Source organism: Cupressus sempervirens, chromosome 5, assembly GCF_028749045.1.
Source record: "Cupressus sempervirens isolate cs-2001-9-10 chromosome 5, ASM2874904v1, whole genome shotgun sequence".
NCBI lineage: Eukaryota > Viridiplantae > Streptophyta > Pinopsida > Cupressales > Cupressaceae > Cupressus > Cupressus sempervirens.
The window spans coordinates 494,234,802-494,298,693 of record NC_143122.1 but is presented as its reverse complement, the minus strand read 5'-3'; the positions used below and the strand labels follow the sequence as shown (position 1 = coordinate 494,298,693).

At 36.3% G+C, this 63,892-nt stretch overlaps 1 protein-coding gene across 1 annotated transcript; it reads left to right on the top strand.

Annotated features, from left to right (window-relative positions):
• The first annotated feature begins 3,290 nt into the window (after window positions 1-3,290).
• Window positions 3,291-51,166, top strand: DAL1 (E3 Ubiquitin ligase family protein). Its single transcript, XM_089831511.1, has 11 exons — window positions 3,291-3,762; window positions 3,850-3,902; window positions 48,087-48,211; window positions 48,342-48,437; window positions 48,641-48,778; window positions 48,874-48,939; window positions 49,865-49,974; window positions 50,071-50,181; window positions 50,309-50,355; window positions 50,488-50,599; window positions 50,711-51,166. Exons 1-11 carry the CDS (start codon window positions 3,689-3,691, stop codon window positions 50,811-50,813), a joined length of 1,035 nt encoding a protein of 344 aa, XP_089687637.1. The 5' UTR covers window positions 3,291-3,688; the 3' UTR covers window positions 50,814-51,166.
• Window positions 51,167-63,892: the final 12,726 nt, after the last annotated feature.

Below are 63,892 nucleotides of genomic sequence, written 5' to 3'. Positions count from 1 at the left end.
TTGATGGTGGAATTAGTGGAAGAAAGGAAAGGAGGAAAACAATAGAAGTGTTTGGAAAGATATTTAAAACAAAAGGAATGTTTGAAGAAGCACAAATCATGTTAGGAGTGCTATTAGAAGAACAATTGGAATATAAAAAGGGAACACTATGGTAAGAAGACACAAATTAAGGCAATGAAACACATGGAACACCCATAGGAAGAGAAGGAAGGATATGATTAAGGAGATCAACACATGTTGGGTGGGAAGCTTGAATTGAAGTGGAGATGAGAGGTGGAGCATAAGTGGAGATACTAGGAATGAAAGTGGAGATAGATAAAGAGGTTTCAGTACTCATAGAAGGTAAGACACAACACAACTCATAATTACATTTTGTAATGAATTTAACATCATAATTAATAAGATGGGAAACACTATGCAAAAGGTTAAGACCATGCTCATCATTATGAACAAGTTTCCTTAATCCTTATACAATATAAAGAATGCCAGGATTGTGACTCTCTTGAGCTAATCAATGTTCCAAAAATTTCAAACTCATGAGTAATCTTTCAGAGTTGAGAGGGAGGAACTTTTAATGTTTCATCTTCACCATGAGAAGAATGAGAAGAGTTATTATCTGCGATAGGATTGAGACCATTAGGACACACATGTTGGTATTATAAAGATTCTTAGAAAAAGAGTGTTCAAGATCAAAAGAACCCATGGGTCTATAACTTCTTCTAATTGGAATACTATAGGTTAGACCTAAAGTGATAAACCTCATATGTAAAGGAATGAAAGGAAAAGAAAATGTAATGCAATGGGAAAGAAACTAACAATGTAACAAAGGTGTAATGCAAACAAAGACTATCACAATGCATACAAAGTAGAACCTATATCTAAATGGACACAACATAACCAAAATAAGGTGGATACAAAGTATATATTAATATGAATACAAAGGATCAATGCATAAGTAGGATCTAAGTATCAAATGAAGAAAATTCAATAAAGAAATGTAAAAAGTTAGCTTTATCAAAATGCATAGTGGAAAATGGTTATTTGTGATAGATTCCCACTTTACCACTATACATTCGAAAGAGAATCCTAAAATATGACCCCCTCAAGGTTAAGAATTTGATTAGAAAAACTCAAGTAGATGTAGGGATGCTAATGCACGATCAAAACCTAAGGAGAAGTATTGGATATAGGATCATTGCTTTCTATCTAATGCATATGAATCTATAAATGGAAAGTGTATATGCAAGATAGTACAATAAAGGAAACACACATACAATGATAGACAATAAGATATCTAATCTAGGGTATCAAAATAATTGATATGAAAGAAGAGGATGAAGATGTATTCACATTGAGGGTCAGTAAATGATACAACTTCAAATGTGTGTAAACCTTGCCAAACTATATCAAAATTGGGAACACATTGGGATTTGGAAACTCAAAGTTTATAACTTTTTGCTCTAAAAATTTGAAGGTTGTATGAATAGGTCAACTTGATGTGACAAATATTTGGTGTAGATTAAAGAAGATTTGACCTATATCTAAAGAGTTAAATCTAAAGGTTTTAGGACTGGGATTGAAACTATGCTAAGAAATTTGCAATTAAAAACCCAAATCTCCACAAATTTGTATGTACACATAAGAGAAGGATAATTTTCTAGGGGAAACAGGCTTGCTTTGGTCAGCCCCTATATAGGAGTTAAACTTGAAGTGAAATAAGTAAAATAGTTAAAATAAGATAAAATGTAAGTGTTACCTTGCTTGTTAAACCTTTGTGGATGGATATAAATTACTTACAACCACAAAGATGTATACTTTCTTGCTTGTATGTTGTAGAATGTCTTCACAAATGCAATGGACCAATACTTGCTCGAGCCACAAATTATGAATGTATGTATGCTTGATAGGGTGGATGGAGAAGGAGAGGAAAGAAGAATGAATGTGGATCTTCTTGCTCAATTGGGAATTTCTCTACTAATCCATCACTTGAAAGGAATTAACACAATTAATAGAAGTTTGGCCTTAGAATGGATGAAGATCTTAAATGGAATAAAAGGTTTTGAATTTTGAATCCAAATCCTTGCTTTACTTGCCTTGGACTTGAATGCTAGAGAGAACGCCTTGAGTTCTTGAGAATGCTTGTAGATGTTTACTTGTAATGGGATGTTTTGTAATTGGTGGATGTGAAAATGAGGGGAAGAAGTCTCATTTTATAGTGATTTTGGGGTCAAAATAATGAAAGACTAACCTCAAGGGGTGGAAAAATAAAAATATTTTGCAATGGGCCCAAAACTAACCAAAATTTAATCCTAAAAGTATGGGTCAACTTGGTTTGATTTATACTGGTATAGGTCACACCAAGTCAACCTATACTTGGAAGGGTAAAGTTTGAGGCGAAAATTATGAGATTTGAGAAGCATTTGAAATTTTAGGAAAAAAAAAATAGAAGCACAAATGCATCCAAAATTAAGGAGATAACTAAAATGGGTCCCATATTGTCCTAAAGCTTGTAAATTGACGAGTGCTAGCTTTTTAGGACCACACATATATAACATAAAAATATAAAAGCACAATAAGCGATCCATGTATTGTAATTAATGCACCAATCATATAAGTTGTTCTATAATACTGTAAGGTATGGACTTTAACCCTTTCATGAAGAGTAAATGAATGGAGGAGCTTTAATGACGACCACGAGACTAACCAATCTAAAGAGCCAACAAGCCTTAATTCTCAAAATATTCAAAAGATTGTTGCCTTCAAAATACAATTAGAGTACTTAATATTCTCATTTGTTGCACATTGTACCATAAGTGTCATTAAATTTCAATTATCAATATTTCACAGGACACAAATCCTTTCTTCCCACTTTACTTTTTTGACTACAAAGAACTCATCTTAGGGCACGTCCCCATGCAACTCCTAAGCTTATTTTGACTAGCAATTACTACTCAATTTTTTTAACAGCTATTTCTAGAGTTGGTGGCCCCACGCTTACAAATTTTAGTTGCTTGTTTTTGGAACAGTTATCTTAAAAACTATTTAAAAATAAAATCATTAATAAAAAACTATTTAGAAATAAAAACAGAGATCTAAAAAAGAAAGAAAACAAATTGCGAATTTTTTTATCAGTTGTCATCACTTATAGACTTCATTTTTTCAATGCTTATTTTCATTTTTATCCAATCACCATTCCACTAAAATAGAAAAAGATTCCATTTTATCCTCTTGGTATCATTTAAAACATACATAAGAACACTATAACTACTAAGCAAAAATTCAAATTAAACAGCTCCACATAAACAAGAGATTATTGTAGTAATAAAAATCCTAACCTCTCCCTTTCTCAAATATGCTACCCGCTGTTGTGTGCGTGGTGATAAAATTACTGGGAAGACCTTGAGTGACATTTTTGTTAAGAGGGTGTAAGTTTTTTTAGTCCATGGACACGGGGGAATTCGGTCGAGATTAATGTACATGCATCCGTTTAATAAACTGGCGCACACAAGGGATATATTTTGTAATCGACGCCAAGCAAGCTGCCTTCACATAAAGGGCATTGAGGGGGTTTTCCTCGATCCACTGATTTCCTTTCCCACCCACTGTGCTGCCAGCTTACTACTCTCCTCTCGGCATGGGTGAGAACGATCTCAGGTATAACTGAATCGGGGTATAGTAAGTTATAAAAATGTTTCCTTGGGGGGGATTCAGCTGTTGCTTAGGCGGTGCTGCCCTCTATTGGCTTGGTCACAGCAGCGGAAGGTAATAGTAATTGCTTCATTTCATTTCTATTTTTAAGTTTTCTTACATATTATATAAAAATAGAAGTGTCTTGCTGTGAATGTCCAGGGATGCGGATATTCTCAAGTCTGTGAAACGAGTCAGCCAAATCAAAGATCTTGGTATGCAATTTGATTCCTTATTTTGTTTTTGTTGAATTGCGTTTTGCTATATAAGATCTTTGGAATAAGTTAAAAACACATATCAGATTGATACCGCATGGCAACTGTGGCCGAAATTTTAACGGCTGTTTTTCTGTCTCTCTCGTTGAATATTTACAACCGTCAGTTCTGAATCAGGTGAACCTTATGTGTTAAAAGATGTGGACTTGTTATTGGGAAGAACTATTCCTTTTATGGATTTACCCCTCTTTTATATTAACGTCACTACTGGAGCATTTCTCTTTAGCCATAGTAAATAAATTAGGCTCTTTAATCTGCTGCAGAAAAAAATAAGCCTCCTACCAAAATAGGCAGCAGGCATGGGAAAGCAGGGGCTGAAGGCTGAATTCAGTCATAAGTAAAACATCATATACTTACCCAAAATTTCAGTTGCTTTAGGTTGACTACTGATTAACAAGACCTTGACCTTGGATTTCATGCCGTGTGTTGGTTGCTCCAGGGATTTAGCCTTCTCCCATGAGTAGGAATCTGAGACTGCTGGCTAGTTGCTTGAGAACTCTTTAAAACTTGGAATTACTCCTTTATTTTGGGCTCTGCAAAATTCAGGCCGGTACCTTCAATGCAATATTCTGGATGAAACGTTAGGCTAGGGTTTGATATTGCACAATTCTACAGAAATGGTTTCCAACATAATGCAATAGAGCATACACTGATTTTATTACGGAATTGGTTCAACCCTATTTTAATGCATTTTAGCAACAAATCAAAAATTCTAAATCACTTTTGCTTGAAATGAACAACAAAAGTAAAGATGATTTGAAATTCTTTAGCTATTATTGAGAAGGACGATAGCCGTGTATGGAGCAGTGCTGAGTCTAGGGTACAGAGTCAAATGATAAATCATATTAAATTGCTACAAATATCCAAGGCACAAATCATTGAGATCACAATATATCGATTCCTGAAACTGATATATCCCTCTTATACAAACCGAAAACTATTACACTGTTACCCATATCATATACACAAATTGCTATTGTCTACACACCATTTTAACTCTGTCCTTGAAGGAGAGCAAATGAATAAACAATACAAATCACAGTGAGAAGTGCAAAGCTGAATTCAAAGAAAACCCTTGGCTTGTTGAATTCAAGTAATTATTGTACATGCAATGGAGATAGTTCCACGCCATTTACAATATCATGCACAGAATGGAACATTTGTATTCATTGAAAAGAAATTACAACTACATTTGAAGTCTTGCTCCCAAAAACTAGGATACTCTTGCACTTTCAATTTCTGGATTTGATTGTGTATAGTTTTTTTATCATCAATGATTCGGATCATACTACATGATCCATCATCAGGATGCTAGAGAGAAAAGAACATAAGATGATGGATCATGCAGTATGATCTGAAACGTTGATGATAAAAAACTATACACAATCGAATCAAGAAATTGAAAGTGCATGAGCATGGATTGTGGAAATCTAATAGATCTCATAGGATACTCTTACTGTCTTACATACATGCTATTTCAAATTTTTTTTCTCAGCCCATACACTTTGGCCCTTGAATTGATTTTTACAACACAAGGGATGCAACAAGTTGCAGGCCGACAATATGTTCCTAAAAAGCATCTTCAGCTGCCGGCAGTTATTTGCAAAAGAAATGCTTTCATCCCCAATGATGGTCCACCCATTTGGTCCTTTAGCACGGTTGTTGGGTTGGCTTGCTGCTAGCCAATAAGCCCAAGTGACTTAGTGTCCCTGGGAGGTCTTTGAGCCTTGCCACTATCACACTTGCTGGGTAAGTGTGGCAACAAAACAATACTTGCATGATGTGCATAATCATGTGAGCAAGAGGAGGCCCTTGACAGATGATTCTCATCCTTTGTCCTTTGAGGGAAGTGGGCTTTTGATGAGTCTCAGGGACTGCTACATGCCCAAGAGCCCTTCTGCATTTATTTCACAACAAAGTCCTCCCACTCAACCCACCCTTCTTATCAGATCAAGGGGTATGAAAGAGAAACATGTCTTTTGGACATCTCTTTAGCCACAAACAACTTTGGCTTAAATCTTTTTAGACTCTTGCAGCTGCACCAATAATAACCATACTACAATCTTGGTGGACACTTTCATCCTGGTTGCACGACTTGATGAACTACAGACTTTAGAAATTCATTTGTGAGCTTAAATGTATAGCTCCATGGTATTTGTTTCCATCTGCCAAAGTCTCTTCTTGTGGCTTCTAGAATTACACTTCATGGCAGTGACCTATTACTTATTAATGTAACATCCCTGAGAAAATTCTGCAACAAAGATCATGATCCTATCTGAAAAATGATAACAAATTAGCTGAAATCTGACATCCAAAGTCCTTTAATGGCCAATTGCATTAATCACTCGTTCAGCTGATTGGGGGACCCTTGAAGCTCGTCCTGCAAATGTAACTTCGTTACTTGGGGTCCTCAACTTTTCATTTTGCTCTGTGAATGCACCGTCAAACACATCTGGCCTTGTTTGTTTGGCATATTTTTCCTTGTGTAGCAAAATGTACTGTCTCTGGGTAGGCTTGACCATGTGCTGACCATGCCTGGACTGCTTAGTTGTGCATTCTGTCACTCCGCTGGCATAGCTATTAGTTCCTCTTATAACCCGTGGGAATGCAGGCTTTTGGATATTCCTCTTACAATACATTCCCGCTTTTCCTTTGCATGCTGATTTGAGTGCAGTATGCCATTGCAGAACCATTGGGTAAGTTCCGTCTTTTGATTTCAATGGGCACGGGGTAATACCCTGTACCTCCGTTGTGCCACCGAGGTGCTTTGAAATTTTCTGTGGAACAACAGGGTTCACCTCCTTTTAGACTGTCAGCATGCCGCCTCGCACTTCAGCTGCACTCTACTTCTCATCATTAACCTCCACAAAAGCTCAAGGTCTATTTGTTTTGAACTGTTGAGCCTCTATCGTTCGTTGCTCCATTGTTCCGCTAGCATCTTTAAGTCCTTTCTGCATCCACAATGGAAGGCTTGGGTGAACACCTTTCACACCCCATGCTTCTGTGCCTGTCCTTGGCTATTCATAATTGACCCTACAGAAACCAAGGGGCACACAGTATCCTGTGTCACTATGCTACCCCCCCTTCCGCGACACACTTTAGTTGTTTCTTTGTGGCCTTGCGGATTGATGGGGTATATCTATCCTGCTCAAAGAGATACACCATTGGCAACAAGGGGAAGGAAATTAGAGCAAGCAAAGAGGGTACAAGGCCCAATTATTAATGACAACATTTAAACTTTCTTCCTTTCCATACACCATTGGCAACAAGGGGAAGGAAATTAGAGCAAGCAAAGAGGGTACAAGGCTCAATTGTTAATGACAACTTTTAAACTTCCCTCCTTTCCCAGCCTTAACAAAATAATGCCAATCTTTATCAGCTGCTTTGCACATTTTCATTATAAATTCAGGGCTGTAACATCAGTCCTAACAGTGGCTCTAATTGAGGATGGCTAAATTCTCAAGTTAGCACAAGAATTTAGAAGACTTTCGGGAGTAGACTATTCAACAAAAACACACACTCTATTTACATAATGTACATACAGACATGAAGGATAATTACCCTTTGGAAAGGTGGCCTAGAGAAACCAAACAAGTAAAACTGGTATTTTCCAATCCCATATCTTTGGTCATTATTGAGATTTTCCATACCAAGGCTATCCCCAAGTTGACAACATTCATTATCATGACATGCATCTTCACTGTTTCCCTGTTCAGTGTATGGTAGTTTGTGATGAACGCCACCTTCGTTGTTTGGACTGGTCCCGCAGTCACACTAAACCACGCACAGTTAACTCATTGGAACCTCGTCTTTAACTGATACAATCTTCGGACTTGCATTGCTGCTGTTCCAATTGAGAAAAGATGAAGCATTCGTAATCCACCACAATAACACCTTCATTCTTATTTCTATAACATCCTTGCAAATAACTTCTGGCTTAAGAACATCCTTGACAACTTGCATCAAAATCATTACCTGTCAGAAAAAGGAAACCCTCATGGAGGCTTACGATGCATATCATTGCATTTGCAAGAAGTTACTTCAGAAGTTCCGTAATGAGAGATTCTGCCATGTGTTTCATTGTCTGTTACATTCCCCAAATGAAACTTTCAGAACAGGACAGTGACATACTGGATGATAAGAACTCATATTCATCCTTCACATAGGCCATGTTAAACTTGGGTTCAAATGTAGAATCACTCATGTTTTTACTAGAACATTTTGTCTGTTAAGTTTTATGAACCAAAATAGCATACAACAAATAATTGATAAACCAAAAACACAAGTGTTTAGGGGGAAAATGGAAGCGGTTAACTAAGATGTGTAAATTATAAGACTTCCATTTTTCACTAGCATTCAGTGCGAGAGAAAGAGGGGCTTCCAAACATAACTATAAATATCAATCAAGTTAGATTAGCATGACCCAAATGGATGAAGGGATGCCAATTCTAAATCCAAATTATATCAAGGAAGTTCGCAAGCAAGTCCTCTTTCATACAATGTTAATTAACGTAAAGTTTGCAATGTGAATGTGAAATTGAGCTAATTTATTTAACAAGAGTAAGATAGATTTAGGTGCTAAATATATGCAATCAACCCAATTAAGATATGGAAATAGATCTATACTAAAAGATGAAATAAATGATGGACTTACCTTGAAATGTGTGAGAGAAGATGTCTTTTCGCTCCGAAAATCGTGGATTTGAAACTATGAGTGCATTTTCAACTATGGATCTGCGATCATGACAAAAATCCTAGAATCCCCAATTTTTCTCAGACCTCCAGGAACATGTCAATTTGGACACTTTACGGGAAGGTTGACATGTTCTTGGGGCACCATAACAAAATCGATTCAATTTCTCCGGAAAGGTCTTGGCAAGTAGTTTTTGGATTTGTAATCGTTCAGATATCTTGCTCTTGCACATTAGAAAAATTGGTTTTGTTTGTCGGGGGAGGGCTTGTTTTGGTCAAACCGTAGATTGAGTAATCAACCTTGAAATGAAATGTGAAGTAAAGCATGAAAAGAAGCAAGACAAATATAAATAATCACCTTGCTTGATGAAACCCTTGTCAATAAGGATTTTGCAATGCTTGTGTGTTTTAGATGTTGAATTTGCAATGAAGGATGTAGGAAATCTTCGCAAGTGTAATGGATCTAACCAAAACCACATCATGGAGCCATTGATGTAAATCTACATCAATGAAGAAGGGGATGAATGCAATAATTTAGATCTCCTCCTTTGATGGCAACAAAATGTTAGATTTTTGAAGAGGAAATGCTCACAAAGGATCCTTGAATACTTGAAATGCCTTATGAATGCTAGCTTGAGTGCTTGAAGTTGCTTGAGAGCGTGTATTTGTCCATGTGGATTCCTTAATGATTGATAGATGTCTTGTGTATGTGAAAATGAGGTGCCTAGGCTTCCTTTTAGAGTAACTTTCAAGTGCGAATACAAAGCAAGCCAACTATGTCACCCAATTTCTCATCCAATTTCTGCATTTGCAACCTCGAGACAAAACTGGACCTAAGACCTAATGTCTTTGGGGAATACGTTGACCTAGATCATCTTATCCCAAAATAGGTCGACCTATTCTAGGATTGACCTAAAAAGAGCTAACCTTGAGGCCTTTGAAACTACGCAGATGAAAATGCAAGAAGTAGGACAAAATAGGAGAAAGCGTTGATTGAGCAGAAATCCATCCATGGTCTATAAAGTCACTAAAAGGTGGGAGCTAAAAGCTCTTAAATAATGGGCACTTCCATTTTAAGATGATATATGTAGCCCCCACTTTGGTAGGAGTATGAGTTGCCTCATACTTGGAAGAAACTACCAAGCCCCCAACAAACTTGAGTTTTCATCATATCCAAAATCACAAGAAGAGAGATGTCACTAACAAGAGAGAGAGAAAGAGAGAGAGGGAGAGAGTGTGATCAACTTGCCTAATAAGGTTTGTGTTCCTTATTGTGAACCGCACCAAAGGGATAAGATTGAATAGTCTAGTGGGTTTGTGTGCTTGGTAGTCAATCCCCATAAAACAAAAGGGGTAGGATCAAATGGTCTAATGGGTTTGTGTACCTGATAGTCAATCCTACAAACCTTTGCACCTTGCGGTGACTTTACAACCCCATGATGGAGTACTCCCATGCCATGAGAATGGTTTGTTTGTGTGCTAGGATAGGTCAAATGATCTAGCAAGTGCGAGTGGGATGCTAGTCAACCAATCCAAGACATGTAAAAAGAGGAAGAGTAACTAGCCCCAACAAATTCTGTTATGCTAGTGTACTCTATATGTTGTGCTTGCAATGAGCAAAAAGATATGAAAATAAGGGGACCATATATGGCCCCCTGTAAGATGGGAAAATAAGTGCTTATTTTTGACATCTTAAGTAAGTAATGAAGAAGAATATAGTAGTTTCAACATCAGGATAGTATCCACAAGGAACACCCAATCCAAACCATAGAGGTCACAACTCCTAGTAGGCCATGGAAGGGAAGAATGGAATGAGATACCATGCAAGAAGTGAAAAGGGGAATCCTTGTAAAGTATAACACACAATTGTGAGTCTCCAAGGTAAGTGATTTATCTACCATGGAACCCAATTGCAAATGATGTAAGATTGGATGTCACATGATAAACAAATAACACACAACCAAGGAAAAAGTGGATTCTTGGGAGAATGTGAAGATAGATATAATTCCCTCGCCCCCAAGTGCAAGAACAAAGGAAAAGAAGACCTATAATGCTACTTACAAAGTGGGCCATGCTTGACAATGAGCCTTCAAAGAATGGGTTAACAATGTTACATTGCGTAGAGCAACATAATAGGGTACTAAATGTTATTTAAAGAAATCGGGATTGAAATAGAGCTCATTATAAGGAGATATGTGAATAACCTCATTATCAATGAATTGTTGTATCTTGTAATGTAAAACTTGACAATCATTAGTAGAGTGATCATGATAGCAGTGATGCATGTAAAATGGAAGATTAAGAAGTTGTTGACTTTGTTTCTTTTTGCATTTAGGTCTAGTAATCACCTTAGTGCGGAGAAGTTTAAGCAAAACCATTTCTTGATTAATAAGAGAAGATATGTTACATGATGAAGGAGAGGATGTGGACAAACAATTAGATTCAAAACCTTGTTGCACACATCTTGAATTATGATCGATAATGTTGTTGACAACTTGTGGCTTATATGAATGGCTTATATGAATGCTCATGCCTCCCATTGCCTAAGTGCATTTGATTTCCTTGTTGTTTACCACATCCATTCCCAATGGATCCATGCTTTGCTAATAAATGATAACTAGGACCACAACAAGAAGCCATATCAGAAGGAGATAATGGATCTTCCTTAGTTGCTATGTTACTACAACTTGATTTGACAGATTCATCATGAGTTGAAGCAGCGAGAAAGTTATTAGAAAGAGGAGTTGTTTTAGATTTCATAAATGAAAGGTTAGAAACTCTATACTCCCCAATAAAGGTTGGTGTAAAATCTAAGGATTCCTTGTCATCTTTTGAAAGAACACTTTTAGAAGGATGATCATCATTAGATTCTTGATCTTGTTTCGTTTCAAAATTCAAACAACTATTTGGTTTAGTATCCGCGAGAAGAGTATACATCACATTATTGTAGATAAACTTGATTTTTTGATAAAAAGTTGAAGGAATAACATGCACAATATGTAACCAAGGTCTACCCAAAAGAAGGTTGTAATTAAGAGGTCTAGGCATAACATGAACGAGAGTATTCAAAATAATTGCACCTACTTTGATAGGTAAAGTGATGATGCCTAAAGTTTTCTTAGAAATGTTATCAAAGCCATGTATAGGCACATTGTTAGGTTGGATATTTGAAGGATCAACTTTAATTGCTTTGAGCATGTCCACACTACAAACATTAAGCTCAAACCCATTCCCATTATCAAGTATGGTTCTAAGAATGAGGTTACCATTGATGAGGACAACTACCATAAGAGCATCTAGTGATCTTGAATTTCTTTAGGAAGCAAATCATTATGAGTAAACACAATTTGAGGTGAGACTGGGGTAGCATTCATGCATTGCAAAAAGGCATTGATATTATCTTGGTTAGGAGGTGTATTTGGAAGAGTGGTTAATGCTTTTTGCAAGGCTTTATGAAATGTAGGAGATTTTTGAAGTTCCCAAAGAGAAATCTTGGCGGGGGTATTATCTAATTACGCCACCAAATCATATTCCATTTCAAGATTTTTGAGGAAGACGGGGTGGAGGAGGAAGAATAGGTTGAGAAGGTGGGAGAGAAGTAGTTTGAGGATTATTTCTTGTACGATAGGTGCGAGACAGCATATGATAATCCAAAGAATCACCACATTCCCCTTGGAGAGTTGTGGGAGGACCACCTATAAGGGCGACGAGAGGTTTATTTGATGGAGAATAACCTTTGAGAGTGAGAATGGGTTGAGAAACATTAACTTAATTAAGGTCTTGCTTCTTCATAGACTCATGACTAGAAGGGAGAGCATTAAGGAGATTGATATTATCCTCGTTGTCCAAGGAATCCTTGTGATCTTTCATTGATGCTTCATCTCTACTAGGACCATCAAATGAAGATAAAGTAATATTGATGAAAGTATTTACAAAATCCTCTTGCTCTAAAATATCCCTAAGAGGAGGGAATATTTTAGGATAAGAAACATGAAGCTTTTCATGTTGAAAATAAATGGAAGAGATATCAACTATTTCCTGAGGAAGAGAATAGTCAACCTTATCATCTAGAGTTTCATCTCAAATAGTGATATTATCAATGGAAAGAATGTCTCTATCAAGAAAGCACATTGTGGAAGATGAATAGTTATGGGATAAAGTGATGTCCATAAAGGGGGAAGGATTGAAAGAAGATTCGAGACCACCTTCAACCAATGTATTCCCATAGTGAAGGCCCCCATAGTGAAGGCCTATATTAGGAGAAGGGCCAATATCAATCTGCCACTCATCTCCATAAAGAGGAAGGTGATATGGTAAAGCTAAGTTGATAGGAGGGTGGTGTTTTATGTCAAAGATAATGGAATGATGTTTGGAGAATGCTTTAAATAGCTTTTGCAACATGCGAAAAAGAGAAGTGCATATAGAGTAGATCCAACTAAACATTTTGTGATTGAAATGTATGCAAGATCCAATGAACATTTGAAAGACACGACATGCAAAGTACATACTCAATGTTGGAAAGTCCATGAAAAGAGATCTAGCTAAGAAGATCTAAATACTACTAATGCAAACAAGAGTAGATCTAAATGCACAAAGAAGCAATCTAACTCCAAAATCAAACAAAGGAGGGAAAGTGGCAGATTCACCAAAATGTTTAGGTGAAATCGAGATGAAATAAGAGAGATCAAGGGATCCAACTCCAAAATCAAAAAGTGGAGACGCATCAATTTCACCAAAATGTTTAGGGGGAAAATGGAAGAAGTTAACTAATTTGTCTAAATATAAGACTTCCACTTTTCACTAACATTCAATACAAGAGGAAGAGGGACTTCCAAACATAACTTTCAATATAACCCAAGCTAGATTAGCACAACCAAAATGGACGAAGGGATGCCAATTCTAAACCTAAATTGTATCAAGGAAGTACGCAAGCAAGTCCTCTTTCATGCAATGTTAATTAACTTGAGTTTTGCATTGTGATTGTGAAATTGAGCTAATTGATTTAATGACAAGAGTAAGATAGATCTAGGTGCTAAATATATGCAATCAACTCAATTAAGATATGGAAATATATTTATGCTAGATAAGATAAGATTAATATATTAATGTCCAACAAAAGACCACCAAAAGGTCTATGGGACTGAAAGATTACAGCAAGATATCTGACAACAACAGGACCACCAAATGGTTTCTGAGAAAAGCAAGCAACAAAAACAAGAAGATGAAGAAAGATACAGAGAGCAGCAACAACAAGGACTAGGAGTCCTTTCTAGGCAAAAAGAAGTCAACCACCGAAGGAGGAGACTGCGGATGTACATAACCTTTAGTTTGCTTCTGCGATCTTGTGGAAGACTATGTCTGGGGTCTGATAGATTTGGAGTGATCAAATGATCTGGTAGAAGATGAAATAAATGGACTTACCTTGAAATATGTGAGAGAAGATGTATTTTTTCGCTCTGAAAATCGTGGATCTGAAACTGAGACTAAATTTTTGACTGCAGATGTGCGATCATGACAGAAAACCCAGAAAACCTTGTTTTTCTTAGAACTACAAGAATAGGTTGACTTAGTGGGAAAGTGTTCAGACACTTTGTGGAAAGATGGATATGTTCTCGGGGAATTGTAGCAAAATCGATCCAACTTCTCTCGAAAGGTCTTGTCGAGTAGTTTTTGGATTTGTAATCACACTTTGGATATCCTGCTCTTGCACATTAAAAATATGGTTTTGTTTATTGGGTAAGGGCTTGCCTTGGTCAAGCCCTAGATTGAAGAATCAACCTTGAAATGAAATGTAATTTAAAGCATGAAAGGACACAAGACAAATGTAAATATTCACCTTGCTTGATGAAACCCTTGTCAATAAGGATTTTGCAATGCTTGTATATTGTAGATGTTGAATTTGCAATAAAGATGTGAGAATCTCCACAACTGCAACACATCAACAAAAACCACATTATGGAGCCATGGATGTAAACGCGCATCATTGAAGAAGGGGATGAATGTCACAATGTAGATCTCCTCCTGTCTTGATGGCCAACACAATGCTAGATCTTGAAGAGGAAATGCTCACAAAGGATCTTTGAATGCTTGAATGCTTGAAATGCCTTAGGAAATTTGCTAGCTTGAGTGCTTGAAGTTGCTTGAGAGCTTGTATTCGTGCGTGTGGATGTCTCAATGATTGATAGATGTTGTGTGCATGTGAAAATGAGGTGCGTAGGCTTCCTCTTATACTAGTTTTCGGGTGTGAAAAAGCGCAAAATGACAGGGTTACCCAATTTCCAAATTTGCAACCCCAAGATAAAACTGATCTCAGGACCTAAAGTCCCTGGGGAATAGGTTGACCTGGGTTGACCTATTCTAGTGTTGATCCAAAAAGAGCTAGCCCCGAGGTCTCAGAAGTTGTGTAGATGAAAATGCAAGAAGCAGGACAGAATTGGAGAAAGAGCTGATTGAGCACAAATTCATCCATGGTCCATAAAGTCACTAAAGGGCTGGAGCTAAAAGGTTTAAATAATGGGTGCTTCCATTTTAAGATGGCACGACAAAAACCCCTCTTGCTCGAGGGGAGAAACCCAACCACACAAATAACTATCACTTTATTGAATAATATTAGAGTCTGAATATTACCAAGCTCTCAACCTGAAACTGAAAATGATCCTCCTTTGAGTTTGCAAACTCCCTGAATAATACACACTAATCACTATACCATAACAAAGAAGCTGCCGCTGTTATGCTTATCATAGCAAAAACACTAAAATCCTTATCCACGACATTTCTCAAGCAATCCAACACCATAATATGCTGTTGTAAATGCATAATTATCATCAATACTAAAAAATGACAGAAGAAAATCTCAGAATCATCATTCAAATGCATACAACAAGCACCCTTGACATCCACCACAGGGATGATATACAGAACACCAAGAGTCTCTCAGTATCTATCCAGATACCATATTCAATAACAACCAAGAAGAAAGACCGTTACTAGAATGAATAATGAATTCTAGATGAATCAACACAGACATAATGCAAAATGACGACAGTTACATCTGAATGAATGAACTGAATAGGCATGAGGAAACTGATTGGTGAGGAAAGTGAACCACCATTGCACATCCACAGATGGCACTTGAAGAACAAATAAATGCCAGCAAAGACTTCCGACAAGGCTTAGTGACCATCTACCACATCATCACTAGAAACATGTACTGCTGACTTGGGTCAACTAACAGTAGAGAGAGTATGCAAAAGCAGTTCCTGGTCATTTCCACTCATAAGAATGATAACCATGAAGATAATAGACCTAGCACTTTAAAATAAGACTGCTACATACACATGAAGATAAATACACACGTTGCCACAAACATTGCCACATGCACACGATGCACACACAAACTAAGTTTGTTGAATATAACCAACACACGTCTGATGGAGCTCTCTTGCAGCTAACTTAAATATTAACATCATCAAGTCCTCATCCTGTTCATAATGACTGCTAGAAGTATTTGTTCATTCTGAAAGTTCTTCCACCATTCTGGAAAGAAATGCACATTTATGTTCATCATCTAATTCTTAATGGGTATCGGAATGTTTATACCCAGTATTACCAGTGCTTCCAAGAGTTGTTGATCATTCGGATTTTGAGCCTCATTGTCTGAGTATTCCGTCTGAGTCATACACATAACTTGCAGGAATGGACATTGCTTCTTGATTTTATTGCAACTTTGGGCATCAAAATGACCCTCAATTGTGTCAAACAATTCCATTTCCATTTCATCTTTTAAGTCTGAGGTGATTGACGTAATAGGTCCCTTACTAGGAATAGTATTTGAATCACTTTGCATAAACTCAAAACTATGGTATTCGACCCCATATAAGAACCCAACATTCATCAAACTTTGGTCATGATCATGCAAAGCACGCTCCTCCAATTCTGGCCTATTCACATTGCCATGATTAATATCACAACTCAAGGGACCAGGCTGGTTTCTCTGTATAGCAGTGCATCAACCTCTGTGGCATTAGAAGCTCCACACTCCAGCAGTTCTTTGTTTTCTTTATATTTTCACTCCAATGTCTTTATCTTTGGGATTTTCAGCATAAGTCAATTTTCTCGCCTGCTCATCTATCCCTGTTTGGACACTCACCATATTATTAGGGATGCCTCATACTCTTTGCATCACTGTTGTACTGAAGAGCTATTCTGAGTTGTTTCTTCATGCCGACCTACAATATAGTGTCCTCAAATGGGAATGCCACTTTAGGCATACTACTATTCAGCTTCCAATTATCAGTACGAGAACTAGACAAATATTTTATCAGCACACAGGCATAACACAATCAGGGTCATTACTTTGATCGATCAGTTGGGGGTTATCTTTGAATTACCAGGGGGTATCCTTATTCTTAGGTTATATCGTGCTCCTAGGTTTGAAGCTCCTTATCTTTCCATATTTAGAGATCATTTCTATATTATATACAGTCTGGAAAGTCTCATGTATATTAACTGGGTCTTCATTTCTTATTCTATAGCTCATTTTCTTATCAAAAGCCCCTAAATAAATTACTAATGCCACAACATCGTAGGGTCTGCGAATCTTAGGAATCCTCTTTAATGCCCTAGTTAATCTGAAGTTGAATTCAGGGATCGATTCTTCTTGCTTAACATGGATATCCATAAATGCACTGATAACAGAGGATTCGCTAAACTTTTCACCAAACTGCTCATTAAAGGCCAACATAAGTTCTTTCCATGAACTGTAGGTTCTAGCAATGGGTCAGAAAACCATTTTCTAGTTTCATCTCTCAACGACTGGACTAGCAACTTAAGGACTACATCTTGATGCTTTATTTCATAATCCTCAAGCATAGCTGCAAACCTCTGCAAGTGCTTTGAGGCAGACTCCCCCTTTTGCCCAGTGAATTTGGGTAATCTATTGCTAATCTCTAGTGGTATAACATTACGGTAGCCAGGGACGTTTTTAAAATTCAAAGTGTGATAGTTTTTCATTTTGAAACCTTTCAAGGAATTGCAAGGTTCTGGGTTAATTATAAGTTTCCCATTTCAAAGTATACTCAAAAGAATAGGGGAGACTAGTCACTGCAACTTCTTTTTCTGAATTAGAACTATTCACTAGACAGAAGGGTCAACAACCTTACTCATAGATGACCTTGTAAATCTAAAATAGAAAAACTTGGGTTATTTCATATTCACGAGTACCTGGAAAATTTATAATGCGTGCTGCAACCTGTGCTTGTTGTTACAAGATTCAAGAAGAGTTGGCAGATTAACGGATTTCCGAATGATTGATTGATTAACAGAGGAACAAATGTGTTCCTTATAAAGAATTACAAGGACGTTGTTTCTAAAAGAAACAACGTAGACTGAAGACGGAATTAGAAACAAAACTAGAGACAGGATAGGAAACATTCCTATCTGGACTGAAGAAAAAAGAGACGGGATAGGAAACATTCCTATCTAGACTGAAAGACGGACTACAGACAAGTAGTTGACTATTATAGAAAGTATAAGATATTATCTTAATACCCTCCCTTAATGGTCAACGTACGGATGTCGAAACATTCTGTGATAATTGAGACCCTCCCTAGATCTACAGAATGCTGAAACCAAGAAGCTTTGCTAGAAGAGTGCTATGACTCAAAATAGGTTGCAATTACAAAACTTCGCTTTTGTGGAAAAAATGGTAAAACCTAGAATCTCACACAACTTTGCGTATTACAGACAACTTGAAATGATTTTTGAGGAGAAAATCAACAAACCCAAAAAAAACAGAAACAAATTCAGAAGGCGCAGCTTTGCCTTGATCAGGAAGCTCGACAACTTGTGTTGTTGGCTGGGAAGCATTTTGCCTCTCGATTGTTCAGATCCCATGTATCTTGATTAGGACCCGAAGAAGTTAGACGCTGCGTAACACCTAGAACAAGTTGATCGGTCTTTCGATATTCGAAGATTGCGATGATGCGCTGCTTTCAGGTTCCATAATTGCGACCATTGAATTTGGAATTATGCTCGAGCAGAATATTTTTCAGAGATGCCATGGCACATTTTTCAATGAAAAATTGTGAAAATCTGTGAAGGCACGTTCTTCGAGGCAAAAATACGAAAGACCCAGAAGAATCAGAGAATGGCTCAGAAGAGAGCTCGGAAAACCCAGAAGGAATCTGCTATCGTTTTTTGGATCCGCTGGCTCGAAAATCGAGGCACAAAAATCGAGGCACCTAGAAAAAACGGACATCCCAGTTGAGCTCTAAAAAAACCCACCAAGAATTTGCAAACAAAATATTTTTTTGAAACCCTAATTTTTGGGGATGAAAAAAAAATGGCCCTAGTTGAAAAAAGCTTGAAAAAACTTCAGATTTCTTGATAAAAAATGGCAGATTTTTCTTCAAGGACCGATGTGCATGGACGAATGGGGCTAGAGTGTGCTGAACAAACACAGGCAGACCCGAGTTCGGGAATTTCTCTAGGCCGAAAACCCTAAGCGGGTTTTAGAGAAATTCAACAGAAATAGTTTTGAAAAAATTTAAACAAATAATTTCACGAAGAAATTATAAATTTTTTTGAAAAAATTTAAGTAATAGCTCTGATACCATGTTACAAGATTCAAGAAGAGTTGGCAGATTAACGGATTTCCAGGTGATTGATTGATTAACATAGGAACAAATGTGTTCCTTATAAAGAATTACAAGGACGTTGTTTCTTTAGACTGAAGACGGAATTAGAAACAAAACTAGAGACAGGATAGGAAACATTCCTATCTGGACTGAAGAAAAAAGAGACGGGATAGGAAACATTCCTATCTAGACTGAAAGACGGACTACAGACAATTAGTTGACTATTATAGAAAGTATAAGATATTATCTTAATACTTGTAGTGACCAAGATGAGCTGAAAACACCTTGTTCGTTTTCTCTGGTTCAGTCTTTCAGAGTCACCACCTCCTTTAGAGGAATTCTTTTAAATAATGATGTGTCATTCAAAAATATTTTCAATCTAAGTCTACCCCCTTCAACAGAGTCGTTCAATGTTCTTCATGTTGGATGTACAGGATCTTATAATTAAGTCGTTCAACTTTCTTTATGTTGGATGTACAGGATCTCATAATTTTTCATGCTTCAACCAACTCATGCTTCAATACCCTGCACCTTTTTAAAACAGTTTGAAGCAAAATTACAAAACATCGCCCTAGCGGGGCTAACTTAACTGGATATTAGTTTTACAAATAATACGAGAGATTCTCAGGATTAATTGAACACAAAGTTTTACAACTCTTTTCTCCCCAGCAGAGTCATTCAACATTTCCTTGGCAGAGTCACCTTTTTGTTGGATGCTCTAGGCAATGTCTCAGATTCACTTAAGGATTTAGCCTTCTCCCATGAGCAGAAATCCGAGACCACTGGCCAATTGCTTGAGAATTCCCTAAAATTTGGAATATTTCCTTCACTCTGGGCTCTGCAAAACCCAGCCGGGTAACCTTCAATGCAATATTCTGGATGAAACGTTAGGTCAAGGTTTGATATTGCATGATTCTGCAGATATGACTTACAACATTATGCAGTAGAGCACTCACTGGTTTTATTACAGAATTGTCTGAACTCTATTTTAATGCCTTTTTGCCACAAATTGAAAACCCTGAATCAACTTTTACTTGAAATGAACAACAAAAGTAAAGATGATTTGAAATTCTTTAACTATTTTGGAGAAGGACAATAGCCATGCATGGACCAGTGTCGAGTCTAGGGCTACAGAGTCAAATGATAAATCATATCAATTCCTACAAATACCCAAGGCACGAATCATTGAGATCATAGTATATCAATTCCTGAAACCAACATATCCCTCCTGTACCAGCCAGGAACTATTACCTAGGCATCCATATCATAAAATTACTATTGTCAACACATACCATTTTAAAGCCATCCTTCAAGGAGAGCAAATGAATAAACAATACATATCATAGTAAGGAATGCAAAGCTGATTTCAGAGAATATCCTTAGCTTATTGAATTCAAGTAACTGGTATACATTCAACGGAGATAGTTCCATGCCATTTACAATATGATGCATAGAAAGAAATACATGTATTCATGGGAAAGGAAAGACAACTGCATTTGAAGTCCTGCTCCCAGAATTTAGGATACTCATACATACATGCTACTTATACCCAAATTTTCTCACACACTATACTTTGGCTCTGGAATCCCTTTTAGAACACAAGGGATTCAACAAGCTCCAGGTTGACAATATGTTCCGAAAAAGCATCTTCAACCATTGATGGTTATTTGCAAAGGAGTGCTTTCATCCCCAGTGATGGTCCACTTATTTTGTCCTTTAGCATGGTTGTTGGGTTGGCTTGCTTATTTGGCATTGGCAACACGTGTCATCTTTGGGTAGGCTTGACCACACACTGACCATCTCTGGACTGCTTAGTTGTGCATCTCGTCAATCTGCTGGCATATCCATTAGTTCCTCTTATTACCCATGGGAATGCAGGGTTTTGAATTTTCCTCTTACAATACATTCCTGCAGTCTGCAGCATGCTGGTCCAAGTATACTGTGCCACCGTGAAACCACGGGGTAAGCTCCTCTTGATTTCAATGGGCACGGGGCAATATCTCGCACCTCTGCTATGTCACTGAGGTGCTTTTAAGTTTCCGGGGAATAGCGGGGTTCACTTCCCTTTAGACTATCAGTGTTGCCACCTTGCATTTCTGATGCACTGCGCTTCTCATCATTGTGACCTCCACAAAAGCCTGGGGTCTGTTCGTTTTGAACTATTGAGCCTCTATCATACATTGCCCCGTTGTTCTCCTTGCATCTTCAAGTCCTTTCCGCATCCATAGCAGAAGGCTGAGGTGAACACCTTTCACACCTTGCGCTTCCATGCATGTCCTTGGCTATTCATAACCAGGCCTACGGAAACCTGGGGACACACAATATTCCCTGTGACTCTTTTACCCGATCTTTCTTGCCCCACTTTAGTTGTTCCTTGGCATTCCTGAAGATGCATGGTGTATATTTATTCTGCTAAAGGAGATACACAATTAGCAACAAGGAGAAGGAAATTTGACCAAGCCAAGCGGGTTCAAGGCCCAATTTGTCATGACAACGTACAAGCTTTCTTCCCTTTCTAACCTAAACAAAATAATGCCAATCTTTATCAGCTGCCTTTGCACAATTTCATTAGAAATCCAGGGCTGCAACATCAGACCTAACACGATGCACTAATGATGTTAGTCATTTACTTTTGTTCTTCTTCAAATCATTCTTGGTCTTCATTACCCTCCATCAATGACCTGAAGTCTTTTCATTGTTCATTTTATGTAACTTCTTTCTTTGAAGCCTTTCTTTTGCAGGACCTTAGGACCTTTTCCATTCCCACATAAAGTCATTGAGTTCTTTTTGATTTTTTCTTTGTTCCTTTACTTAATATTCTTTGCGAAAATCCTTTACTTAATAATAATATTGCAATAAAGGATTTTCCACACGAAATATTATTCTTGTAATGCCTTGGATAGTTGGTTCCATTCCTTTGTAAATTGGATGTCTTGGATGGTTTTACATGGTCGAGTATTGTTGATGTCAAAATGCTATTAGATTCAAGAGTTGGACTTGATATATTAATGTAACATTGTTATTATGCTTAATACAAACTTGTGCTCTCTTTGGTGATGGAGTCGTATTTGAAAGATATTTCTCACCATGCTAAGATAAATCTTTGATCATGAAGACATGATGTGTGAATGTGCCAAAATCTTGATAATGCTTGTTTTGGTGAATTAATTGATTGAATTAAATGGAATGATCGAATGATCATTTAAAGGATTACAAGGACGATGTTTCCATAAAGAAACAATTGTAAATTAGAAACTATCTAATATTTACACAAGTTACAATATTGACCATTAAATAATAAATAATAAAGATATTATTGTAATACCCTCCCTTAATGGTTAATCTATCAAGTACACCAAGTTGCCCCTTGAATTTTACGAACTTGGCCGGGCTCAAAGTCTTGGTGAGAATATTTGCTGTTTGATCTGCAACTGGAACATACAACAATTGAATTGATTTGTCTTAAACCAGCTGCATAATGAAGTGAGAATGGAATTCAACATGCTTGGCCCTCTCATGGAAGACCAAATTCTTGGTCAGTTTGAGCACCCCTTGATTGTCACAGTATAGGGGAATAGGATCTGCTTGAGACATTTGCATGTCTGAAAGCATTTTTCAAAGCCAAGCTGCCTCACAAACTGCCTTAATTGTTCCTTGATACTCATGTCAAGGAAATAGCCTACCCAATTGTTCTTGTTAGTCGATGTGTTTGCACTAGATCCCAAATTGAAAACACACCCTGATGTTTTTTTGTCATCAATAGAACCTGCCCAATCTGACTCTATAAAAATCAATAAGGCTAGGATCGTGACTTTTGTTGTAGTGAAAACCAAAGTCTGAAGCACCATTCACATAATGCAACACATGCTTGCTGCTACCTAAGATCAACTTTTAGGGATGTTATGAAGCGTGAAATGTAGCTCACTACAAGAGCGAGATGTATTGTCCCCATCTTTTTAGCAACTCAGTGGAGTTCTTAGCCTTTACATTCTCCGAAGGCTAAGTGAAGAAATAAGGAGAAATTGATTAAATTCATTTCTTCTAAAGTCATTAAAAAAAATTAGAACTAAAAATTGACTTTATATTTAATTAATTTAATTTTCTAGAGGCACAATCAATTATTGTATTGCAAGGGAGAAGCTTCTAGAGAGTGCATTTTCTAGAAATACAATTAATTATTGTGTTGGAAAGGGGGAAGCTTCTAGAGAATGCAATTAAATAATATTTTATTTCCTTCTAGAAGGGTGAAGGAAAAGAATAAATAGAGGTGAGAGCTTCATTGTTAATCATCCGATTATTGCGAATTGCATTTGATATAAACTTGGGAGAAGAAACTAAGGTTTTTGATTTCAGTCAACCATTGGAGAACGCCAACTCTTCAGTGTTGCAACCATTTGAGGTGGTGAAATATCCACTGAATTTGAAGAGAGCTTTAATTTAGGAGTTATATTTGTGCTTAAATTGGAGAATACAATTATTGTTGGCTACTACAATACGCAAGAATGATGCCACACTACAGTACTTATGCTTGATTCATCTCCACCCTTGGGCATCACTATTATTAGGTTCCTCTTGCAACTATTAGTAATTAGCATTGTAATTTTTAGGCATATGATTTTGCTGTGATAATTCAGAATCAGATTTTGGCATTACTGTAGTCATTATTGTAAGCACATTTGTCTTGGCAAACTCATAGCAACATTGTACATGAGAATGAATTCAATAAAGGAGATACATTTTGCATACCATTTGTTTGACGAAAGGGCCATCTAATAGCATATATGATCAACATAATAGTTGTATGTCAATTGTTTGTCAAAATTTCAGTGGGCTGTAGATATGCATTCCATATCTAGTTTCCATGTATATACATGGAAAGTACCAAAAGAATTGCACTTGCATATTAGTGCATTGTAAGAGGCATTGTTATATCATTTGCAAATTTCTTAGCGTTAAAAGACAACATACAAGTGTTTGACAATATTCCTTGAGCTAAAATCAGTTAGTTTGGGCAAGTGATATTACATTGGTATCAGAGCTTGCATACAAAGTGTTTGACAAAATGTCAAACAACTGAATTATAAAAGAATTTGTTGTTTGTTGAAGTTATAACCAGTTGGGGTTATTACATTGGTATTAGAGCTAAATCCTGCCATCCTGAGGGTTTAGCAATCACAAGCCACCTGGAGTTGGCTCTCACAGAATTTTCACTATTAGGCGAGCTTTGTTTGACAAGGAACAAGATTTTATTAGGTAGCCAGACACCATAGGTGACAGGCAAGAGCATAGCCCACCTAGAGACAATAGGAATGAGGATCAGGAAACAAGGGAATTTTTTAGAGCAATGGTTACAGGACAAGAGTGAATGGCTCAGGCCTTGCAGATACTCACCACCATGGTTGAGTGCATGTACCCATAGGACAAACAAAATTTGGAACAAGGGGATAACAGGAGTGCAGTGGGATCACCTAGAACTCATAGAACTCTTTCTAGAACTGCAGACAGGCCCACACGTCCTACTTTTGTTAGAGAGGAACCAGTATAGGAACCAACAGAGGAAGTTGAGGATGAGACATTTGCAGATATCCTTATGGCTGCAAATGATGAATGGGAATTATTGGCACCATAGGTTTGGGAGAGGATAACCTTTGAACGCTTTGTAAATCAGAGGAGAGAACATTACAGGTCACTCAGACAAAATAGGAGGCCTAGGGGTCAAAATAGTGCACTGAAGAGGGCTATAGGCAACCTTACTATGTTTGCATTTGATGGGATTGGTAAGGTGACAGCTCAAGCTTGGATTCATAAGCTTGACACATTCTTGGCACTGAGGCCAATGACAGAGATTGAAGCTATCAAATACGTCACTTTGCAGTTGGAGGGAGTAGCACATGATTGGTGGTACCATGGAATGGTAACACTTCAGCATAATCAGGTGACAGAGTACTAGGACTTCGTGGATAGGTTGGTTGAAAGATTTGACAAGAAAGATCTAGAGGTTTACTTTTGGGAATTAGCACAGCTGAAACAAACAGGCAACTTGGAGCATTTCATTGGTGAATTGCAACGGTTGGCAATCATGATGCCAAACATTTCAGAGTGTAGATTGATAGTTCTTTTCATTGAGGGCCTATCCGAACCAATGAGAGGTTTTGGATAAAGGCATTTGATCCCATTTCTTTACAGGAAGCTATGAAATAGGCAAGAAGTATGGAGCATGCAGTCCCAACAAACAAATTTCAGTCCAAAGGAGGAGCATCTTCTAGAAAGGATAACAAACCATTTTATAAAAAACCAAAGAGGACTGATTTTAAAAATGATTCTAAAAATAAAACTCCAGCACCTTTCGACGGGCAAATATTAAATGATTTGAGGAAGAAAAAATTATGTTTCGACTGCAAGGAACCCTATGATGCAAACCATGACTGTCCTCTTAGACAAAAGGGCAAAGCTGACAGAATTATGTGGGCATACTACGAGGAATCAAAATCAGATAATTCGGACCAACAATATGATATAGAGGAAATAGATGGTGAAAAAAAGGAAGAAAAGGCTGAAAACTTGTCTAAAATGGTGTTCACGGATGGGGAAGGAGATGGGCAACTTACGGAAGCTCGTCTCACTAGTATTAAGCAGGAAGGATCGTTTCAAATGAGAGGAGTACTTGCTAGATAGCGAGTTATAACTTTGGTTGATACCGGTGCAACTCATAATTTCATTGATGCTAGGTTGGTGAAGAAGCGTGGCATACAAACAAAGGAGTTTGGGGGAATTAGAGTGAGGATAGCTGATGGCCATGTCCTCAATTGGGATCATAAGATCACTAGACTCCCATTGGAAGTTAATAATTATGCCTTCAAGGCAGATTTCTATGTTGTGCCTATGAGAGATACATATATAGTCCTTGGGATGAGTTGGTTGCACGATATTGGTGAGTTCACTCTTAATCTCAAGGAGATGGAGATGAGGTTTAAAGTGAATGGGAAGACATAGATTCTTAAGACAATTAGGGACGGTGATTTCAAAATGGTCTCTTTCCGGAGGATGGCTAGATTGATTCCACATGATCAGGTAGAGTGGGCAATAGAGTGCATGTTAATGCCATCACAGGCGGGACAACAGAATACTGAATATCCTCCTGATAATCAGGAGCTTAGAGTTAAAACACTCTAAGGTGTTCAGTGACATTCCACTAGGTAGACCACCAGACAGGGGTATTGAGCACATCATTGAGTTAGAGGAGGGGGCTAAGCCCATCATGATTACACTTTATAGGCATTCGAAGAGGTTGAAGGATGAAATTGAAAAAACCATAAAGGAGTTGCTATGGGCCACATTAGACCAAGTAAGTCTCCTTTCGCTTCTTCATTGGTGTTGGTAAAGAAGAAGGATGGGACATTGAGGATGTGCATTTATTACAAGGTGCTTAATAGGAAGACAATTAAAAACAAGTACCCCATTCCCAGGTTCGATGAGTTGATAGATGAGCTTCATGATGCTTGCTTCTTCTCAAAGATAGATTTGAGATCAAGCCATCACCAAATCAGAGTGAGAGCAAGACATCAAGAAGATAGCCTTTAGATGTCATTGTGGCCATTTTGAGTTTGTAGTTATGCCATTTGGGCTAACTCACGCACCTACTACTTTTCAGGCAACAATGAATAGGGTTTTCCATCCTTAGTTGAGGAAATTTGTACTTGTCTTCTTCGATGATATCTTGGTGTACAATAGATCTTGCGAGGAGCACTTGGTTCACCTTGACACGGTGTTGGATATATTGGGCAGAGAGTCCTTGTATGCAAAGGAGTCGAAATGTGATTTGGGTATGATAGAGTTGTTGTATCTGGGTCACATCATTAGTTCAGAAGGCGTACGTATGGATCTTGAAAAGATTCGGGCCATTGTGGAGTGGCCTTCACCGATGAACCTCGAGGGCTTTCTGGGATTATGTGGTTTCTACAGGAGGTTTGTGGATGGATATTCCAGGCATGCAGCACCCTTGACAGATTTGATGAAAAAGGGAGCTTTCTTGTGGACTCCTGAGGCACAGGAGTGTTTTGAGAAATTTAAGGAGTTGATGACTTCCTGTCCAGTGTTAGTGTTACCAGATTTCAACAAACCTTTTGAGCTACAATGTGATGCTTCTGAAGAGGGCATTGGAGCCGTGCTTATGCAGGAGAACCACCTTATTGCTTATGAGAGCAGGAAAGTAAGAGGGCTAGAGCAGAGCTTTAGCATATATGATAAGATGTTAGCCATTATGCATGGTTTGGCTAAATTCAGGCAATACTTGGTAGGTAGCAAATTTTGTATCAAAACCGACCATTATAGCCTAAAACACCTTTTGGGGCAGCGAGATCTCAATGATAGACAACAGAAGTGGGTGAGCAAGTTACAGTCCTATGACTTTGATATTACATATTTTAAGGGGACACAAAATGTAGTTGCTAATGCTTTATCACGTAGGCTCCATTTGAGCTTATTGATAGATATATCGGAGGATTGGAGACACTTGATCCTTCAGAGTATGCAAAGGATGCGTGGACAGCTGGATTCATAGATGGAACTATTCAGGACAACAGATACACCCTTGTGAATGAGCTCATCATTTACAAAGGGCGAATGTTTTTGTTTCTAGGCTCAATAGTGAGGAGGATGGTTTTAAAATCTTTTCATGATTCACCTATGGCAGGACATCCTAGTTTCTACAAGACATACTGATAGATTAGAGAGCGCTTCACATGGAAAGGGCTCAAAGCAGAGGTACTTCAATATGTTAGGGAGTGTCCCACTTGCCAGCAGAATAAGTAGGAACACTCCTATCCAGCCGGTTTACTTCAACCACTTTCGATTCCTGATAGGAAGTGGGAGTGTTTATCTATGGACTTCATCACAGGACTGTCTAGAGCCCAAGGTAGGGATTGCATATATGTGGTTGTGGATTGCCTTATCTATTAAGATAATATCTTATACTTTCTATAACGGTCAACTACTTGTCTGTAGTCCGTCTTTCAATCTAGATAGGAATGTTTCCTATCCCGTCTCTTTTGTCTTCAGTCCAGATAGGAATGTTTCCTATCCTGTCTCTAGTTTTGTTTCTAATTCCGTCTTCAGTCCTTGTAATTCTTTATAAGTAACACATTTGTTCCTTTGTTAATCAATCAATCATCCGAAAATCCGTTAATCTGCCAACTCTTCTTGAATCTTGTAACATTTTTTCTAAAAGATTTTTTTTCCAGAAATCTGAAGTTTTTTCAAACCTTTTTCAGCCAGGGCCTTTTTTTTACGAAACCCTAATTTTTGGGGTCGAAAAAATATTTTGTTTGCAGATTCTTGGTGGGTTTTTCGAGAGCTCAACTGGGTTGTCGTCTGTTTTTTCTGGGTGCTTCGATTTTTGTGCCTCAATTTTCGAGCCAGCGGATCCAGAAAACGACAACAGATTCCTTCTGGGTTTTTCGAGCTCTCTTTTGGGTCATTCTCTGATTCTTCTGAGTCTTTTGTATTTTTGCCTCGAAGAATGTGCCTTCACATATTTTCACAGTTTTTCATTGAAAAACGTGCCATGGCATCTCTGACAAATATTCTGCTCGAACATAATTCCAAATTCAATGGTCGCAATTATGGAACCTGGAAGTAGCGCACCATCGCAATCTTCGAATATCGAAACATCGATCAACTTGTTCTGGGTGTTACGCAGTGTCCGACTTCTCCGGGTCCAGATCAAGGCGAAGCTGCATTTTTCGCTTTCTGAATTTGTTTCTGTTTTTTGGGTTTGTTGATTTTCTCCTCAAAAATCATTTCAAGTTGTCTGTAATACGCAAGGTTGCGTGAGATTCTAGGTTTGTTGATTTTCTCCTCAAAAATCATTTCAAGTTGTCTGTAATACGCAAGGTTGTGTGAGATTCTGGGTTTTACCGTTTTTTCCACAAAAACGAAGTTTTGTAAATGCAACTTATTTTGAGTCATAGCACTCTTCTGGCAAAGCTTCTTGGTTTTAGCATTTTGTAGATCCAGGGAGGGTCTCAATTATCCCAGAATGTTCCGACATTCGTACGTTGACCATTAAGGGAGGGTATTAAGATAATATCTTATACTTTCTATAACGGTCAACTACTTGTCTGTAGTCCGTCTTTCAGTCTAGATAGGAATGTTTCCTATTCCGTCTCTTTTGTCTTTAGTCTAGATAGGAATGTTTCCTATCCTGTCTCTAGTTTTGTTTCTAATTCCGTCTTCAGTCTACGTTGTTTCTTTTAGAAACAAAAGAAACAACGTCCATGTAATTCTTTATAAGGAACACATTTGTTCCTCTGTTAATCAATCAATCATCTGGAAATCCGTTAATCTGCCAACTCTTCTTGAATCTTGTAACATTATCAAGTTTGCACACTTCTTTCCGATCACTGCTACATACACTGCTACATAGGTGGCAGAGTTTTTCTTCAAGGAGATATTCAGATTACATGGCTTACCTTAGAGCATTGTGAGTGACAGAGACAACAAGTTTATGAGTCACTTTTGGCAGGAGCTATTCAGGTTGTGTGCAACAGAGCTCACTTCGAGTACTAGCTACCACCGTCAGACAGATGGTTAGACGGAGATAGTGAATAAATGGGTGGAGGGATATCTCAGAAATTGTATAGCAGGACAACAGAAGACATGGGTAAAGTGGATTTATCTCTATGAGTATTGCTACAATACCACTTATCACATGTCTATTTAGATGTCACCCTTTATGGCCCTATATGGGTATGAGGCACCCAATTTTATGGATCTACTTTTGAGTGATAGTAGAGTGCTCAGTGTAGGTGATTTGTTACAGGAGAGTCAAGACATTGTTAAGACACTCAAGGATAATATAACCAAGGCATAGAATCAACAGAAGCAGTATACAAACTAGAAGAGGACTGAGCGGACTTTTGAGGTTGGAGATATGTTGTATCTTATGTCGCAGCCTTACCGTCAATCCACTCTCAAGAAGAGTGGTGCTGAGAAACTTAAGCCACGATACTATGGTCCATTCAGGATTATTAGGAAAGTGGGAGAGGTGGCTTATGAGTTAGATTTGCTGGCGAAGAGCAAGGTGCACAACGTTTGTCACGCCTCAAGAAGGCGCTAGGACATCATATTGTTCCTTCTACAGTACTTCTGCCCTTGGATGATGAAGGAAAATTGGTATTGGTGCCAGAGGCTATCATTGATTTCAGGGAAAGAACTTGAGGTGGCGCACTAGAAGTATTTGGTGAAATGGAAGGACCTACTAGTAGAGGATGCGACATGGGAGAATGATGAGATTTTGCAGCATCTGGACTTGAAGTTGCTTGAGGACAAGCAATTTCAGGGAGGGCGGGCTGTAATGTTCCCATCTTTTTAGCAACTCAATGGAGTTCTTAGGCTTTACATTCTCCAAAGGCTAAGTGAAGAAATAAGGAGAAATTGATTAAATTAATTTCTTATAAAGTCATTAAAAAAAATTAAAATTAAAAGGTGACTTTATATTTAATTAATTTAATTTTCTAAAAGCACAATTAATTATTGTATTGCAAGGGAGAAGCTTCTAGAGAGTGCATTTTCTAGAAATACAATTAATTATTGTATTGGAAAGGGGGAAGTTTCTAGAGAATGCAATTAAATAATATTTTATTTCCTTCTAGAAGGGTGAAGGAAAAGAATAAATAGAGGTGAGAGCTTCATTGTTAATCATCTGACTATTGTGAATTGCATTTGATATAAACTTGGGAGAAGAAACTAAGGTTTCTGATTTCGGTCAGCCATTGGAGAACGTCAACTCTTCAGTGTTGCAACCATTTGAGGTGGTGAAATATCCACTGAATTTGGTATTCAGGAGAGCTTCAATTCAGGAGTTCTGTTTGTGCTTAAATTGGAGAATACAATTATTGTTGGCTATTGCAGTACACAAGAACAATGTTGCACTACAGTACTTATGCTTGATTCATCTGCATCCTTCGGCATTACTATTATCAGGTTCCTCTTGCAACTATTAGTAATTAGCATTGTAATTTTTAGGCATATGATTTTGCTGTGATAATTCAGAATCAGATTTTGGCATTACTGTAGTCATTATTGTAAGCCCATTTGTCTTGGCAAATTTATAGCAACATTGTATATGAGAATGAATTCAATAAAGGAGATACATGTTGCATACCATTTGTTTGATGAAAGGTCCATCTAATAGCATATATGATCAGCATAATAGTTGTATGTCAATTGTTTGTCAAAATGTTAGTTGGCTGTAGGTATGCATTCCATATCTAGTTTCCATGTATATGCATTTAAAATACCAAAAGAATTGCACTTGCATATTAGTTCATTGTAAGAGGCATTGTAATATCATTTGCAAATTTCTTAGCATTAAAAGGCAGCATGCAAGTGTTTGAAAATATTCTTTGAGCTAAAATCAGTTAGTTTGGGCAAGGGATGTTACATGAGATTAGGCCTAGTAGCAGTAAGGTAGATGAGATTGCTCGCCAATTTTGCTTGAATGTTGATTCATTCACCATAGGTGAATCTGATTTGGCCGTCAGCTTCATCCCTTTCTCCATAGAAGTGGATGCAAGTTTGCATTATTGCATTTGAAACTTGTCCAATAAACTATGGGCATACTTAGATTGAGAAAAGCAAATACTACCTTCACTCTGTAACATACCCCTTTTCCGGGTCTTAACTAATAACTAGCATGTCAAGGAAATACAATTATTACTTCATACTCATGGGAAGATAGTTATAATAGTTAAGTTCACGCGAATGAGATTAATGGTTACAATTAGTTAAATCGAAATTTCATGACTAACAATTGATAGCATCATCAATAAATCTAAATAAAGAATTTGAGTTTTACAAACCTTAAATTCCGAAACCAGAATCTACCTAGGGCAACATCTGCAAAACCCAGATTAGTCCACATATACCACTTAGGGCACAAATAATTATACCACTATCACAATGTCAATTACCATTTAGGGCATAAAATACCACTCTATCATCCTTTTTCTTTCGTATTGCTAAATATGGCAATAACATATAGTTAAAAGATACACTCATTTTCATTTTTCACGTAAAACAAGGAGAGTTATAACATCCATCAAGTAGGCCTATCTCAAGCATACAGATATAATTCATGTCCAATTGGAAGATCAACTGATCTAATCGGTTACCATTTACATTGATGGGAAAAGTTGATTTCATTGAAGGAAATAACTAATTCACTAATATAAATCAATCTAACATATCTTCAACTTGTAATTTCAAATATCATCAAAGTAAAATACCTGTTAACAACAAAAGTTGATTGCATAACTTATCTTTGTCTTGTGCATGTCTTGGCATTGGTGGAGAGGGAAATATTGTCAAGGGCTTAACCTCCCAACCGCGGACCTTTATTATCCCTACACAATCTCATCCGAGGAAGACGCTCCCTACTTGGAAATAGACATGAAACACCTTGTCCAGCCACTGAAACACCTTGTACTTAATTCCACCACTCAATTTGACGATTGAGTATACTTGGACAATCATGAGTTGACTTGATTTTTAATAACCTCTTTTAAAAAGAAATAAATGTTCATATATGGAAGTTCTGATCATATTGTTTTCTTTGCCTTTGTAGGAGCCTGCTCCTCTCCACCCACTATCATTGGCTTCACTAGCCTTGGGTGAGTGCTTGGAGACTCTCATCATATTGAGATCCTTATCACATGTTTTCTTTGAATTAATTCCATAACTGGTACACAGTGAGTACTAGCACGTATATCAGTATATCATAATTTGAAATTAGATTTTGTATTAGAATTCTCATAAAGAAAATAATTTGAGTACAAGAGAAGAAAAGTGAGATCCCTATGATTATTGGACCTGCATATCAAGCCTGGGATTTAGAATCGTATTTAATATCATGCTCAATAGATGTGTTTCTAATGCAGACGAAAACAGATTATAATAACAATGACGCTAAAATGGAAAAGTTAGAATGGAGTGAATTCCATAACCTTAAGTAAAATATGTCAATGGTCGATTAAAATCGGCTTGGTAAGATATCACCATCGTGAGGTTTTGACAGCTCGAGTTGTTGGCGAGAATGTGAGAGAAGAGAATAAAAAAGAAGTAGAAGGTAATTTGTAGTGTCAGCTAGTTTGAAGTTATGCACAAAATAGAATACCATCTTTGTTAATCTGCAACCGCGGAGTTTTATAGCTCTTGGACTCGGTACCATGATATCGGTTTCCAAGATCATCAATTTTTTTAAAAGATCATCGTTTCAAAAGATGGATGCCAGCTTGAGATGGCCGCCTCTTAACGAAGGGAATTATAAAGATTACCTTTCCATGGTTTAAAAACAAAAAACACACACACACACACACACACACACACACACACACACACACACATATATAATTAAATATATTAAGTCATCATGCTATTGTGCTATATCTATAGTTGTACCTATATGTACACATATATCTATATACATGTGCAATTTATAGAGAGTACATATAATTTATTATATCTTCTCTATATATGCACGCACATATATATATATATATATCATCAGAGTATCATGGTGACATCATATATATATATATATATTTGAAATTCATAATGTTGATCACTTCGTTGGTCTCAAAATAAGAGAGAGGTAATAGTTCTTTTCATGATATTAAATGTTTAATATTTCTCTTGTTATAAAAAATTGACCAAGTAGCTCATGGTATTTGCCCAACGTATCTTGCTTGCCTAGTCATTTACCCTTAGCCATAGTGGTTCAAGACGTGTACCTATTTGCCCAGTGATGGTGGTGCCCCTGTGCCCAATTCTTTTCTGACAATGCTTCCACCTCTTGACATGTTCTTGCAAGGAATTTCTCCACAATTATATCATATTCCTCAATATAATAACAATTACCATAACAAGTTATTAATCATAAACTATCATAACGGCTAAGGGCCGTTTCACTTCCCATGAATTCATGATGAGTAACCAACTTTCCAAGATAACATTAAAATACCGTCATAACGGTTAACTAGCATGCCAACTTCACATGAAATTATAATGATTAACCATTTTACCATTTCACATGATCGTAACTAATTTTACCTATCAACTGATTTCACATGAAACCTCAACGGCTATATGAACATTTTAAATAGAACCAAATTTGGGATGTAACACACGTTTCCAAACTGCAACACCTAGACAATAAGGTAGAAGTCCCAAGTCTATCATGTCAAAGGATTGATACAAACTCTATTTGATCTAATCAATCAAAAGAGCCTAACTACCATAATAATCAGGTCATCAACATAGACAAGAAGAAGAACAATATCACCATTACTGTTTTTGACATCATGTTAGAATCATGTGGACTCCTTTGAAAAACATTATTTATAAGGTACTTGTCAATTTTGATGTACCAAGCTAGAGGAACCTATTTCAGTCCATAGAGTGCTTTCACTACTCTGCACACTTGTTATTTTCTAACAATCTTGAAGCTAGGAGGCTGTGCCATGTGTCTTGCAGCTCATCGTTGAGGAAGACACTGTTAACATCCATTTGATGGACTTTCCATTCAAATTGAGCTGCTAATGCAAGGACAAGCCATAAGGTATTCATTTTGGTTGTAGGAGCAAAATTGTCCTTAGTCAATTCTTCTTTCTTTCAGATGATTTGTGCTTGTCAAGAGTTTTGTCAGCTCTGTACTTAACTTTATACACCCTTCGTAGCTAATGGGCTTCTTCCTTGGAGGGTTAAAAAAGAACCCAATTGTTATTCTTTAGAAGACTATGATTTTCAACTTCTATAGCCTTTTCCCACCCAGGAATCCCTTTAGCCTTAGAATATGTTTGAAGCTCAAAATACTATGAATGTTAGCCATGAGAGAAAAGTTGATTGTATTTTGCTTCTTGCTCTTGTTTTTGGAAGATCTACCCTTGATAAGCTCATTAGGACAAAGATCTCTGATGGTTTTAGTCTACCATTTAGGGGGAACAGTAGAAGAACCAACATTAGATACAAGAGGAATAACTAGAACATGTTAAATAAGAGGAACATCCTTTAGATGAAATTCAAGTAGTGCATCATCAGATTTAGAGTATGTATTGTCCCTCCTATTAGGTGAATCAAATGGAAGACAAACACCTAAATCAGACGATCAACATCTACATCAATCAGTGGTAAGCCTTTTGGTTGTCATTGTACCCTACGAACAAGAGTTTTTAACTCTTGGAATCGGAATCCAACTTGGAGCGTTGGGCATTTGGAATCCAAACAAATGTTGAAGAGCCAAATTCTTTCAGATGATTGATCCTAGAATTATGACTAGTTAAAGCTTTCTTAGGAGTCTTTCTCTTAGCAACTTACATGGGAGACCGATTAAGGAGATAGACTATAATGAATATTGCTTCTGCCCAATATTTCCAAAAAATGCTCATGTGTTCCATCTTGGACCTAGCCATTTCAAGTATAGTGCGGTTTTGACATTCAACAATGTCATTCTGCTAAGGAGTGTAAGGTGTGGTTAATTGGTGTTTGATGTCACATGTATCACTAAAGTTGTAGAAAGCATGAGAACATAATTTCCCCCATTATTTGACCTAAGAGTGATTATGGTACAACCTAACTCTTTTCAATAAAGGCCTCAAACTTCTGAAATATAGTAAACACATCTAATTTCTGTCTAAGAAGGTGCACCCACAATTTACAACTGAAATCATCAACAAAAAGCAAGAAATACCTAGACCACACACATTATTGTGAACCAATTGCAATGCCTTTGAGGCTTACCACGAGTCACTTGTGCTACTTCCCAGCTTGACAAGCTCCACAAACTCGGCGATGTTGAGTTTGAATCTCAAATAAGCCAAGGGTTAGATCCTCCTGAACAAGTTGAGTAAGATAGTGAATGTTCAAGTGGCAATAATGCTAATGCTAGAGTCTGCTGATGGGAGATGATTTAGTTGCAAAGGCATGCTCAAGAGGATCACCTGAATCTACAAGTCTATATAGGTTATGATCCTCGATGATAATAGCCACAATAGTTTGAGTTGCATGATTAACTATTGAACACTTATGTGGACTGAATACTGCATCAAGCTGAGGAGAATGTCATAATAAGATGAGAATACCATTTAATGAACCAACAAAATGAGGCCACTTGTATTTACACCAAATCATCTCTAAGAATAGTCTTTTCTTTATCCCTTATCTCTCTTGGCAGATAAGATTCTTCTATTAGGACACTTGGCAATTCTCATTGGTTGAGGATATGGTTGTTGCCTCGTCGTTCCTTAACCTGCAAGGTAATCCATCACTTGTAAGTAATTGTGAAATTATAAATGATAATTTCAACATAGAAAGTCATCACAAATTTTAATTTCCAATAACAAAATTTTATTGGGTAGTGTAAATTGAAATCTCATCTCTCATCTTCAAGTTGATTTGCAACCATTAATAATTAGCATCATTTTAAAAATTCTTGTTTTCCTTGTTTAAAATTGATGCCAATTATTTAAATTTGAGGACTCCTTGAATAAATCAATTTGAATTTCCCCCCTTCAGTTGAAATTGATTGATACTTTTGCAAAATCGAGGGGCTTGGAATTATTCATTCAATGCATGGCCCTATATAACTTCAAGTTGATTGAAAATATTAAATTTATTGCCATTTATGATTTATTTTCCATTAATTTCAACCACCCATTTGTTAAAATTAATGCCATTTTGTTAAATTCAGTGCCACAATGAATGAATAAATTAATTCATATTTAAAGTCAATCCATATTTTGTAAAATTGGAGGTAGATTTGATCTCATCTCATTTTAAAACCCATTTCCATTTTGCAAAGTAGAGGTAAATTTAATCTCATCTCAAATTTAAAATGAATTTTCATTTTGCGAAAGCAATGCAAATTGGGTCTAATCTTAAGATGAAAGTAATTTCCATCCCAATTAATGCCATTAAAATCAATCTCTCCTTTAGTTAATTCATTGAAATTCAGTTGCTTCCTTCATCCAATAATATTTAATTCGTTCCTTTTGCATTGTCTCTTCCTTTATCTAACTTGAGACAAAGAGATGCTTCCTCTAGACAAAGAGGTGCTTCCTCTACCTCATACTTAGGGAAATTTACACATCCTTGGCTCAAAGTTTTACTTTAATTTCCAACTTCAAGACATAGCCAAATTTTTCAAAATTTCAAAATTTTGATACTTCAACAAATCTTTTGCCATTTTCCCTCAATTTTCATGTTTTATGTTCTTATAAGGCTTTCTAACTCTTAGAGTGTTGCCAATCTCACTCTACTACCTACACCTACCAACAAAAGAAGGGGTCCCTATTTGCAATGGGGCAATGGTGTGCAACACTATTGTTTGATGGCACTTGTGACAATTGATCATCAATATCTTGAAAGTTTGACAAGCATGACTGCTTCTTGGTTGTGCTCGTCAAACTTATCCTAATCTTGTCTAGGTTTGGTAGGATGACTCTTTACCCAAAACGAGCTCATCAAGATGATGATACATGAGGATAGTCATCATCTGTGCTTCCATGTGCTGTAGTTTTCAACGTTGTATTGCTGATTGCCTTCCAACTTTATGTTGGTCAAAGATGTCATCTGCATACTTAGGGCATGGAAGATGAGAAATTTTGAAGAAGCAAAAGATTGATTGTGGAACTTGAGGCATGTAACTCAATGTACAAATAGAGACCACGTTCAGGTATAGACTTCAAAAAAATATGAAGTATGGTTGGTAAAATTCCCAATGTACAGATTTTTCACGGGCCCAAAAAATTCTGACAAAGATCTAAAAATCTTTGCAAAAAACCCTCAGAATTTGTATGTTAAATTTTAAAATTAGTGTAAAAAAAAACCTTAGCTGTCTGAAATTAAACCAAAAATTAGAGGGTGTAATAGCACTTGTGGATATTTTATGTGTTTTTCAAGTTACTATACGAATGAATATATATATGTGATATAAAGAGGCATGTCTCTTGAAGAGACATGTTTCTTTAATATATTAATTTACATTTGTTATAACACAAGTAATATACCCTCAATATATTATAATGGTTATATAACAAGATATATATATACACACACACACACACACACTCTTAACATAAGTTAATTATTCCAGATATAATATTTGCGATAAATTATTTATATATGTCATATATATAATATAATTTATCCGACAAAATTATAACATTAACACTCCGTCTTAATGAAGAAGGATAAAACACATAGATATTACACCATAGGTAATATTTCAAGAATAATACATATAGGAAATCTTTGATTAGAAAATTTCTAGAATATGATATCGTACAAGTATTGACCTATCAGAATATCAACACATGATATTCACCAATTACTATTTGATATCATATTAGGTAACATGAGTATTGGCCTATCAGAACATCAATCAAATAATATTCACCAAGTACTCTGAGTTATGGCCTATCAGAACATCAACTAAATGATATTCACCAAGTACCTAAAATATATCAATACAAACAACTTATAGATAGTCAAATTAATGACATCTAACACCTAGTTGTTGATTTATAAGATAAAGCCTTTCATGATTTAATTCAACATTTACACAAAACTTGTATCATGATACAAGTTATTGTAAGGTCGTCACCTTTCAATAACTTCAACAAATACAACTGACATCATTTGAAAGTCGTCACTTCCTCATGATGTACACAGGGGGCGGGTCCATACACACATTACAAGAAAAGTTCACATGAAATCACCACGGATACTGTCATGTGGTATTGTCATAACATCCACCGTTAAACATATAAGAGAATAAGGTTTTCACCTCAAGCTTCTCTCTCATAGATAAGAATGTATTAGAAGGGATTGCACTTGGAACTTCTTCTTCACAAAGAAATATTAACCTTATGACCCCTGATATCAGCTTTTTAGACTCCCTTTGAATATGTTATCATCCTTCTAACGATCTAGCAACAAGTCATGTCATGCTCCCCTAGTTCAAGAGGTATCCTGATAGCATAAGGTCTTCTGACTGAAGCATACTTTCTATCTACTCCCTCTCTTTGTCAAAAGTTACTTCTAATGAACTGTCAGACTCCTTCTCATAATCTCAATCATGAAGGATATTCGCTTCAAGAAACTCACTTTATCCAACCTAATCATTAGATGGTTCGTGAATCCTAAGTCACAACTTCTTTGGAGCTACTATCATAAGATTGAGTCTACACAGTATTTGCTAGCATGCCTAATGTTCCAATCTTCTTCCTTGCAAGAACATCCTAGAGAAAACAGAAAAAGGATCAAGACAAACAAGATAGAGACTAAATCTTGAAGGAGATAAATCTACACACCAACTTCCTTGATACAAGTTTCTCCAATCAGAAAATGCCTTCACATAAGCATTTGTCAAACAATGGGAATGGTACATTGGTTAATATTCCCCCACAAAATGTAAGATTCCCACTTATATCGAGTTATTCAAAGCTTTCTGGGGATCCTTGAGACCATACTATGCCTATGAAAAATGTTTGTTAAGATTAAGCATATATTCTAGATGACAAACATACCACTCCATCAAGGATTTGAACTATCAAGATTTTCCTTATAATGTTCACATAATAGAGCACTTGTGTTGGGTAAAAGGATCAACAACTAGTAGAATGATGTATGCAACTTGGTCATAGGAGAAGAAAACACCCAATATGCTTCTCAATTATTATTGCATTATATATATATATATATATATATATATATATAAAGTAAGGATTTGAATAAAGTCTTAATTCATCCTGTAAAATCTCACAGCTTTAACTCAAGTATATATTTGCTTTTCATAATGAGGTTGAATCCCTTCTACACAGATAAAATGTAAGAATTTGAACAAAGTCCTAAACATGAAAAGATATATTGACTGCAAGACATGTTTTGTAATCCAATTCGCATTCTTTTCAACTTTCTTTGCAAGATATAAGTTATTGCGATATATGTGAAGTGAGGAAAAGCCATTGTGCCACGAACAACGCCTTTCTTTGTGACTAATGCAGAGTCACATGATCTGCTAGCATTGAGGTAGCAACACACTACATGCCTTGCTTGGGCCACGTAACAAGTAAGGGGGATAATTAAAGAGGATTACTGGCACTGAAGTAAGACTGGAACCAATATAGTGGACACTCCACGTGCCGCCAACCAAAGACAAGGAGAAATAGAATTGGTACATGGGCAAAATACGTTGATAAGAGTCTCATTTGAGGCCCATCGTCACTGACTTGTGCATGGCTTATGTAAACCTATGACCCCTTGGTAGAACAAACAGAGTGTAGTTGATGAATGTTGAAGCTAGAGCAAAGAAGACGTCACCAATTGCAAAGATGGTCCTCACACCCTATATATTTTTTATAAAATGAAGCAGAAAAGGGAGTATAGCTTGGGTGCCAACCTCCAATATTTTCACACCTTGCATTCATATCTATACAGTAACCCAAAGCATTTTGAAATTTCCTTACCCACAGGTCCCCTGGTCTCTTCACAAGCTTACACCGCAGTTGAGGACATGATAACTATTAGACACAATGTCACAACCCCCTACCATCTTAGTGATTGCGAGTATGCACAAGATAACCTCGAGAAAATGCAATTTATAGGCAAAATGCCAAATGTGAAAATCTTTCTCTTATCCTATAGGTATGTTGAAAAGGTTATGAACATGTATCAATGCACAATATGCACAGGAGTTTCACTAAATGTTGTGGTCCAATAGCACGGTTACACATCTTGCAAAATGTGGAGTCAATGGAATTCGCTTGACGGAAGGTGGATGCATTGATCCCCTCATTTCTCAGTGGATGCTCTTCGAACATCGATATTTTCATTTAGCAATCTCCAATGACACCAAAGCATACTTGTGAGTCGCTAGTGAAGATTGCCGAACATTGCACCATTGAGGTTGATGTGAGAAAACCCCAAGCTTCCTTGTTAATCCAGCTCTTTTAATATTCAAATCTTGGTATGAGCATCAAGTTTTGAGATCCATCTAATTCGGGTTCTCTGCCATAGATCAACGTGGAGAAAAATAGTGGCATAGAGCTTGCAGTGATCACATCAAGAACCATTTGTGTTGACTCCATCAATATTAAACATATATTCGATGCAATTTTTAAGCCCCACTTAAATTTTTTTATTCTGCCAAAACTAACGGTTAAGGTACATGGTATATCTCATCACTGATGATTGCATCTGTCTCTTCAAACAATCGGCTCTACCACGTGATTGGAGGAGGATATCACATTGAAATCTAGAATGGGCAAGCTCACTCATCCACCAATTTGAGACTGTCAACGAATTGTGAGAGGCATCTGCACTATCAACCCTACCTTGACAGTCCGAGTAAAGGCTCCATATTTGACTCGGAGCATGAAAAGCCCTACTGCCCAAGACTAACAACCCGCTAGCTCCTAAGTTACCATCGTCTTGGGCATATCATCGTCTTTCATGGAAAATATCATTGGTGACTTGTTTAATAAATCTGTCGATGGAGGTAATTTGTCCATTTGTATATCAGATCTCATCGCAACACTGCTCTGGTACCATGTTAATGATAGGATCATTAATCTGTTCTATAACTTGTAATAGCACTTGTGGATATTTTATGTGTTTTTCAAGTTACTATATGAATGGATATATATGTGATTGAAAGAGGCATGTCTCTTTAATATATTAACTTACATTTGTTATAGTTATAACACAAGTAATATACCCTCAATATATTATAATGGTCATATAACAAGATATATACACACACACACACACATACTTACTCTTAACATAAGTTAATTATTCCATATATAATATTTGCCATATAATTTTTATGTATCTCATATATAATATAATTTATCCGATAGAATTATAACATTAACAAAGGGTATTAAAAACCCTAGCCCTAGTCATCCAAAAAAGGAGGTTTGCAGAGACTCAAAAATGGCGGAAATTAGAAGTTGTTGTCTAAAAACAGAAGATGGGTAGTTAAGAAAGCCCTAGCCGTCAAGGTCATTGCAGATTAGTGAAAAAACCATGAAAAAAATTGCCTTTGCTGAAAACAGCAATAAAATTTGAAAATGTGAAATCTAAAAGCGCAATTAGCATACATGATTCCCTCCTGTCAGAGAAATCAGGCACAAAGAAAATGGCGTCATGTGGGAATACTGGTTTGGAGAGGAAGCCAAATTCCGACGAAGAATCTTATTGTTTTTGGGTTAGCATGATTGGAAAAGAGGGTGTTTGCAGGAAAAATAACGCATCAAAACATTGATGCGAAAACCCTACATGGGTTTTGAGAGAGGAAACAACATTAAGTTCGACCAAAAGCCAGAGTGAAAAAACAAAGCCTCTAATTGAGCCACATATAGATGCTAGAGTCCCTTCATTCTTAAAATAATGTGGACGCACAATCCTATTATAATTTTAGACGACACAAACCCAATTTTTTTTTTGAAAAATTTAAAACCAAGTTATTTCTGAATGAAATAAAATATTTAATATTTTCTTTTATTACTTCTTTGATGCCATATATTGGTAAATAATTGAATGAATTAAATGGAATGATCAAATGATCATTTACATGATTACAAAGACGATGTTACTATTAAGAAATAATCATAAATTAGAAACTATTTAATATTTACTCAAGTTACCATATTGACCATTAAGTAACAAATAATAAAGCTATTATGAATGATATTATTTAATAATGCCAAACAAGCCTTGAAACTACCAAGAAAAAAAGTGTGAAGCCACATGTCAAGTTAATGTTCATATATGGATTGGTGATAATTCATTCTTCATCCTTACCAAGAATAATCATGACCCACAACAACCCCTTGAAGACGATCAACCAAAAAATCAAAGAAAGTAACAAACACCTTGGAAACCACCTTGAATTTTAATGCTTCAAGCAATGGAGAGTGGATGGTCTAACTATAAGGTATATATGATAATCTGTTCCCTCTTTGTACAAAAAATAACCATCACTCACCTAGATTTTACTTTACAACCTCTTTGTGAGACAAAACACCTCAAGACAAGTCAAAATTGATTTCACCAACCTCAGATGCCTACTTTTAAAATTTAGCATCCATGGTCGGTGTTGTTGAAAATTGACTTTGGTTGTTGATGACGAAGAGGATACAAACTTAAAAATGATGATTAGGACCTTGAGATCATCATGGAATAGCTTGAGATCTCTTGACCTCTACTCTTTCTGAACAAACTAGAGTAAAATATCTTAGCTTTGATGAATGGGATTCCGTTGCAAAATTAATCTACTTTGCAAAATTAATCAACTTAACCAATAGTAAACGATTCCTTGAGCTTGTGAACACACCATTTTTAATGGTGTGACAAACTTAGAACATCCTGGTTGAGATGATTCACTTCTTTGAGTGGCCAAGAGGCCACACTTCTGTAATTTAATGGTAATATCATGCAACAATACAAACAACTCGTCATCAAATTGTTTGTCAACTCAAAGTTGTTCATTAAGTTTTTAATTCAATTCATGATCCTTGATGGGATGATTTTGGATAGGTGATCACTCCTCTTTAGTCACAAAACAACAGAAAACATTTTGTTAAAGAGAGCCTTTGCTGATGAAAGATCTAGTATTTGCGTGACCTTTCCTGGCTTTATTAAGACACTAGAAAATTCAACCAAAAAGATAAAAACCATTAGCCAAGCTTTCCAAGGCTATAATTGAAGGCAACAGCCTCCTGTAGTTTGCATTTGGTTCCCTCTTACTTTGTCACTCACAATTGTAAGAGTGAAAGTCACAATTTTCAATTTCTTACTCTCTTATAGAAAAATTCAACCAAAAAGATGAAAACTATTTGCCATGCTTTCCAAGGCTAATTGAAGGTTAAAACCTCCTCTAGTTTGCATTTGGCTCTGTCATACTTTGTCACCCACAATTGTAAGAGTGGAAGTCATAATTTTCAATTCCTGAGTCTCTTATAGCTTCCATAGGTGAACCATAGATCCGCCGTATGAAAGCCTTTGTTCTTTGCTTGTCAATGCATTTAATGTTCACATGTAATAATGGTCTATAAAGTACAAGGTCCAATTACAGGGAGGCATTTGAGTCCACTATATTTATTTTCTTGTGTGATTGCTAAAGAGAAAATTCTTTAGTAAAGACACTTGGAGGTTATAGTGGTCATCTTGAGATTTTAGGACACCTGAGACCCACCCTTACAGATTCAAATTGATTAACTAGATGAACTTAACCTCATATCCAACCATAGAGTTGCAACCAAGGTTACCAGGAAGACTCCAGAGACTAGTATTGGTACTGGTACTGCTAATTTTTAAAAATAGGAGATGGGGTTACCTGGAGATGCCAATTTTTTAGTATAATTTAATAATTTCCAGAAAATATCATGACAGAATTTTGAAAACAAGAAAAGTGTTTAAGTTTAACATTTACTTTTAAGTTTGAATACACAAATGTTAAATTTCAGTGTCAAAGAGTTCAAAGGTCTGTATTTCAGATTTGATTATGATTACGTACTGAAATTCAAATATATTGATTCTGTGATGTTGATAGACATGGCAAGGGATATTTTTGGTACTGGTACAGCTAATTTTAAAAAATAAGAGCTGGGGTACTTGAAGATGCCAATTTTTTAGTATAATGCTATAATATAATAATTTCCAGAAAATATCATGACAGAGTTTTGGAAAAAAGAAAAGTGGTAGAGTTTAACATTTTTTTAAAGTTTGAATACACAAAAGTTAAATTTCATTGTGCCAAAGAGTCAAAGAGTTTAAAGGTCTGTGTTTCAGATTTGATTATCATTATGAACTAAAATTCAAAAATATTGATACTTCGATGTTGATACACATGGCAAAGGATATGAGATGCCTAGTTTTGAAAATTTTGTACCGTTCTTCTCAAAATGGAGAAGTTTTGCATGGATGTGTCCCTATAAGATTTTTACAAAGGTGAGATGCTCAGTGACTTCCATTTTTTCCAACAGTTGAATTGATGTTGCATAAAGATCTCTTATTACCATTCTGCTGACATCTTTGCCAAAGAATATGAGATCCCTTGTTATAAGAATTTTGTACTGTTCTTCTCAAAATGGAAAAGGTTTGCTGGGATGCTTGGTGGCTTCCATATTTCCAACAGTTGAATCGATGTTACAAAAGATCTTGTATTATCATTGTGCTGACATCTTTAAAAGAACAGTGGTTACTAAATCATGACAATGCACGAATAGTAAATAATTGTACATCATAGATGACTCTTTCTAGAGAGGCAATTGATAAGAAGACCAAAGCGGTTATCATTGTCATTAGTAACAGATATGTTATAATGATTTTTCAAGGGTGACGATAGAGGATGAGAATCAGAATTTTATAAAAAATCTTCTGCCATAAGTTCGTTGGCCGGAGACGTCAATTTTCTTGCCTTGAGACTTTGGTGACATCAGGAGAGGGCTGTCAGAAGAACCCTGTGTGTTGAGACATTTCTGGGAATGTCTCTGGTACCGGAGACTCGTCTCTGTCTCCGAGACGCATCTCAGGGGGGAGATGCGTATCCCAGTAACCATGCTTGCAGCGGAATATAGGATGTGATGCAAATTTTAATACTGATACAGCTGTTTTTCATTGAACAATGGACTGCCAAGTACTTTCCTGTAATTGCATTCATATAATTAGAGAAATTTAAATTGATCTGTCAGACCTCTTTTTACGATATATATGTATATATATTCCCCCCCCACTCCCCCACCCCAGGAAATTTTGAACATTCAGACATTCAATAACCTAGGAACAATGACAAAATCTTTGTTTTAAATTTCTAGGAGGTGATGCAAATATCAATACTAATGCACCTGTTTCTCACCAAACAATTACCTTCAAGTACTTATGTGCAGTTGTATTCATATATTTAGAAAACATCAATTCAGTTTGATGTTTCTGGCACCTCTTTATGGCCCATATATATATATATATATTTATTTATTTCTTCCACAAATTTTGAACCATTCGGGTGTTTAAAAATAATTGAGCTTTGATAAATCCATGACAATTTTTCACCGATATGGCATGGATAATTTGGGGAAAAATATTACACGAAATAAAAATCCACTAAAAAACATGACATTTTTCAATTTTCTGTGCAGAAATAAATTGAAACATGATAATGAGAATGTGGGGAGTAGACAAAGCACGGATAATGAATTTTCAAGGGTGATGATTGAGGATAAGAATCAGAGTTGTTTATAAAACCTTATGCCATAAGTTCGTTGGCAGAAGACATCAATTTCTGGCCCTGAGACTTCAGTGACATCAGGGGACGGTGGTCAGAAGAACCCTGTGTGTCAAGACATTTCTGTGGATGTCTCTGGTAGTCTAGATTCATCTGTCTCCGAGACGCATCTCAGTGGGTAGTAGAGGCGTATCCCGGTAACCATGCTTGCAAGTGAATACAGGATGTGATGCAAATTCTAATACTAATACAACAGATTTTCACTGAACAACGGACTGTCAAGTACTTACATGTAATTGCATTCATATAATTAGAGAACACCAATTTAGATTGATGTATACAGGCCTCTTTCTATCAGTTTTTCACTGAACAATGGACTGTCAAGTACTTTCATGTAATTGCATACTTATAATTAGAGAATGCTGGTTTAGATTGATGCATCCAGACCTCTTGCTATGATATATATATATTTTGAACATTTAGGCATTCAAAAAACTAGGAACAATGATGAAATCCTTGTTTTAAATGTTTAGGATGTCATGCATACCAATTCTAATACACCTGTTTTCTCCGAACAATTAACTGTCAAGTACTTGTATGCAGTTGTATTCATATATTTAGAGAACACTGATTTAGTTTGATGTTTCTGATACCTCTTTATGGCCCATATGTATATATATTTATTTCTTCCCCAATTTTTGAACAATTCTGATGTTTAAACAAATGTGAACTATGACAAATCTATGACAGTTTTGCACTGATATAGCATGGATAATTTGTGCAAATATTTAACAGGAAATAGAAATCTACTAAAAAATACGATATTTTTCAAATTTTGTGTAGAGATAAATTGAAACATGATAATGAGAATGTGGGGAGTAGACAAAAGCTGTTAAGAATAAAAGATTGGAAGTTAAAAGTACCAGTCTGTTCATTATCATTAAACTGGTCAAATTGATCTCCTAGGAGATAATTTTTCAGCCGAGGAAATCATGTAAGTTTATTTAGTCATTTGATATCTTTGGCTGGCCCAGAAACATTGGAATAAAGTACTTGGATCATGTAACTGAAATATTAACTTGCAGGGAGCTTGGAGCAATTGAGTGTTGATGGGATTCTGCTTTTTTATTTGCTATAATTATTCTCTAACTAGAGTGCATAAGTTTTACAGCCAACAAGTAGAGTGCTGTGTTTGGTAGAAGTCTTTTGGGACTGTATGTAAGAGGTCATTAACATTTATTGCAGTTGGGTGATAACTATAACTGCTTGGGATTGGTTTAACATTTGAAAGAATGTAAACTGTCCAAGGGAATGCTTTAAATATTACTAGAGAGATTCTGTTGTCTGTTTTGTTCTGTTTTCCATTTTAACGTGCAAAAACACTTGTTGAATCTGTCAGTCTGCAGTTTCAACTGTCATATGTAATTTTGCATATATATTTGAATTGCACCTTCATTCATTTTTTTGTTGTTGCTAATATAGGAAAATAAATGTCATTGCATTGCGCTGCAGATCTGCTTCTCAATACAGCTTGTAAAGTTGTACCATTGGTTGTTTCTGTTGCGGGACGAGTTGGTTCGGAAACACCAATTGTCTGTGAGCGCAGCAGGATTAGAGGTGTTATTTTGGAGGAGATGGTATGCAGATTCTTTTGCCCCTTTTAGAAATGTCCAGAGGGATAGACTTTTGTTGCAGTCATTTCTAAAATTTCTTTCGTTTGTTGGATTTGTAAGTTTGATCTGTGTTGCAATTTCCATAATATTACAGGTTGAACAACATTTCTTAAAGCATAATGATTCTGGATCATGGATTCCAGACTGTGCTGTGATGCCTTCAAGAAGTAAAGAGGTCCCATGGTATCTGGTAGAGATTTTTTCCCCATCTACCGGATAATGGGTGAACTGTCTATTTAGTAATTCTGTCAAGCATATTGCAATAGAATAGTTTTAGTTCGGTGTGGAGAAATTCAGTTGGTAGGATTCCATGCAGAGGCATCATAATTCTGTTATTTTTGCAAGGTACATTGCTCTGTTCTGCATTTCATGAAGATGTTTATTTACTTTCAGGAGGATGGAACAGGCCAGGTATATGTAGTTGGTGCTCGTGGTGCATCAGGCTTAGAATTGACTGTTGCAAGTGAAGTTTTTGAAGAATCTGGTCGCTCATTTGTACGTGGAACACTGGACTATTTGCAAGGCCTTAAGGTATGTTTTTGACAAACTTACACTGGTTTATTATCTTTTTGCAAAGTTTTCAAAATCAAGTTCGTTTTCTAATTCAATGATTATTGGTAGAACAGATGCTTGGAGTCAAGCGGGTTGAAAGGGTTCTTCCCACAGGCACTACTCTGACAGTTGTTGGTGAGGTAACATGAAAGAGTGCGCCTTTGTTGATACAAGGCAGTTTCAATAGATTCTATGAGGTTTGGGAATGTTCATCTGTTCTGAGCTGAAAATAACTTGTGATATTTTATTTTCATTTGTGGAAACGGCAACCTGCTTGCTTGTATTGACCAAAATTTGCCTCTCTGAGAATATCCCACAATATGATGTTAAGTATTTTACATTGCTCTAGAGTCTAGACATAGCATGGAATGGTTCAACCTTTGGACGAACTGGTAGATTCTAATTTCTTGATGTTCATTGAACTTGCATTAAGGTAAATCTACCTTGCATCCATTTTAATATAAGTGGTTTATTGTCATGAAGGAATCGGATTAGAAGGCATACAGAAACTGTGGCTGGGGTTTAATCAATGTGAATAAAAACTTTGTTCAATAATAGGTCCATGCATTGCATTGTGCACATTGCCAAGTTTTTTATGCAATAGCTCTTGATCTACACTGTTTATAATATGTGCTGATTATTTTCCATGCTTTCATTATGGATGCCTGACTTCACATGGACATTTAGCTATTGCAGTCTGTTGGATGTATCTATTTAATTTAATTTGGCCTACCAGTAATACATGTTATGCTGAAAAAACAACAAAAATAAGGTGGGATCTTGGAATATTGTTGTCTAAGGAGTTGGATTCTCGGTCATACTGAAAGTCGAGAGAAAATTGAAAATAGAAAGGCATACAAGAGGGAACATGGTGTGGTTGCCTTTTTCGGCTCTTACTGATCCTCAATGAATTATTGCGCAAATCAAAGAATTCATTCATCTAAGAATCTTTAGGATACAATGAACATCTCAGATCATTCAGTGATTTGTTTAGAAAATCTGGAGACATACTCTGAAACTGGTATTTAAAATTAGAAATAATTCTGTAAGTTTTTCTTTATACAGGCTGTGAAAGATAATAAGACAATTCGAATTCAGCGACCTTACAAGGGTCCGTTTTATGTTTCCCCAGAGAGCATTGACCAACTCATTGTAAATCTTGGAAAATGGGCAAGGTAGTATAATTTAGAATTCTGAAGATACTTTCATTGTTTAGTTTTATTTTATTTTTTGGTTCTGTAGATTTTGCTCACAGAGAATATATGCATCAGGTGGTACAAGTTCGCATCTTTAGGCATGACAATTTTTGGTGTATACTTAATAACAAAACATGCAATCAGGCATATTTTGGAAAAGAGGAGATACCGTGCACTACAAAGAAGGTAACATGGTAACATACCCTTGTTTGTATGGACAACTGTGGTAAAAAAGAGCACTGGAAAGTTTATGATTGATGAGTTCTAAGTGTAGTATTGTGGCAAAAGAGATTATTAATTTAATGTCTTGCAGGGCAATGGAAGCTGCTGCTCAGCGATTGGAACAAAAGAAGCACGAATGTATGCCTAGATTCTGTTTACATGACTTCAATTTTCTTGTAGAACCATTCATTGTAGAACCATCCTATGTGGCATACCCAAAAGGAAAGATGTTTTTTGAGGTATAATAGTCTCTTGATCTGTATTTTGCAGCGGACCAAAGCCAAACAGGAAGCCAACATGATTATGATGTGAAAAGGGACTATCACACACAAAATATGTGTGTAATATGTTTAGAAGAAGAATATAATGCAGTCTTTGTTCCGTATGTTTCTTCCTTTCTCTTCTTAGATTGAATTTCCTCTTGTATTATCAGTCAGGTTTTTTGCAGTTTTATGGGGTCATATTACAATCTTATGTGTACTTTTTGAAACAGGTGTGGTCATATGTGCTGCTGCACGTCATGTTCATCTCACTTATCAAGTTGCCCACTTTGTCGACGGCGCATACAGCAAGTTGTCAAGACATATCGTCACTAATGTATAAAAATATAGTTGCAATGTGAATGCTACCATAGATAATAATTAATATATGGAAGGTTTCAATGTGTTTTTAGTGATCATCGTTGTTTTGAGCACCTGTTATTACTGTCTCCTGTTAATTAAAAATGTTAAAGTCCATTCGATTCTTTGTAAATGCATTGCTCACCAAAAGAGCCATTGTCCTTGATGAGAGTTCATCCAAACATTTAAGTAACATAGCAACTCCTGTAAGTGCTATTCAGGTTTTCATTCCATATTTGTACATGGAGATGGATATGAACATGCTTAATATCCACAATCATTGATTTTTTAATGGCTTTTACTTAATGCAAAATATTGAATTCGAGAGATCTCCCTTTGAAGGACTAAGGACATAATTTTCATGGTGTTGAATGTTTATGACGTGTTCTTGTAATTATCTTATGTTTTGTCACTTTGTGTATCACAATATCATCACGAGGGGAACTATGGGAAATAAGTGCTCAATTAAAGTTGTGTATTTGCTGAGTTGATCAACATTCAACATGATATCACATTGAGCAACCGTGTGATAAAATTCCTAGACAATTCTTCTTAAATTGTCACTCGGTGATCCGAGTTTATTTTTAATTCCTGCTAACGAACTGTTGGATTGAAGTCCAACTGTCATGGCTGTTCATTTTCACATTCTTCTTATTTGTCTCTTCATCTTCTATTGAAGACTATTGTATAAATATAAGGGCAAAGCCCTGTACATGTAAGCTGCAATGGCTGAATAATATATTTGCTCTGCTCTCAGTGTGGATGTAGCCACAGTTGTGGTGAACCATGATATATCCTGTCTCTTGTCTCAATTTTGTGTATTCTCAGTTTATCTCTTAAATTAACAATTGGTATCAGAGCCTTGAAGGAATTTGGAAGAACATGTAAGACGATGGTTGCACCAGGGTAGAGAAAAAGCCTATTGATCTGCATTTGAAAGAAAACCATCAAAGAGGCTCAAAAGCCTGGACTGAAGTTTTACAAGGAGAATTGAGAGTCTGATTATTGTGGAGACTCCTCCCATGATAATTGTGTGAAGAGAACAGGGGCCAAGTATAAGAATAAGGTTGCCAATAGTACTGTCCCGATTTCTCTATTGGCAGTTGATGATGAAAAAATAGTGGCATCCCCTGCAGTATCAACATGAACAACAACAACATCGACATCCACATCATGAGAGGCAGCTGATGGATAATATTCGAGCCTTATTAATAACACTGGGTTGTATGGATTTTTTTTTAACCCGCCTAGCATCTCAGAGGTGACAAAATATGATATGGTGCTGCTCCAGCATAAGATTACAGGTAGCTTGTTTGAATACATTAGTGAGAACATTAAGAAGTATAAAATAAAGAGCACGAGGGTTCATTAGATCTTCCTTAGACAAGGAAATCGAAATCAAGCTTGAGAAGAAGAAAAATGCTTAGGCCTTGGAGCAGATTTAGTCATGATTTATGTTGTTTGTTTCAACTGAAAAACACAGTCATTGGGCACCTCAACCTCGAGAAAAGACAATCACATTCATTGGGGGGGCACCTGGACCTTCAGAACACTATATATGAAGCAGGTAGTCCTGAGATGCCATTATGAATCAAGAGTCCTGTTTTGCTTTTAGTGACATCTATAACCGGACCGATGAAATTTAGTGTGACATCAGTGTGTCGTGGCATATCGCGAGGTGCCATGTGACAATGTTTGATTCATTCCTTAATGGCACTGACACATATCAACGTCTGCTTGGTCTGTATGGCATGGTAAAATCAAATAAAACCTTTAAAATTGTCTTGCTGCCAACATTTGTTGTGTTACGATCCAATTTCCGCCCATATTTAGACATGCATGCATGGAAACGTCACATTCATGAGTAGTAAGTTTACCAATTAGCCCTCAGTGGTGGAAGGTACAGATTTCCGAAATAGGTATGAAAGACATGTCACAATTAGGTGTTTCATCACGCTTGTTTAAAACTCGCGTAATTTTTGAATTTCGTATTTGTTGGTTGAGGTTTTCCGTGCCGTAGCTGCTATTGAAGCACGGAAAACCTCACTGATACCATGGGTGGACACTTAGAATTTTTTTCAAAAACGTTTTCAAGACCTTCTCGTGGCTGGTTAGCCGCTACCTAATAGCGGCTGCCTACAATTAATGCCCAAAATAGATATTCATGAACCTTTTTAAAAATTTGTGAGTTTTCAAAATTTTTAGGGTTAAATCCAAAAACTATAATATCTTTATTTATCATTATGTGCACTTGATTTATGGAGGTTTAAATGTTTCATACAAATTTTGACCTAATTTTTATAAGCATTGAAAGATTGATTTAATTTGTGTAAGTTATTGACAAATCTCTACTTGGTTTTGATTTCTTTGAAGATTAGAGGTTGTTTTGATGATCTTGATGTACTTTTCTCAATATGGATCACTAAGTGTGATTCGAGATGTTGATGCAAAAAGTATTACACAATCTAATCTAGAAGTGCATCTCTCAAATATGATAATGGATTATGGAATCTATTCATATTGATCTCAATGTTGTTTAGATAGAATGGTTAGTCCTGGTTTCTTGTATTATGATTCCTTAAAAAATAAGAGCTTTATGGATACAAAGCTATTTATCTAAAATGTTCAGCTCTTGCTTTGCCCTCCACAAAGATTGTCTTGAATGTTACATTGAAAGCAACATATTATTTGTCCATGATATTGACAATTTCTTTCTAATTTTCCATAATTAAAATGAATATAACTACGGAGAAATCTCTAAGGAACTAGTTAGAAGAAAGGAAGAAAATTAATCTAGAACTCTAATATAAAATCTTAGACATTACAAACATGAAATTTAACTTTCCAATGGCACTCATTATCTTAATGCCCATAGGTTTAAAGATAACCAATGGGACTAATCATCTCACAAAATCATTTTTTGTGTTTCGTCCTTTTTAACTTCTGCAACTTGATGTTGAGTGCCCCCAACTACTCAACTCTACCCCCACTAAATAAATCAACATAATAGTTAGATGTCAATACATTTGCAAAACTCTCAAAGTTGATTGTAAAGAAAACTCACTCTAAAATGAAATGTTTTTTGATTTCCACTTTACTAGAAGTGCAAAAAATACTCTTTCTTCCCAAGCTCCTCTTGGTCCTTGCACAAGATGTCAACAGAAAACTTTAGTTCATTAGTTCTTTAACAAGATCCTCAATTGGAAACATTAGCTCATCAGTTCTTTGACAAGATCTCAATTGAAAACATTAGGTCATTAGTTATTTGCATATATTTTAGTTTTCTTTTTATAATGAATATCACTAAAAGTGACCAAGGCATTTGAAATGTTTTTATTTGAAAAGCATGCCTTTTGGTTGACTATGCTCGCAAAATTTTGTGACCAAACACAACGCTTGGCACTAGTGATGAGATTGTGTCATGCATAAATGAGAGGATTAAAATTGATTTGACATGCCTTAATTAGTGGCATGTAAGGTAAAAGTTACTTTGATATATGAGCATTTGTAAAACTTGTGAACATCATTTGGGCCTCAAATTCTAGAAACTACTTGCACATCTCCTGCAAAGGCTAGTCTCGAGTTCGAATTCCACAAGGCATCATCCTAGGACCAGAACTTTGATTTAGATCACAAGCACCCTTTCTGTTACCACCATTGTCATCGGTGATAAGAATATGCAGAAGCTCCACTATGGAATTGCTCTGCTCAAATTGCATATCGGCGGCGCGCAAGGCAGAGAAGCCTTGCTTGAAATATTTGTTTCTTCGTAATATAAAATACTGTGAGAGACGCTGATTTGGTGAAAGATTGTTTTTCAGGGTTGTCTTTATGCTGATCTGGTATTTAAGGCGTATAGATAAGGATCTTGCCACATGTCCATTTTTTTGGCCAGATCTCTCTTTGGAGAAGTGATCTTTGTGGTCGCCAAGCAGTTGCAATAAAGAGTGGTTGTTGAAATCGATGATAATATGGTATGAGGATTTATATTCATCGATTGTGTTGAATTTGGTGATAATTTGGGGAGATTTGCTGGGGCTAAAGTTTTGGAACTGAAATCACCTAGAAAGTTAATTTTTGTTGTTGTTTTGAGTGAGATTTTTGTGTAGGGAAAGGTAAAGTTTGTGAGTTCTGGACGAGTTTTATCTAAATTTGACTCTAATTGCTTGGGGGTCCAAGGACTTTTTTGGTCAGGTAAGATCACCAATAGGCGTATATTAGGTCCCTGGCAGCCGAAGTCGACGAACCGACTCGTTACGTGATTTCAGTTGAAGTTTTGTGAATTCCACGAAGTGCACACCAACAATGATGAGTATTTGGCTTCTCTGGCTGGCTTTCCTTCATGATGGAGGTTCTCAGGAGGGTGATGCCAAGTAGATGAAATTTGATAGGATATGCCCCATAGGGATTCCTCCCTATAAGTTGGGCTGGAGTTTCTAGCTGGGGCTCCTCATTGCGAGGTTGGCTTGATGTTAGGTTTAGAGAGACAATAAAAATAACAATTACATGGAAATATAATCAATATCAGAAAAGAATAAAGTACATAGAAGAGAACACAAGTCCACAGATTTAACATGACTCACTCAATCCTTGGGCTATGTCCATCAAACAAGTCCAATATTCTTATTGTCTATTGATTGCAACATGATTACTGCAATCCCTTGCAACTCAATCTTACTACAAGAAGCTACTAAAGCATCATGCATCATAAAATCCCTAACCCTAAGCCATTTTATACAAGCTTTTTGTTGCTAACAAAATTGGGGCTAGATTATGTCATCCTATAGGAAAATAGCTCCTAATGCCCTTTATAATCATAGTCATTTCTAGGGTTGGGGGGCACTGTCCCTTGACCCCGCCTTGTATCATGATAGGGAGTGCACATGGAGATCTATCCCAGAACCCCCTTGATCCCATTATGGGGGTGTTTATAGAAAAAATCAAGGGGAAATCATGTCAAACAAAGTGGGGATATGTTAACCTCCATGTTTGATTAGGCTCTACGTGACAACAAGGAGTTGGTGCTGGGTGAGATGTGTCGGGTAAGAGGGTTTCTTAGTATGTGGTAAGAGGGTGGTCCATAAACCATGAATGTTCGTTCTTAATCTACCAACAATGGATCTGTATTCAGTAGCATATCTAGTAGCATTGGTGGAACCATTAGGAAGCAAAGGTGGAGACCCAACCATTCTACCACGTCAATAAATGCCCTACCCTAAGAATTCATTCTCCTTAGATGAACCAATTGCTAAGCCCGATTTTGGGTAAACTACTAGAAAGGGAGTATCACAAAGAGTGATAGTGTTCTTCATGATGCATATGAACAATTTTAAAGTTAATTCTTAGTAATCCTGTAGTCTTTGTTCATCACATTGGCGAGATGTAATCTCATCTTTGTATGCAAGTTGGGTAGAATGATGAATCCAACCAGGAGCTGATAAGGAGAAACCAATGGTTTGTAAACTATGCCACCATGGATGGGTTCAATTGAGTTCTATCCTAGGAAAATAGTTTAGAAATGAGGGGAAGGAAATAGTCTAGAAATGAGGGGAAGCTTCCAAAATGAAGCTGCATTTTTTTTGGGTAATTTTTTGAGTTCAAAAAATAATGTTACCCTACTCAATTTGTTAACAACCAATAAGAAATTATAAAATAGTGTACATGAAATGAATTAAAAATAAATCATCTCAAAACTTTAGAATGTTAGATGCTTGTAATTGTAAAATATTAATAGTTGGGGTCTACTAAAAACATTAGCTCCAAGCCTATAAATAGGCAGGTATTAATAAAGGGTTTGAGTTGAGTAATTTTTAGAGATTAAAGTAATTCCCATAAGCTAATGTAAGGGCGATTTCCCAACACAGTTGATCGGGTTCTTTGTATTTTGTTAAGCTATGTAGCACCTAAGTTACATTCTCATTTTATGGAGTGAAAATACTGTAATAAGGTTTTTGACAAGTTGAGAACTTACTTGAAAAAATTGACAAGTGTTTTCAAGGTGAACCATGAACTACCTGTATCATTTCAACAAATTAATCACAATCTTTTTATAGTGAATGATCTTTTGTTTTAGGGAAGAGATAATATTCTGAAGTATTTCTTTCCATGTATTGACTAGGTCTTTTATAGGGCAAGATGGAAAGATTGATTTTTGATGCCACATTCTCTTTAGTAGCTATGAAGCTAGAGAGGTTCACCATAATCACTTGGTTTAAGGCAGTATGTGTTGGCCAAATTGCGACTGCGACATGGATGCTAATAGGAGGGCAATTCAAGGAGATGATGAGAACAAGATTTTTTATTTTTTATTTTTTTATAGTTACCACAATTTATGGACACAAAAGAGAATAACATAATGAGTGTACGCAGAATGACAAGATTGGGCATGTTGAAGGCACTTGTATCAAGAACAACAACTTGAAAGAGGAGGTAGATGATTAAGGAGAGCTAGAGAAAACTAAATGGTAAGGATAGGGGCAAGGTTCTTGTAGATTATGCAATTCATTCACAAACTTCTAAATATGAGCATTATGGATTTTGATTACATTTAGATGGTGGTGGTTCTAGAAGCTTGAGAATGTAAATGATGACACTATTTATAAAGTGAACTTGACACTTCATTGTTAGTAGTGGCAATGTTGTGCTAGAAGATAACATTATTATCCTTTTTTATCATGTATAATGAAATAATATCAAGTTCTTTTCTAATACTTTTTTTTTGAAGAGTATCATTGGTGGCAAGCTTAATAACTAAGACAAGGGTTTTAAGAACAATTTCTAGGGGTGTGTCAAAAAGAGGATTTGAATGCATCAATGGCCAAAGAAGTTGATGGAAGCTCAATATAGCATGAAATATTGGGACACTTGAAATCTAGCAACATGTAGTTAATGGATAGAAAGGTAATGGTGTTTGTTAGTGGGAACAATATGGTTCCAAAATTAGATTTGATGAACAAGTCACAATTCGATGTTCCATCACATCTTTTAAAGATTCATGTGATTTTTGAAATTAGTATTCATGAGGGGGAGAACTAATTTAATGTCCTAAATAAATTTGCATGACATGTCAAAATTAGGTGTCTCACATTAAAAAAATTTATGATATTTGAAATTGGTAATCATTAGTGGGAGTAGTCCAATTAATGTCCCAAAATGGTTATTCATGACATTTCACATTTGGCATCTTTGTGCCTTTTTAAAATTCATGTGATTTTTGAATTTTGAGTTTTTTTTGCATTGTTAGGCTTGAAAACTGTATAATCTTTATCATTTTGTGCACTTACTTTATGGAGGTTTAGATTTATCATAAAAACTTTGATCTAAATTTTTAATCATTGAAAGACGATCTAGAATATTTTTATTAGTTACTATAAAATCTCTAGTTGGTCCTATTTTCTTTGAAGAATGATGAGATTGTTTTGGTGATATTGATGTTGTTTAGATAGAATAGGCACTCTTGGGATTCTTGTATTGAGATTCCTTAAAAAGGTAGAAGGTTTGGATTGAATAACTTGTGGAGACAAAAACATGTCTTATTAGCTAATGATAAGGATGATCCTTCTAAATAGTAGATTGGGTTACTTGTATTTTTTGAGCTATATAACACTTAAGTTACACTTTCATTTAAAAAAGTAAAAATATCTTAATGAGATATTTAACAAGATGAGAATTTATTTGTGGAAATCTAAGAATTATTTCCAAGTTGAATCATGAATTACCTATACTTGATACCTTGTCTTTTGAGAAAATTAAGCACATTTTCTTTGTATGGTCTTATGTTTATGTTAAGAGTGGTGAGGTAGTCTTATGAAATATGTATCTCCATATCTAATAGCTTGCTATTATGAGAGAAGATGGAAATATTGCTTTGTGGTGCCACATTTTATCTATTGCTCAGAAGCTCATCACGATCGCTTGATTGAAGGAAACATATTTTGACCAAATTGTGACCAAGTGCATATAAGTGGAAATTCCAAGGAGATGATAACACAAATATTTTTTATATAGTGGTCACAAAAGAAAAAATAGAATAATGAGTATACCTACAATGATAAGATTGGACATGTTAAGGACACTTTTATCAAGAACAACAACAATTTAATAGAGGAAGTGGATGATTCAAGAAGAGTTAGAGATATCTAAATGGTCATGGTAGGGGTGATATTCTTGTAGATTATGCATTTCATTCATAAACTTTTATATATCTCCAATATGGATTATGGTTAGTGTAGGAAGCTTCCCTCTCATGTTAAACAAGAGTGACGCTATAAAACATTTTAAATTTTCATTTCAAAATAAGATATACCCAATGATAGCCTCAGCCTTACCATCCAAAATACTAAGCATGAGTTTATTGATTGGAAAGATAAATCAAATTTCTTCCCTCCAATCCACCTCACCAATAAGTGTTTATCTACTTATTAATTACTCCTGGTCTATTACATAAGAAGAATAGTATGTCTATAGTGTTAAGGAAACCAAATCATGCACAAATATTATTTCAATAGTCTTCCCAGGGAAAACATGTACGACCTTATACCTTTTACGACTTGATGTAGGAGCATCTTGGGGTAGTTGGCTATCCTACATGATTAAGGGATTTTAGTGGAGTTGAGTGGACCTATTTGGGTCTTGGTTAATTAATTTTGATGTATTGAATAAGTATTGTAAGCCTTTGAAGGCATTTGGTATTTAATTTCTGTTGGAGGCCGACTTGTGGCTCTTCAAGTATTTAATGTAAGGTTTATTTAATTTCTAGCTTACTGGTCCGACTTGTGGCTTAGTTGGGTATAAGTAGGGGGTGTGGTGAAGTCTTTAGTCATTATTCATTCATTCAAAGGAGGAGTGAGTGTAGAAAGTAGCTGGAGAGATAATTTTTCCTAAGTTTGTGGACAGAGCACCAAATGTGAGGCTGTTTACAACAGGATTGTGATTATTCATCCATCTTGAAGAAGAGGATGTGGTAGATGAGAAAATTTTGAGAAGAGTTAGTAGTTGAGGCTTGGAAAACGAGGAGATTTCTTGGTGGGCTTGTGAGTACCGGTTTGGATCTTCCTTGGAGGTTTCTACCAGAGTGTGGATCTGGACTAGTTAGGATTTGGATTTGATCTTGAGGGATCTTGTAGAACTATTACTTTCTTGGTATTTGGCTATAACTAGGAATGCCTTACAACTCGACACATTGCATGTAATTAGTTATATCTATGAATAAATTATTGTGATTTGGCTTCAAATCTTGCATTCTTGTTGAGTTTCCATTGTGTGGTTATTTGCTGGGGGCTAGGACATCTCCTTTGGGGATTCTCTTATTGTACATTGCACCAAGTGGTATTAGAGAGAAGGTTGTTCATGAGTGTGTAGACTGAGTGCCAAAGTTGAGGTAGTTTGCACCAAGACCTTGGGAGGACATGTAGATGGATCTATGGTTGCGAAGATAGAAGGTTGATCTTTTTCGAGAAGATTGATCTATTGGTGATTTATTACACAGGGTTTGTGAAGATATTGGAAGATGGCTATGAGAGGATTGGACCCTAGGGTGATTGTGAATCTCTGTGATGTGGTGGAGAAGAGATTTTTAGAGATTTCTGCTTGATTTGAAGCTAGTTTGGTTGATTGAGTTAAGGAAGGGATGGTTGAGTTTTGTAGAGATTTGTGGAGCTAGAGTCTACCAATTTGGAAGAGAGTTGTCTAGTTAGTTAGAAGGCTTGTTCAACAGAGAAGATGGCATCGCAAGGTTGAGGTGGAAGAGTTTGGTTTTGTCGATAAGTTTGTGGAGCCTAATACATAACTTACAGAGCAATTGGAGGTAGTTGTTGAGGATGTTCCTAATCTTGTTGATGTTGGGATGGAGATTGGTTTTCATGATCAGTTGGTTGAGTTTGACATGGAGATCGTAGAGCACTTAGTCGTGGATGATCCGATTGCTATTGGTGGTGAATTGAATGTTGCAAAGCATCTTGTTGTGAACAATGAGACCGCTGGTATTGTGAGTTTGGAATGTGTTGATGGAGATCTATATATTGCTATTGATGTGGAGTTTGTTGTTGCTGGTGTGGATTCACTAGCTGCTGATGTGGATGAGGGTTTGCTGATGAAGCATTATGTTTAGTTTGTTCCTAGGAGTGAGCATGCTGATTAGATGGTTGAGATTCTGCTATTTGATAGAGTGATGCAGATGTGGATGATTTTCATGTTGGTTTTCTTGTCCCTGTTGGAGTGGAAGCCTTTGGTGAAGATGAAGATGGTTGTGGATTTTTCATCGGGCATCAAAGTGTTGGACAAACTTATCTTTTCGCACCTAGGGAGTTTGATGCAGGAGCATCCTAGGGTAGTTGGCTATCCTACATGATTAAGGGATTCTAGTGGAGTCGAGTGGACCTATTTGGGTCTTAGTTAATTAATTTTGATGCATTTAATAAGTATTGTAAGCCTTTAAAGGCATTTGGTATTTAATTTCTCTTGGAGGTTGAGTTGTGGCTCTTCAAGTATTTAATGTAAGGTTTATTTAATTTGTAGCTTACTGGGTTGACTTGTGGCTTAGTTAGGTATAAGTAGGGGATTTGGTGAAGTCTTTAGTCACTATTCATTCATTCATTCAGAGGAGTGAGTGTGGAGAGTAGCTAGAGAGATAATTTTTCTCGAGTCTATGGATAGAGCACCAAATGTGAGGCAATTTACTATAGGATTGTGATTATTCATCCATCTTGGAGAAGAGGATGTGGTAGAGGAGAAAACTTTGAGAAGAAATAATAGTTGACACTTGGGAAACAAGGAGATTTCTTGGTGGGCTTGTGAGTACCGGTTTAGATCTTCCTTGGAGGTTTCTACCATAGTATGGATCTGGACTAGCTAAGGCTTGGATTGGATCTTGAGGGATCTTGTAGAACTATTATTGTGATTTGGATTCAGATCTTGCATAGTTGTTGAGTTTTCATTGGGTGGTTATTTTCTTGGGGCTAGGACATCTCCTTTGGGGATTCTCCTACCTTGCACTACACCACAACTACATTCACAATTGCTACTCGAGCCAAGGAAAGACATCTACAATCCACAACAACTCCATAGTTATGAGTGACAAAGTTAAAACGTCAAAGAGACATTAACTATCTCCATCTCTAGTTGATCCATACCTTGGCAAACTAAGGCAACTTATGACCCACTAGTTTAATTGTATTATGACATTTGTTTCAAATTATTTTGTTGGAGTGACTACCATTATTACATATTAAGACTTGATTCTTAAGCTAAAAGTATTAAATAACTAACTTATTTTTCTAAATTTAATTTTTTCATTAGTATGTGATGTTCAAAAATGTCCCATTACCACCCCAAAGCTTCTTACAACCCACCCAAAGATCTTCTCAACTCCCAATTAATGCCACATGCTCATTCTCAATTATTCTCTTCTGCAACTACAAATTTTAGCTTCTTAGTTGGAACACTATAAATCCATGATAGACACCTATTTCACCACTACTAATAGTCCCACTATCTCTGCTGCTCCGACTTTGCTCAAGATTAATGCTTTCTTTAGTAATTTTTGAAAAACAACCTCAAAAGCTTTATATCACACAACTGTATGCAAAACTCTACCAACATGAATATCCTTCGCTAGAATTGGTCTAACAACTCCATGGCAGTAATATCGTTTGAAACTATACTAGAAATCTTTTCACATTTGTATATTTTCTTCCCCCCTTGACTGAACCACCATTCTCCTTTCTTTCCCTCTCAACTTGTAACTTATCCTTTTCCAACTCTTTAGATTCCTATACTAATCCCCTATTCCCTTATACAAGTCAAAATTATAATATTTCACCATTTCTTTCTTTTATATTTTTTCTTATTAATTTGACTTCAATGAAATATTAATGTCATGAATTTAATACTAACTGAGGGCCTTAGCATTTAAATTTTTTTTTGAGTTCATGTCAAATTATTTATCAGGAAGGGACATTACAGTTCTCCCTACCTCAATTTACTTTCCCTCAAGAAAACATAGGATAAGATTTATCAACATCTTCTCATTCTTCCAAGCTGCATCTTCCATTGATAAATCTCTCCACTTCACTAGATACTTTTTGTTCACCCACTTTCCAAGTGTTCCTTCCTTTGTCTCAATGATGGCTTCCAAATTTAAGGTTAACTTCACCTTTTCATCCACATGTGCTAACATAGTAGATGAGAAGACAATATGGCTCACTTCCTTCTACTGTGAAACATGAAACACATTGTGTACCTTACTGTTTGATGAAAGTTCTTAACTCACATGCCACCTTATCATTTTTCCTTGACAATCCAGTAAGGGCCATAAAATCTTGGTTTGAGTTTTTTAAATCTACTTATTCTAAGAGAAGATTTCTAATGGGGTTGAAACATAGGTACACCAAATCATTACCTTCAAAGTGTCTTTCCACTCCATGCTGATCTACATATTTATCTTGCTCATTTTGGGCTTTCTGTATGTTCTCTTTCAATGTTTTTATGATAGCTTGACTCTATTGTAATAAGTCTACAACTTTTGGTACTCTACTGTCACTTAAAAGTAAATCTACGAAGCTTGGTAATTCATACCCATAAAGAGCCATGAATGAAGACAATTTAATAGACATACAATATGTTGAGTTGTGAAAATAATCACTCATATGTAACTACTTCATTGACATTTTTGATTGCCTTGAAACATAGTTTTTCAAGTAGCTCTCTAACTATTCATTGATAATTCTCGTTTGACCATCAATTTTGTAGGTGGTAACTTGTGCAAGGAGTGAGTTCAATTCTAGACAACTTGAATAATTCGTGCCAAAATAAAATTTTAAATTTGCTATCCATGTCATTCACTATATTTTGAAGTATCCTGTGAAGTCTAAAAATTTCCTTGAAGAAGAGGTTTTCTAGAGGATTGCTATAAATCTCACTGAAATTGCAAAGAAATGAAAAAAATTATTTTAACCTATCAACTACAACATAGTGCATTTTCTCCCTTGGGTAGTAGGTAACCTTATTATTAAATCCATAGAAATAATTTTCTATTTTTTATTGGGTATAAGTAGGGA

Bases quoted from the DNA above. Each gene is read 5' to 3' on its own strand.
- DAL1 (XM_089831511.1), top strand. From the start codon at position 3,689: ATGTTTCCTTGGGGGGGATTCAGCTGTTGCTTAGGCGGTGCTGCCCTC. The intron at 3,763-3,849 runs GTAATAGTAATT...GTGAATGTCCAG, and splicing joins CTTGGTCACAGCAGCGGAAG to GGATGCGGATATTCTCAAGT. The intron at 3,903-48,086 runs GTATGCAATTTG...ATTGCGCTGCAG, and splicing joins CAGCCAAATCAAAGATCTTG to ATCTGCTTCTCAATACAGCT.